Below are 70,122 nucleotides of genomic sequence, written 5' to 3' on the forward strand. Positions count from 1 at the left end.
TCTATTCATTTCTACTTCAAAGCAAATGAAACCTTGACAGGAGAGACGGTAGTGTGTTTACCTTCAAAGGACTGCAGGGATTATCTGTGGGAGAAAAAAATACTTGATCAATTAGGATTATTTGATCAATTAGGATTAATACACAATTTCACAAGGACCTATTGATTTACTGAAATACTGAAATACAAAGTCATCATTTCTTTAGAGTAAACTTCATAAAACCACATTTTTTTCACATTATCAAGAGCAAGAGCCATGTTTGTGTCTCATTGAGAAAAGAGAGTTGAGAGAAGTAAGTTAAACTGACCAAGTCAATCCTATTCTTGAATCTGTGGTCGTTAAATATAAAGGTTTGTGTCACGCCCTGACCTTAGAGCTTTTTATGTCTCTATTTTGGTTTGGTTTGGTGTGATTTGGGTGGGCATTCTATGTTCTATTTTCTATGATTTTGTATTTCTTTGTTTTGGCCGGGTATGGTTCTCAATCAGGGACAGCTGTCTATCGTTGTCTCTGATTGGGAACCATACTTAGGTAGCCCATTTACCTCCTTTCTGTGTGGGAAGTTAACTTTGTTTGTGGCACTAATGCCCTGTAAGCTTCATGGTTGTGGGTTTTTTCTTTTCGCTTTTTCTCCGTTTGTTGTTTTTTCAGTGACATTTTGAAATAAAAAGGAAAATGTACGCTCACCATGCTGCACCTTGGTCTTCTTCCAGCAACGGCCGTGACAGTTTGAAATGTTTAAGTTTGTTCAATTTAACTGGGGGCGGGGAGGGGTTCAGCTTGATTAGCCATCTCCTCCACTGAAATCTGCATACATGGCTTTAGTAGAGAAAAGTTGAGTCAGGGGTTCTACTTTGAGTGCCAGTTTCCCGGACCCAGATTAAGCGTTGTCCTGCTGATTTTCCATTGGGCATACTTTTTAGTCCAGGAGTAGGCTGAATCTAGGTCTGGGCAACAGGCATGTGTTTCTATACTGTCATTATAAACAGCCCTTTATTCAAGGATTAAATTCTACATTGACTCCTGGGAGTTCCCGGGGTGTCAGACATCAATATCTTTGACCATTGTGGCGGATTAACATTCATATTCACATTGTTATGGGGGGGGCTTAATGAGCTTTGGATGCGCCGAGCCCCCCCCCCCCCCCCCCCCCCCAGATGTGTCAAGGGGCAATGTGGAATCAATTCAGAGTGCAGCAAGCTTCTGTTCCAGTTGAGCTGTTATCAAATTGCTCAGTCATTTACTCTATCCTGTCTCCTGCTGTTTTCAAATGAATAAGTATTTCATACTCATATTCTTCTCTATAAAAGCCTTTTCCAAAGTAATAGTTTGGAGAGCTCTGAAATGTGTCTCCTGCTGTTTTGAAAGTAATCAAAGCATCTCTAATGTCCTCTTATTCATTAAATGTCATATGAGCTGACTAAACTGAGCACCATCTAAAACAAACAATAGGACTTTGCCTGTGACAAGCTAATTCTGAAACACCATAACTCAGCCGGCCCTATAATGAACCAATTTACTAAGAGAACAACACGACCCTGCCTGTAATTAACTGATTGGGAAACAGCAGATAGTGCTCTGTGCGTATTTAGACTTTCTCAGCAGAGCTGACTGGTGAGCTGCTGTGACGTACGCTACTGTTCAAAAGTTTGGGGTCACTTATACATTTCCTTGTTTTTGAAAGAAAAGCAGATTTTTTTTGTCAATTAAAATAACATCAAATTTATCAGAAATACAGTGTTGACATTGTTAATGTTCTAACTGGAAACGGCTGATTTGTAATGGAATATCTACAAAGGCGTACAGAGGCCCATTATCAGCAACCATCACTCCTGTGTTCCAATGGCACGTTGTGTTAGCTAATCCAAATGTATCATTTTAAAAGGCTAATTGATCATTAAAAAACCCTTTTGCAATTATTTTAGCACAGCTGAAAACTGTTGTTCTAATTAAAGAAGCAATACAACTGGCCTTCTTTAGACTAGTTGAGTATCTGGAGCATCAACATTTGTGGGTTCGATTACACGCTCAAAACGGCCAGAAACAAAGACCTTTCTTCTGAAACTCGTCAGTCTATTCTTGTTCTGAGAAATGAAGGCTATTCCATGTGAGAAATTGCCAAGAAACTGAAGATCTTGTACAACGCTGTGTACTGCTCCCTTCACAGAAGAGTGCAAATAGGGTGTAACCAGAATAGAAAGAGGAGTGGGAGCCCCGGTGCACCACTGAGCAAGAGGACAAGTACATTAGAGTGTCTAATTTGAGAAACAGACGACTCACAAGTCCTCGAATGGCAGCTTCATTAAATAATACCCAGAGAATACCAGTCTCAACGTCAACAGTGAAGAGGCGACTCCGGGATGCTGGCCTTCTAATCAACCTACCAGGGTGTTTACAAACATTACAGGAACAAGATCATCCACATGTATCGATCACATTTTTACTAATACTATAGAACCTAGCTATAAAGCTGTATCCGTACTCATTGGATGCAGTGATCACAATATAGTCGCTATATCCAGGAAAGCCAAAGTTCCAACAGCTGGGCCTAAAATAGTGTATAATACAAAAGTCTTTGCTGTGACTCTTATGTGGATGATGTCAAAAATATTTGTTGGTCTGACGTGATTAATGAGGAGCATCTAGACGCTGCACTTGATGAATTTATGAAATTGCTTCTTCCAATTATTGACAAACATGCACATGTTAAGAAACTGGCTGTTAGAACTGTTATGGATCCATGGATTGATGATGAATTGAAAAACTGTTTCGTTTAAAGAGATGGGGCAAAAGGAGTGACTCCCCATCCCTCATGAGGGAGCATAATCATCGACTGACACTAATTAGCATAACGCAATGGACATAAATATTCCTAGGAAATATTCCTATTAATGAAAATCACAAGTGAAATATATTGAGACACAGCTTAGCCTTTTGTTAATCACCCTGTCATCTCAGATTTTCAAAATATGCTTTACAGTCAAAGCTAGACAAGCATTTGTGTAAGTTTATCGATAGCCTAGCATAGCATTTTGTCCAGCTAGCACCAGGTAACTTGGTCACGGAAATCAGAAAAGCAATCAAATTAAATCGTTTACCTTTGATGAGCTTCGGATGTTTTCACTCACGAGACTCCCAGTTAGATAGCCAATGTTCCTTTTTTCCAAAAATATTATTTTTGTAGGCGAAATAGCTCCGTTTGTTCTTCACGTTTGGCTGAGAAATCGCCCGGAAATTGCAGTCACGAAAACGCCGGAAAAATGTTCCTAATTAGCTCCATAATATCGACAGAAACATGGAAAACGTTGTTTATAATCAATCCTCAAGGTGTTTTTCAAATATCTATTCGATAATATATCAATCGTGACTGGTGGCTTCGTAGTAGGATAGAGAGAAACAATGGCCGCATTTGTCCTTTTCGCACCAAACACTCTGAGAGCTTCAGCTGACCACTGACGCAATTTTGACGTTCAGGCTCATTTTTCAAAATAAAAGCCTGAAACTATGTATTTTGACACTAGACACATTAGGGAAGCCGTAGAAAAAGGAATCTGGTTGATATCTCATTCACTGCTCAATAGGGACGCAGAGCCTTCTAAATAAGAGTCCCTTCCTGTTTGGATTTATCTCAGGCTTTTGCCTGCAACATCAGTTCTGTTATACTCACCGACAATATTTTTACAGTTTTGGAAACTTTAGAGTGTTTTCTTTCCTAAGCTGTCAATTATATGCATATTCTAGCATCTTGTCCTGACAAAATATCCTGTTTACTACGGGAACGTTATTTTTCCAAAAATTAAAATACTGCCCCCTAGTCACAAAAGGTTAAGAAACTGGCTGTTAGAACTGTTATGGATCCATGGATTGATGATGAATTGAAAAACTGTTTAGTTTAAAGAGATGGGGCAAAAGGAGTGGCTAATAAGTCTGGTTGCACATCTGACTGGCTTACTTACTGCAAATTGAGAAATTATGTCGCTAAACTCAACAAAAAAGAAGAGACTGTATTATGAAGCCAAGATCAATGACATGAAGAATTTTGTAAAAAAAACTTTGGAGTACTTCAAATAAATTATGGGCAGAAAGACAAATTCAACTCCATTTTTCATTGAATCAGATGGCCTATTCATCACAAAACCATTTTATGTTGCCAATTATTTTAATGATTATTTAATTGGCAAAGTGGGCAAACTTAGGCAGAAAATGACAACTATGAACAGTGAGCAATTGTATTCATGCATAAAAAAAAACAAATAATGAAAGAAAAGCAGTGCAAGTTTGAATTTTGTAAAGTTAGTGTGGGATAGTTGGAAAAATTATTGTTATCAATCAATAATGACAAACCTCCTGGAATTGACAACTTAGATGGAAAGCTACTGAGGATGGTAGCTGACTCTATAGCCACTCCTATCTGTCATATTTTTTATCTAAGGAAAGTCTTTGTCCTCAGGCCTGGAAGGAAGCAAAAGTAATTCCGCTAGCCAAGAGTGGTAAAGCGACCTTTACTGGTTCTAACAGCAGACCTATAAGCTTGCTGCCAGCTCTTAGTAAACTGTTGGAAAAAATTGTGTTTGACCAAATACAATGCTATTCCTCTGTAAACAAATTAACAACAGAATTTCAGCATGCTTATAGAGAAGGGCACTCAACATGTACTGCACTGACACAAATGACTGATGATTGGTTGAAATAAATTGATAATAAGAAGATTGTGGGAGCTGTACTGTTAGATTTCAGTGCAGCCTTTGATATTATTGACCATAACCTGTTGTTGAAAAAATGTATATGTTATGGCTTTTCAACCTCTGCCATATCGTGGATTCAGATTTGTCTATCTAATAGAACTCAAAGAACTCAAAGTTTTCTTTAATGCAAGCTTCTCAAATATCAAACATGTAAAGTGTGGTGTACCGCAGGGCAGCTCTCTGGGATCTCTACTCTTTTCTATTTTTACCCAATGACCTGCCACTGGCCTTAAACAAAGCATGTGTGTCCATGTATGCTGATGATTCAACCATATATGCATCAGCAACCACAGCTAATGAAGTCACTGAAACCGTTAAAAAAGAGTTGCAGTCTGTTTTGAATGGGTGGACAATAATTAACTTGTCCTGAACATCTCTAAAACTAAGAGCATTGTATTTGGTACAAATCATTCCTTAAGTTCTAGACCTCAGCTGAATCTGGTAATGAATGGTGTGGCTGTTGAACAAGTTGATGAGACTAAATTTACTTGGCGTTACCTTAGATTGTAAACTGTCATGGTCAAAATATATAGATTCAATGGTTGTAAAGATGGGGAGAGGTCTGTCCATAATAAAGATTTGCTCTGCTTTTTTGACACCACACTCCAAAAATCAAGTTCTGCAGGCTCTAGCTGTCTAATCTTGATTATTGCCCAGTTGTGTGGTCCAGTGCTGCAAGGAAAGATTTAGTTAAACAGAGCTGCACATCTTGCTCTTAAATGTAATCAAAGGGCTGATATAAATACTATGCATGCCAGTCTCTTTTGGCTAAGAGTTGAGAAGAGACTACATCCCTTCTTGTTTTTATAAGAAACAATAATGTGTTGAAAATCCCAAATTGTTTGCTTAGTCAACTTAAACACAGCTCTGACACACACACTTATCCCACCAGACATGCCACCAGGGGTCTTTTCACAGTCCCCAAATCCAAAACAAATTCAAGAAATCGTACAGTATTATATAGAGACATTACTGCATGGAACTTCCTTCCATCTTATACTGCTCAAATAAACAGCAAACCTGGTTTCAAAAAACAGATAAAGCAACACCTCGCGGCACAACGCCTCTCCCCTATTTGACCTAGAGAGTTTGTGTGTATTCCTTGATACAGTGCCTTGCGAAAGTTTTCGGGCCCCCTTGAACTTTGCGACCTTTTGCCACATTTCAGGCTTCAAACATAAAGATATAAAACTGTATTTTTTTGTGAAGAATCAACAACAAGTGGGACACAATCATGAAGTGGAACTTTTTTAACAAATCAAAAACTGAAAAATTGGGCGTGCAAAATTATTCAGCCCCCTTAAGTTAATACTTTGTAGCGCCACCTTTTGCTGCGATTACAGCTGTAAGTCTCTTGGGGTACGTCTCTATCAGTTTTGCACATCGAGAGACTGACATTTTTTCCCATTCCTCCTTGCAAAACAGCTCAAGCTCAGTGAGGTTGGATGGAGAGCATTTGTGAACAGCAGTTTTCAGTTCTTTCCACAGATTTTCGATTGGATTCAGGTCTGGACTTTGACTTGGCCATTCTAACACCTGGATATGTTTATTTTTGAACCATCCCATTGTAGATTTTGCTTTATGTTTTGGATCATTGTCTTGTTGGAAGACAAATCTCCGTCCCAGTCTCAGGTCTTTTGCAAACTCCATCAGGTTTTCTTCCAGAATGGTCCTGTATTTGGCTCCATCCATCTTCCCATCAATTTTAACCATCTTCCCTGTCCCTGCTGAAGAAAAGCAGGCCCAAACCATGATGCTGCCACCACCATGTTTGACAGTGGGGATGGTGTGTTCAGGGTGATGAGCTGTGTTGCTTTTACGCCAAACATAACGTTTTGCATTGTTGCCAAAAAGTTCAATTTTGGTTTCATCTGACCAAAGCACCTTCTTCCACATGTTTGGTGTGTCTCCCAGGTGGCTTGTGGCAAACTTTAAACAACACTTTTTATGGATATCTTTAAGAAATGGCTTTCTTCTTGCCACTCTTCCATAAAGGCCAGATTTGTGCAATATACGACTGATTGTTGTCCTATGGACAGAGTCTCCCACCTCAGCTGTAGATCTCTGCAGTTCATCCAGAGTGATCATGGGCCTCTTGGCTGCATCTCTGATCAGTCTTCTCCTTGTATGAGCTGAAAGTTTAGAGGGACGGCCAGGTCTTGGTAGATTTGCAGTGGTCTGATACTCCTTCCATTTCAATATTATCGCTTGCACAGTGCTCCTTGGGATGTTTAAAGCTTGGGAAATCTTTTTGTATCCAAATCCAGCTTTAAACTTCTTCACAACAGTATCTCGGACCTGCCTGGTGTGTTCCTTGTTCTTCATGATGCTCTCTGCGCTTTTAACGGACCTCTGAGACTATCACAGTGCAGGTGCATTTATACGGAGACTTGATTACACACAGGTGGAATGTATTTATCATCATTAGTAATTTAGGTCAACATTGGATCATTCAGAGATCCTCACTGAACTTCTGGAGAGAGTTTGCTGCACTGAAAGTAAAGGGGCTGAATAATTTTGCACGCCCAATTTTTCAGTTTTTGATTTAAAAAGTTTGAAATATCCAATAAATGTTGTTCCACTTCATGATTGTGTCCCACTTGTTGTTGATTCTTCACAAAAAAATACAGTTTTATATCTTTATGTTTGAAGCCTGAAATGTGGCAAAAGGTCGCAAAGTTCAAGGGGGCCGAATACTTTCGCAAGGCACTGTATGTAGGCTACGTGTGCCTTTTAAAAAAACGGATGTAGTTCTGTCCTTGAGCTGTTCTTGTCTAATGATGTTCTGTATAATGTTATTCTGTATTATGTTTCATGTTTTGTGTGGACCCCAGGAAGTGTAGCTGCTGCTTCTGCAACAGCTAATGGGGATCCCAATAAAATACCAAATAATAACACTGTGATCCATCTCTGTTACATAGCCAATCATGTAGCTTGGTAATTGGATGCCAAGTGGGCAATGCATGACATCCCTATTAGTGCCTTAGAAAGTGTAGCATAATCAGAGCGCCATTATCAATAGGGTGAGCACGCATAAGGAGTTACACAACTGAAAGTGGGTCATTTTGAAATGTTATTATAGATCATGGTTAAAGGACCAGTGCAGTCAAAAACGAGATATCCTGTGTTTTACAGTGTACATATTTCCGCACTATGAGTTTGGAATAATACTGTGAAATTGTGAAAATGATGCCTTTTTTGTGTAAGAGCTGTTTGAAAAGATCGCTTGAAATGTCAGCCTGTTTTGTTGGGATGGAGTTTTGGCCTGCCTGGTGGTAAATGAGTTAATAGAGCTCTGTTTTCCCCTCCCAACTCAGACCACTCACAGACAGTCCAAGCTAAATTCTTGCTTGAGAAATTTCTGATTGGTGTTTCTCTTTGACCATTTTAATTGAAAACAATCCCAGTAAGGTACTTAAATGTTACCCAGAAATTATTTGATATTGAGATCAAATCAGCTGCATTGGGCCTTTAGAGGGTGGTTTAGATAAATCAAAAGAGCTTTTATAGTTATGTGAACAATATGAATAAATGCATTTATCATTTACTAATAATTTCCATATGTGTAGTAAGCCATATGATATGGTTTATAAATATGAATAATGGAAGATAATAAGTGGGTATTTCTTTATGATTCACGTATGCATGTATCATACACAGGATAGCACAATACATTTGTTTATATTTCAAACGTTTTTCTGGGAGTATTACATTTTTTTATTTCGTGTGAAGTAAGCTATCCTGGGGGATAAATAGAAAGTAAATGTAATGAATAGAAATAAACAGAGTTTTATGAACTAATAATTATATATTTTTATGATACAAATATAATACCCTGGAAAATAAAGTTTATAGTCTGATTTGGAGAGAATAGCCAAGAGCATAAATTATTGATGGGAATCAGGTTTCTAATCCCAAAGCTACCATGGATGAAACAAAAGTGAGAGAAAGAAACACAACAATGGACCCGAACACTCCGACATCACTAGATTAAAATGCTGTCGGGTGTCTACTGAATACACTTTGATGAGAGGACAATTCACAGACAAGAGAAAACAACATCATAGTAGTCCCGGGCCTTATGTATCTGTGGTGTTGTACTTCTTGGTTGATTTGGAAACCGTGTGCTTTACCAGAGAACCTAGCTTTACCCAGGTGTGCACACACTGCATTCAGAATTTGAAGGTAGAATTGATTTGTTGACTTTGAGCTCTTGCAAGGAGACCTTGAGGATGTTGTGAGGTAAAAACGTGTCTTCTGGCGCCCCCTGCTGACTTCTACACAACATGACATCTGGTTGGAGCCAAGAACTCTAGACAGGACTCACAAATTTGTTATAATCCAAAGTAAGTCATGTTTACTTTTTTCTGATAAGTCAGCTGTTCAGAGAAGAGTGAAAGCATACATAGTGTAGTCCTTATAGATAAGTGTTTGGGACCCCACAAATGTAGTATTTGTGATTGTATCCGCATGCTACAGATGTGGAAGACTGATGTAGAATCCTTCATGTAGATCTGCTTGTTTTATGATACAGTATCAGAGTATCATTAAAATAAGGAAAATATTGTAATAATAATAATAAATAGATTATTGTTATTATAAGTGTATTGCTGTGCAAATGTGTTGCCTATTTTATATGTAACCTTTATTTAACTAGGCAAGTCAGATAAGAACAAATTATTATTTACAATGACGGCCTACACCGGTCAAACCCGGACGACGCTGGGCCAATTGTGTGCCGACCCTATGCATTAGGCCGGACTAGGACATCATACCTGATGATCATACAGCAGAGGCTAAACAATTCACAGCCAACAACAGAGACACATTTTGTGACCAGACTACTACCAAGTGCATTGAAAGAATTGAGGAAGGAATTTGTTTCCTTTGTTCATATGAATATTATGAAGATAACAACAAGAGATCTCGCAGATGCAGGAACACAGAGAGGCAGACTCACCACCAGAATAGAATAGTCGGTCCAGATTTGTAGCCCAGTTCTGAGTAAAGTTTGAAGTGATAACTCCCTCTAAAACTCACAGTCACCAGACAGACAGTCATCTAAGTGTTATTAGACCACATCTTCTGCAGCTAGCTAGGCTATAAACCAATACCACGTCATCTGCAGCTAGCTAGGCTATAAACCAATACCACGTCATCTGCAGCTAGCTAGGCTATAAACCAATACCACGTCATATGGATTAGATTAACCTCCAGGTCAAGTCACCAGGCTACAGGCCTTGATATTATGCAGATAGTTCTCCCTTATTTTGCTCAGACTGTGTGTGAAAAGATGTGGCCTTTTTACAGTGTCACCTAAAATTAAGGACTATATCTATGGACTAGTTCTAAATAGGAAGGTAGCCATACTGTGTCCTTTGAGTGAGGGGAAGTCCTTTAGTAATTATGTCACTGAGGTTTACTTTATTTGGATAGGACCCCTGAGTGAAGGGACAAACTGATACAAGAGTCCTGCTGACTTGTTTTACAGAATCCTAATTCCTAGTGTCCCACCATGATTAAAGTGTGTTTCACTATGATGTATTTCCTATGACCACTGCATTCCAACGCAAATCTGTTCAGCATATTTGTTTTGTTTTATAATAGAAACTGCCCTGATATCCCTGTGTTTACCTGTGAAATCATGTACTACGAATCCCCAAATGAAATTTAATAAAAAGGTAGTCCATTATGGACATCAAACCTGTATTCAAATTTAAGTTCTTCTTCTTCTGAGATTTTTAAATGGCAGTTGGCAACCAAAAAAAGTGCATTACCGCCACCAACTGGACTGGAGTGTAATTCCATTACACTGTGAACAAAATGGGAAATAAAATCACCAAACCTTCACTCATTAACACTCACCAACCCATTCCACTACTTTAACCCTATCTGCTCCTTCACCAGGCTAATGGCCTGGGAGGACAGGACACCACCACTCAACACACCCTGTAACTGTTCTGAAGTTAAATCTCGCACAATCAAGTAGCCTACTTCTCTGCAGCTGCCACCACAACATCTATTTTCTGTGATTTACATTCCACTTCTGTGGTACAGTTGATAACCACTGCTATAAAAGCTAAGCTAACCTTACTGAAGCACATATCACTCATTGGCATATCCCTCTGCACTGGCACAGATCTGCTACTCTCAGGGATCCTCTCAAAATTTCTCCCCAACCCATTATCCTCTACTTTCTTTACTGTCTGAGCATACGACACCTTCTCTTGCAAAGGACACCTCCGATCCCCAGCAACATGGGCATCACTACAATTGACACACACAACTTGCTCCACCACAACTACACACTCCTCTGTCCCATGCCCTCATGCACACCCCCCACATATTGGAATCTCCCTCCTACAAATGAAAGTTTGTTTCTGGCAAGGAAGTAACGTTTATTCTGCTAGGTCCCAGCCCATTCTGGAGTGAGCAGGAATGAAATAGTAGACCAGGTAGCCAAAAGGGCTTTAAAAGTAGATATAACTTCAATTCATGCTCCATTGGGTAGAGGTGAGGCCAAATGTAAGATTAGAGCCATTATGACAGATGTGTGGCAGAAAGGGTGGGACTCAGAACCCAAGGGCCGGCATTTATATGCCCCCCCCAAAAAACTATTGTAAAATATACTACGTTCATAAAATTTACATAGTATTGTATGGTTAGGGGAAAATAATAAAGGAAAATATATATATTTTATGTACAGTACCAGTTAAAAGTTTGGACACACGTACTCATTCAAGGGTTTTTCTTTATTTTCTACATTGTAAAATAATACTGAAGACATCAAAACTATGAAATAACACAAGTGGAATCATGTAGTAACCCAAAAAGTGTTCAAAATATATTTTAGATTCCTCAAAGTAGCCACCCTTTGCTTTGCACTCTTGGCATTCTCTCAACCAGCTTCACCTGGAATGCTTTTCCAACAGTCTTGAAGGAGTTGTTGTTAGCACTTGTTGGCTGCTTTTCCTTCACTCTGCAGTCCAACTCATCCCAAAACATCTCAATTGGGTTGAGGTCAGGTGATTGTGGAGGCCAGGTCATCTGATGCAGCACTCCATCACTCTCCTTCTTGGTCAAATAGCCCTTACACAACATGGAGCTGTGTTGGGTCATTGTGCTGTTGAAAAACAAATGATAGTCCCACTAAGCGCAAACCAGATGGGATAGCGTATTGATGCAGAATGCTGTTGTAGCCATGCTGGTTTAGTGTGCCTTGGATTCTAAATAAATCACAGTGTCACCAGCAAAGCACCCCGACACCATCACACCTCCTCCCCCATGCCTCACGGTGGGAACCACACATGGGGAGATCATCCGTTCACCTACTCTGCATCTCACAAAGACAAAAATCTCAAATTTGGACTCATCAGACCAAAGGACAGATTTCCACCAGTCTAATGTCCATTGCTCATGTTTCTTGGCCCAAGAAAGTCTCTTTTTCTTATTGGTGTCCTTTAGTTGTGGTTTCTTTGAAGAAATTCGACCATAAAGGCCTTATTCACGCGGTCACCTCTGAACAGTTGAAGTTGAGATTTGGCTGTTACTTGTGTCTGAACTCTATGAAGCATTTATTTTGGCTGCAATTTCTGGGTCTTCCTTTCCTGTGGCGGTCCTCATCAGAGCCAGTTTTATCATGGTGCTTGATGGTTTTTGCGTCTGCACTTGAAGAAACTTCCAAAGTTCTTGAAATGTTGCATATAGACTGACCTTCATGTCTTAAAGTAATGATGGACTGTTGTTTCTCTTTTCTTATTTGAGCTGTTCTTACTGTAATATGGACTTTGTCCATAAATAGGGCTATATTCTGTATACAACCCCTACCTTGTCACAAGACAACTGATTGGCTCAAACGTATTAAGGGGAAAGAAATTCCACAAATGAACTTTTAACAATGCACACCTGTTAATTGAAATGCATTCCAGGTGATTACCTCATGAAGCTGGTTGAGAGAATGCCAAGAGTGTGCAAAGCTGTCATCAAGGCAAAGGGCTACTTTGAAGAATCTAAAATAAAATATATTTTGATTTGTTTAACACTTTTTTTGTTTAACACTTATTCTACAATGTAGAAAATAGTCAAAACAAATAAAGAAAAACCCTGGAATAAGTAGATGTGTCCAAATGTTTGACTGCTACTATATATATATATATTTACAAAATAAATATTGGAATTTGGAAATGATTCAGACAATTACATTGACGGAATCTGCAATATAAAAAATAAAAAAAAAAAAAATAGTAAGGTTGGTGGACCAAGATTCAAGGGTCAAATCAGAAAGGAAGAGGTGGTGTTTTGTCAGTTGCGTCTAGGACATTGTACATTGAACTCATCATTATATTTGGTTGGCAAGCATGTGAATGGTTTGTGTGCAGAGTGTATATTGTACAGTAAAGCATGTATTGATATATTGTTGTAAGTACCGGTATGTGGAAGAGAGGGAAAGATTGATTTATAAGGTTTGATAGAAGTTAGTAGGACTCAATTAGTACAGGATCAGATAGGAGGGTTGTTTCTATTGATGTTTGGTTTCTTATTCACTTAGTCTGTGTGCTGTGATTGATTACACACTCCAGTACAGTAGGAAGCGCCATGCACCGATAAAGTTTGTTTGCGGACTGCCATAATATTATAGCAGAAGAAGAAGTAAAGTTTGTAAGCCTCACCCCTTCACAATAAAATTGTATTGTTGTAATGAATGGGCGGGCATTCCGAGTCTGTTCTGTGAGCTGGCTCATTTTGCACTTCATTCACGTAAAAGAGCTGGCTTATTTGGCTCTTCGTTCAAAATGCTTAAACATCTCCATTGAACCATGAAAAAAATTATACCATCAACAATGTAAAGCCCAAAAGGTACGCTACCATTATGTGAGATTGTGAAATGCGCATTCAAATACATTTTTACCTGGCCAAATATGAAATCTCCCCATTATTTATTGCTTCTGCAGTGAAGTTTCACCCTCTTTAAATAATTATTTTCTAACTTATTTGAAGAAAAACGTTGTTTTGTATTAAGTAATGGTGGATGTGAATGCCTAAGGTGGCAATTATCTGTTAATGATAATGTAATAACAATGTCTCAGTTTACTCACTTATTGCACTGTCTACTCCTGATAATTTTTTTCTCCAATCATATGAGCAAAAAATATTTTGCTTTATCTGGGACGCTAAACTACACAAAATAAAGCATGCCTATCTATATAATGAATATGAATTGGGTGAGTTGAGATGATTAAAAGCACTATAAACCTCTCTCTAAAAGCTTCCCTTATTCCAAAGTTTTACTTGAACCCTAAATGGTTATCAAGTAGATTACTAAGAAAATGTAACAACGTGTGTTTAGGTGGCAGGAGAATCGAACTTGGTATAAATGGAAATCAATAAATAATACACTAACAAACAAACAATCTCCGACAAGGACATGATGGGAAACAGAGGGTTAAATACACAACATGGGATTGGAACCAGGTGTGAAGGAAGACAAGACAACACCAATGGAAAATGAAAAATGGATCAGTGATGGCTAGAAGATCGGTGATGTCGACCGCCAAACACCGCCCGAACAAAGAGAGGGACCCCCACCCACTCCCCCACCACCCCTGACGCGTGGCTCCAGCAGCGCGTCGGCACTGACCTTGGGGATGGCCCGGAGGGCGAGGCGCAAGGTGATCCGGATGGAGACGGTGGTTAATGCGGTAATCGAGGGGAAGCTGTAACCTGTAACATACCTTAGTCACTCTCCTCAGGACTTTAAATGGCCCCACAAACAGCAGACCCAGCTTCCGACAGGACAGGCGGAGGGGCAGGTTTCGGGTCGAGAGCCAGACCCTGTCCCCCGGTGCGAACACCGGGGCCTCACTGCGGTGACGGGCTGCGCCAACTTTCTGGCGCAATACCGGAACCAGTCATCCACCGCAGGAGCCTCAGTATGACTCTGATGCCAAGGAGCCAGAACCAGCTTATACCCCAATACACACTGAAAGAGAGAAAGTTTAGTGGAGCAGTGGCGGAGCGAGTTCTGGGCCATCTCTGCCCAGGGCACGAACGCCGCCCACTCCCCCGCCCACTCTTGGCAATAAGACCTCAGAAACCTACCCACATCCTGGTTAACTGTTACTCTCGGGGTGAAAAGCTGAGGTAAGGCTGACCGAGACCCCCAGACGTTCCATGAACGCCTTCCAGACCCTTGACGTAAACTGGGGACACCAATCAGACACTATATCCTCAGGAACCCCGTAGTGCCGGAAGACGTGTGTAAACAGGGCCTCCACAGTTTGTAGGGCCGAAGGGGGACCGGGCAAATGGAGGAGAAGACAGGACTTAGAAAAATGACCAGGATCATGGTGTTACCCTGTGAAGGTGGAAGATCGGTTAGGAAATCCACCGACAGGTGGATTGTGGAAAGGGTAAGGGTCGTTGTGGAAAGGGTAAGGGTTGTGACTTACCTCTGGGCAGGTGTCTAGGAGCCTTGCACTGGGCGCACACCGAGCAGAAGGAAACATAAACCCTCACGTCCTTAGCTAAAGTGGGCCACCAGAACATCCCACTAAGACAGCGCACCGTTCGACCGATCCCAGGATGACCAGAGGAGGGTGACATGTGGGCCCCATAGATCAGCCGATCGCGGACAGCAGACGGAACGTACAGACGCCCAGCTGGACACTGAGGGGGAGCGGGCTCTGCACGTGACGCCCGCTCAATGTCCATGTCCAGCTCCCACACTACCGGCGCCACCAATAAAGAGGAATATGGGAGTGGGATCCATGGGCCGCTCCTCTCTGTCATACAGCCGGGACAATGCGTCTGCCTTAATGTTCTGGGAGCCTGGTCTGTAAGAAAGGGTAAACACAAAACGGGTGAAAAACATGGCCCACCTTGCTGCCCGGATGTTCTCCAGATGTACTCCAGAGAGAAGGGTGTCTAGCTCCCTCAAGCCAATGTCTCCACGCCTTCAGGGCCTTGACGACAGCCAACAACTCCCGGTCCCCCACGTCATAGTTTTGCTCCGCCGGGCTGAGCTTCTTCGAGAGGAAGGCACAAGGGCGGAGCTTCAGGGGCGTACCCGAGCTCTGAGAGAGCACAGCTCCTATCCCAGCCTCGGACGTGCCCACCTCCACTATGAATGCCAAAGAGGGATCCGGATGGGCCAGCACGGGAGCCGAGGTAAACAAAGTCCTCAGGTGACTGAAAGCCCTGTCTGTCTCAGCTGTCCACTGCAAGCGCACCGAGCCCCCCTTCACTAGTGAAGTAATGGGAGCCGCTACCTAACCAAAACCCCGGATAAACCTCTGGTAGTAGTTGGCAAACCCTAAGAATCGCTGCACCTCCTTTACCGTGGTGGGAGTTGGCCAATTACGCACGGCTGCAATGTGGTGGTAATTGAGTCGCCTTCTTTTTGGAGAAGGTGAGAGCCAAATCGGCATATTCAGGGGGAATGCGCACAGTGGAGACATGGTCTGGACTCTTCACCGTAGTAGCACCAACGGAAACTCCTAAACACCTACCTGAGCACCCTCGCGACCACCCTGTGAGAGTCCTCTGTGGCCAAGAAACAGTGGAGTTATGACAAGCTAACCAGGGTAGGCCCAGCACCACGGGAAACGCAGGAGAGTCAATAAGGAAAATTCAAATTTTCTCTGTGTGACCCCCCTGCGTCACCATACCCAAAGGAGCGGTGACCTCCCTAATTAAACCTGACCCTAATATTCGACTATCTAAGGCGTGAACAGGGAAGGGCACATCCACAGGAACAATGGGGTTCCCTAAACTATGAGCTAACGCTCTATCAATGAAATTCCCAGCCGCACCTGGATCTACGAGTGCCTTATGCTGGGAATGCGGGGAAAACTCAGGAAAAGTGACAGACAAACATATGTGCAACAGAGGACTCTGGGTGAGAATGGTGCCAGTTCACCTGGGGTAACGCCAGAGCGCCCTGCCTGCTGCCTCGATTCCCAGAGGAACCAACCCAGCACCGACCAGCAGTGTGACCTCTGCGGCCACAGATGGTGCGCGAGCGGAAACACCCTCCGGTCTCCCTGTGCTCCGCCCCTCACGGCTCCATGGGTATCGGAGAGTGTGTGCGGGAGGATGAAACCACCAGCCTCGATCTGAACGTCCACGAGTAGCCAGCAGGTTGTCCAGCCGGATGGACAGGTTCACCAGCTGGTCGAAAGTGAGGGTGGTGTCTCTGCAGGCCAGCTCCCGATGGACGTCCTCGTGCAGACTGCAGCAGTAGTGGTCGATCAGGGCCCTGTTGTTCCATCCCTCGCCGGCAGCCAGGGTCCTAAACTCCAGGGCAAACTCCTGTGTGCTCCTCGTCTCCTGTCTCAGATGGTAGAGGCGCTCATCCACCGCTCTGTCCTCGGGTGGGTGGTCGAAGACTGCCCGGAAACGGCGGGTGAACTCACAATGGTCCAACGCTGCATCTCCCTCTCTCCACACAGCGTTGGCCCACTCCAGGGCTTTCTCGGTGAGGCACGAGACGAGGGTGGTCACCTTCTCACGGTCCGATGGAGCTGGCCAGATAGAGGTTTAGTTGGAGGAAACCCTGGCAGTAGGCAGCACTCCCGTCGTACTCCTGTGGTATGGAGAGACGGATCCCACTGGGTTCAGGTGGGAAAGGGGCGCTCAAGAGGGACCCCGGTTGTGCTGGTAGAGGCGCTGGAAGAACTCCCTGTCTCTCCCAGCGGTCCATAGTCTGGACTACGCAATCCATGGCCGCGGCCAGATGGTAAAGCTTTACCACATGATCCTGGATGCGCTCCTCCACCTCCATGGCCGGGGTACCTTCTCCAGCTGACTCCATAGGTGGTCGGAGATTCTGTACCAACGTGTGTGTAGGTGGCAGGGAAGTCAGGCGCAGGAGAATCCAACATGGTATAGCAAGGGGTTGGCGCCCCCCCCCCCTTGGGTTGTGCCGTGGCGGAGGTCTTTGTGGGCTATACTCAGCCTTGTCTCAGGATGGTAAGTTGGTGGTTGAAGATATCCCTCTAGTGTTGTGGGGGCTGTGCTTTGGAAAAGTGGGTGGGGTTATATCCTTCCTGTTTGGCCCTGTCCGGGGGTGTCCTCGGATGGGGCCACAGTGTCTCCTGACCCCTCCTGTCTCAGCCTCCAGTATTTATGCTGCAGTAGTTTATGTGTCGGGGGGCTAGGGTCAGTTTGTTATATCTGGAGTACTTCTCCTGTCCTATTCGGTGTCCTGTGTGAATCTAAGTGTGCGTTCTCTAATTCTCTCCTTCTCTCTTTCTTTCTCTCGGAGGACCTGAGCCCTAGGACCATGCCCCAGGACTACCTGACACGATGACTCCTTGCTGTCCCCAGTCCACCTGGCTGTGCTGCTGCTCCAGTTTCAACTGACCTGAGCCATAGGACCATGCCCCAGGAATACCTGACATGATGACTCCTTGCTGTCCCCAGTCCACCTGACTGTGCTGCTGCTCCAGTTTCAACTATTCTGCCTTATTATAATTCGACCATGCTGGTCATTTATGAACATTTGAACATCTTGACCATGTTTTGTTATAATCTCCACCCGGCACAGCCAGAAGAGGACTGGCCACCCCACATAGCCTGGTTCCTCTCTAGGTTTCTTCCTAGGTTTTGGCCTTTCTAGGGAGTTTTTCCTAGCCACCGTGCTTCTACACCTGCATTGCTTGCTGTTTGGGGTTTTAGGCTGGGTTTCTGTACAGCACTTTGAGATATCAGCTGATGTACGAAGGGCTATATAAAAATAAATTTGTATAAATGGAGTCGTTCAATAAACTTAAGAAAACCAAAAATACAACATGAATAAAAGTGGGTACAAGAACCCATCGCTCACCAATACATAATACACAAACATACAAACAAACAATCTGACAAGGACATGATGGGAAACAGAGGGTTAAATACACAACATGTAGTTGATAGGATTGGAACCAGGTGTCAAGGAAGACAAGACAACACCAATACATAATACACGAACATACAAACAAACAATCTGACAAGGACATGAGGGGAAAAAGAGGGTTAAATACACAACATGGGATTGATGGGATTGGAACCAGGTGTGAAGGAAGACAATGAAAAATGGATCAGTGATGGCTAGAAGACCAGTGACGTCGAACGCCTAACACCGCCCAAACAAGGAGAGGGACCGACTTCGGCGGAAGTCATGACAGAAAAGCTCATCCATTTCTTTTGTGCAGATTGCCATGTCTCATTTTTGATTCATTGAAAACAATACTGAAAAAAGTATCTCTCTTTTTCAAACAAACATTGCAGAGCTGGCTATAATTTCAATTTCATCCCCCTGAAAAGATAGAACAAATATTACAACAAATATTATGGCTGAACACAAATGTGCTGGTTGATAAAATGCCTGTATTTATGGGAAAAAAATTTGAAAAGGGTATTTTGTTTTTAAATTATATTGTAAATTGGAATGGTAGAGTTACAGTTGAAGTTGGAAGTTTACATAAACTTAGGTTGGAGTCATTAAAACTCGTTTTTCAACCACTCCACAAATGTCTTGTTAACAAACTATAGTTTCGGTAAGTTGGTTAGGACGTCTACTTTGTGCATGACACAAGTCATTTTTCCAAATATGGTTTACAGACAGATTATTTCACTTATAATTCACTGTATCACAATTCCAGTGGGTCAGAAGTTTACATACACTAAGTTGACTGTGCCTTTAAACAGCTTGGAAAATTCCATACAATTATGTCATGGCTTTGGAAGCTTCTGATAGGCTAATTGACATCATTTGAGTCAATTGGAGGTGTACCTGTGGATGTATTTCAAGACCTACCTTCAAACTCAGTGCCTCTTTGCTTGACATCAGGGAAAATCAAAAGAAATCAGCCAAGACCTCAGAAAATGAATTGTAGACCTCCACAAGTCTGGTTTATCCTTTGGAGCAATTTCTAAATGCCCGAAGGTACCACATTCATCTGTACAAACAATAGTACGCAAGTATAAACACCATGGGACCACGCAGCCATCACGCCGCTCAGGAAGGAGACGCGTTCTGTCTCCTAGAGATGAATGTACTTTCGTGCGAAAAGTGCACATCAATCCCAGAACAACAGCAAAGGACCTTGTGAAGATGCTGATGCTGGAGGAAGATGCTGATGCTGGAGGAAACAGGTACAAAAGTATGAATGATTAGCAGGACAGAAAAATTGTGAAATTCACACACTTGTTTTTTAATTTTCTTTATTTCTATTTCACCTTTATTTAACCAGGTAGGCTAGTTGAGAACAAGTTCTCATTTACAACTGCGACCTGGTCAAGATAAGGCAAAGCAGTGCGACACAAACAACAACACAGAGTTACACATGGAATAAACAAGCGAGCAGTCTATATACAGCGTGTGCAAATGGCAAGAGGAGGTAAGGCAATAAATAGGCCATAGTAGTGAAGTAATTACAGTTTAGCAAATTAAGACTGGAGTGATAGATGAGCAGATGATCATGTGCAAGTAGAAATACTGGTGTGCAAAAGAGCAGAAAATTAAATAAAAACAATATGGGGATGAGGTAGGTAGATTGGGTTGGCTATTTACAGATGGGCCATGTACAGCTGCAGCGATCGGTTAGCTGCACAGATAGCTGATGTTTAAAGTTAGTGAGGGAAATATAAGTCTCCAGCTTCAGTGATTTTTTTCCATTGGCAGCAGAGAACTGGAAAGAAAGGTGGCCAAAGGAGGTGTTGGCTTTGGGGATGACCAGTGAGATATACCTGCTGGAGCGCGTGCTACGAGTGGGTGTTGTTATCATGACCAGTGAGCTGAGAAAAGGCGGAGCTTTACCAAGCATAGACTTATAGATGACCTGGTGGATCTGGTGACGAATATGTAGCGAGGGCCAGCCGACTAGAGCATACAGGTCGCTGTGGTAGGTGGTAAAGGGGCTTTGGTGACAAAATGGATGGCACTGTGATAGACTGCATCCAGTTTGCTGAGTAGAGTATTGGAAGCTATTTTGTAAATGACATCGTCGAAGTCGAGGATCGGTAGAATAGTCAGTTTTACGAGGGTATGTTTGGCGGCGTGAGTGAAGGAGGCTTTGTTGCGAAATAGGAAGCCGATTCTAGATTTAATTTTGGATTGGAGATGTTTAATATGAGTCTGGAAGGAGAGTTTACAGTCTAGCCAGACACCTAGGTATTTGTAGTTGTCCACATATATACAGTGCCTTGCGAAAGTATTCGGGCCCCTTGAACTTTGCGACCTTTTGCCACATTTCAGGCTTCAAACATAAAGATATAAAACTGTATTTTTTTGTGAAGAATCAACAACAAGTGGGACACAATCATGAAGTGGAACGACATTTATTGGATATTTCAAACTTTTTTAACAAATCAAAAACTGAAAAATTGGGCGTGCAAAATTATTCAGCCCCCTTAAGTTAATACTTTGTAGCGCCACCTTTTGCTGCGATTACAGCTGTAAGTCGCTTGGGGTATGTCTCTATCAGTTTTGCACATCGAGAGACTGACATTTTTCCCATTCCTCCTTGCAAAACAGCTCGAGCTCAGTGAGGTTGGATGGAGAGCATTTGTGAACAGCAGTTTTCAGTTCTTTCCACAGATTCTCGATTGGATTCAGGTCTGGACTTTGACTTGGCCATTCTAACACCTGGATATGTTTATTTTTGAACCATTCCATTGTAGATTTTGCTTTATGTTTTGGATCATTGTCTTGTTGGAAGACAAATCTCCGTCCCAGTCTCAGGTCTTTTGCAGACTCCATCAGGTTTTCTTCCAGAATGGTCCTGTATTTGGCTCCATCCATCTTTCCATCAATTTTAACCATCTTCCCTGTCCCTGCTGAAGAAAAGCAGGCCCAAACCATGATGCTGCCACCACCATGTTTGACAGTGGGGATGGTGTGTTCAGCTGTGTTGCTTTTACGCCAAACATAACGTTTTGCATTGTTGCCAAAAAGTTCAATTTTGGTTTCATCTGACCAGAGCACCTTCTTCCACATGTTTGGTGTGTCTCCCAGGTGGCTTGTGGCAAACTTTAAACAACACTTTTTATGGATATCTTTAAGAAATGGCTTTCTTCTTGCCACTCTTCCATAAAGGCCAGATTTGTGCAATATACGACTGATTGTTGTCCTATGGACAGAGTCTCCCACCTCAGCTGTAGATCTCTGCAGTTCATCCAGAGTGATCATGGGCCTCTTGGCTGCATCTCTGATCAGTCTTCTCCTTGTATGAGCTGAAAGTTTAGAGGGACGGCCAGGTCTTGGTAGATTTGCAGTGGTCTGATACTCCTTCCATTTCAATATTATCGCTTGCACAGTGCTACTTGGGATGTTTAAAGCTTGGGAAATCTTTTTGTATCCAAATCCGGCTTTAAACTTCTTCACAACAGTATCTCGGACCTGCCTGGTGTGTTCCTTGTTCTTCATGATGCTCTCTGCGCTTTTGACGGACCTCTGAGACTATCACAGTGCAGGTGCATTTATACGGAGACTTGATTACACACAGGTGGATTGTATTTATCATCATTAGTCATTTAGGTCAACATTGGATCATTCAGAGATCCTCACTGAACTTCTGGCGAGAGTTTGCTGCACTGAAAGTAAAGGGGCTGAATAATTTTGCACGCTCAATTTTTCAGTTTTTGATTTGTTAAAAAAGTTTGAAATATCCAATAAATGTCGTTCCACTTCATGATTGTGTCCCACTTGTTGTTGATTCTTCACAAAAAAATACAGTTTTATATCTTTATGTTTGAAGCCTGAAATGTGGCAAAAGGTCGCAAAGTTCAAGGGGGTCGAATACTTTCGCAAGGCACTGTATACACGTCCAGAGTAGTGATGCTAGTCGGGCGGGCAGGTGCGGGCAGCGAACGGTTGAAAAGCATGCATTTGGTTTTACTAACATTTAAGAGCAGTTGGAGGCCACGGAAGGGGTGTTGTATGGCATTGAAGCTCGTTTGGAGGTTAGTTAACACAGTGTCCAAAGAAGGGCCAGAGGTATACAGAATGGTGTCGTCTGCATAGAGGTGGATCAGGGAATCACCCGCACTTATCAAGAGAACATTGCTGGTCATCCCGTACAGCCTTTGAGCTGGTGGACTCACTAAACACCCATGCTTTGTTTGTAAATGTTTGTTGGAGTGTGCCCCTGGCTCTCTGTAAATAAATCAAATATGGAATTAGAAATTATTTATACTTTTAACTTTTGACACAAGTATATTTTAGCAATTACATTTACTTTTGATACTAAAGCATATTTAAAACCAAATACTTTTAGATTTTACCTCAAGTAGTATTTTACTGAGTGACTTTCACTTTATTCATTTTTTATTAAGGTATCTTTACTTTTACTCAAGTAGGACAATTGGGTACTTTTTCCACCACTGACGTTAGATTGTCTTGCATGTGCGAACAGCATTTATTCTTTCTATTCCTGTTCCATTCTTCTTTGTTAGAGAGACTATTGGGACTAATCATATGGTAACCATTTCAACAACTTGTTTGTCTAGAAAGGTCTCTGTCATGTGTGTGGTTGGTGCCCAGCAGTTCGAGCTGTTTTATAGTCTGGCTTGCGCACGAAGACCTTTGCTCTCGCACACACACGACAGGCTAAGTGCAACTCATTATCAGGAAGGTGTTCCTAATGTTTGGTGTACTCCGTGTATATTGTTAGCCATAGAAGCTACAGGCAACCTAAAAGACTGCATGCAACTGAGTCAAATGGTTTTCCTGAGCATAATGAGAATTCAATTGTAGGTTACTGTTTATCCCTCATTCTCTATGACATAGACAAGAAGAGGAAACTGGTTGCTAATTTACTGTAATCATAATGTAACTTTGTAAAGCGTTCATTAAGCTTATACAGTATACAGCCCATTTACGACTAATGTTGATGATCAAACATGTTTTGTCTGTCTTTGAAATCTACTTTTTATCAAGTGTCTTATAAACAATGATGTCATCAGTCATTTATCATCGAAAATATCAGTACATTTGGCTAAAGAGCATATTGTTTCTTCTAACAACTTTTTAAGCAATACAAATAACACAAACATACATTTTGTGTAGGCCAATTCTTATACGCCATGGTTAGATTTTAGACTAGTTGAAACTGTAATAACCCTTATTGTTGCAGAAACCTAAGTGGAACAAGAATCTCCTTGGCACCAAGCCATGCATTAGAAAGATATGGGGCCAACCTTGCCGACTGTCAGCATCCTGTCCCCAGTGTAGGGAGAGGCTTCTGCGTTCCCCCCTTACTGCCACGCCTGGACAGATACTACGAGAACGCAACGACCCAACCACAAGCAACAGAGAAACGAGTAAGCCATTTAACAGTCCAATTTTTTTGTTAGAGTCAAATGTGTAGAATCCAACTCTCTCTGTCCTCTCTAGGTCTAGGAGATCAACCAACCACTGAGCAGACAGAAGCGTCATTACCACTCCCATCTTCTTATTTTTCATCAAACTGCCAGCCTCTCCATTTCGCCACAGCCACACCCCCTTCCACCTTGCACTCATTCCCACCTTTTCTCTCTGTCGTCCACAGTTTCACCACACAATCCCTCTCTTTTATCTGACCCTCCTTCTCTCTCGTCACCCATTTTACCAGTCTCCCCATCCCTCATGTTACCACCACATGCTCCCAGACATTCCTACATTGCCCAGTCTGGAGGCACTAACTTTGCACCTCAACTCAGCAACAACTTATTTTCGGGCCCTGTTAATATTAGCATGCCATCTCACCAGAGAGGTAGGTGTATCTGCTATGATTCTAATCAGCATCTGAATGGTTTCTAGCAGGCATTTTCATGGTTCATGACATTTTAAAATGACTCATATGATTAACATTAACTCCATTAGGGAGACCTTGTGCTTTTCTTTCTAATTTCTTATAGAATTTGTCGCTCTCAAATACCAAATGATGTGTATCCTAAGCAATATTTATGTTTGTATATTCCAGTAGACTTGTCACAGGCTCCACAAGGCAGTGATCAAGGGTAAGACAAATGTTTTTTTTGCTATGTTAAACAAATATACTTGATAGATTACAGTGTATTATGTAAAATACTAGTGTACCTTTAGTAGCAGTAGCAGTATTAATAGTAGTAGTAGTGGCAGTAGTAATAGTAGCAGTAGTAATAGTAGCAGTGTTAATTAGTAATAGTGGCAGTAGTAATAGTAGCAGTAGTAATAGTAGCAGTAGTAATAGTAGCAGTAGTAATAGTAGCAGTCGTAATAGTAGCAGTAGTATTAGTAGCAGTAGTAATAGTAGCAGTAGTAATAGTAGCAGTAGTAATAGTAGCAGTAGTAATAGTAGCAGTAGTATTAGTAGCAGTAGTAATAGTAGCAGTATTAGTGGTATTATTTTTATAAATACAATTTACAGACGTTTTTGTCCAGAGCGACTTACAGGAGCATTTAGGGTTACGTACCGTGCTCAAGGGCACATCGGCAGATTTTTCACCTAGTCTGCTCGGGGATTCGAACCAGCATCCTTTTGGTGAGTGGCACAACATTCTTAAACACTAGGCTGCCTGCCCTGAACTGGATCAAAATGGAGTCAGCATTTATATTCTGCATTTAATTGTAGCACCATAAACTGACTGCGTGTTTTTGTTTTCATCCTGTGTACAGTAAGTGAAGGTTGGCTTGACATCCTTTTACTGTATCTGGTGCACATCTAAGCTAAAGCAAAGCAGGCACAAAGAAGACCTTCTACTGCTAAGTAGATATCGATGTTATGCATTACTGGAGGACTTGACAATATGATTATTTGACTTATGCTATTTGTCATCACCTCATACATACCTCATCTGTGTGTTTGTGTCCCTGTAACTTCATCCTTGCAGGGGATGCTGTCCTACAGAGAGTCAAAGTGAATCTTAAAGCCAGAATGAAAAGCCGCTGTGAACACCTGTTTGAAGGCAACTCCAGAAATGAAACTCCTCTCAAAAATATTTACACAGAACTCTACATCACAGCAGGAGATACTGAAGGGGTCTGTAATGAACATGAGGTGTTGCAGATCGAGACAGCATCCAGAACATGCACATCAGAAGACACTCCTGTCAATTGCAACGACATCTTTAAACCTTTACCTGGACAGAACAGAATAATCACAACTGTGATGACCAAGGGCATTGCTGGGATCGGAAAAACAGTCACAGTCCAGAAGTTCATCCTTGACTGGGCAGAAGGAAAAGCCAATCAGCATCTGGATTTTGTATATTTCTGCTTCCATTCCGGGAATTGAATTTGTTCAAAAAGCAGTCCAGTCTTCATAGCCTTCTGTGTGGCTTCTACCATGAACTTGGAGATATAGAGGATGCAAATACAATTGCAGGTTGTCAAGTTCTGTTCATCTTCGATGGTCTGGATGAAAGCCGATTTGCACTTGATTTTAATCAAAACGAAACATTGTTTGACATAGCAGAAGAAGCGCCCATTGATGTCCTATTGACAAATCTCATTAAGGGGAATCTGTCACCCAGAGCTAGCCACCCGACCAGCAGCAGCCAATAAAATCCCCAGGAAGAACATTACAAAGATGACAGAAGTGCGTGGGTTCAATGACTTGCAGGAAGAGGAGTACTTCAGGAAGAGATTGTGTTCGGATGCAAAGCTGGCCAACAGAATCATCTCACACATAAAGACAACAAGGAGCCTCAACATCATCTGCCACATTCCTGTCTTCTGCTGGATCACTGCTACAGTTCTATGGGAGAAGTTCAGAGATGACTGCAAAGAAATCCCTAAAACCCTTTCTGAGATGTACACACACTTCGTGCTCATTCAGACAAACCTGAAGAACCATAAGTGTCATAACATCGAAGAGACAGATGCACGGATGATCTTGAAATCAGATAAATAAATAATTCTAAAGCTGGCCAAGCTAGCTTTTGAACACCTGAAGAAAAGCAATTTCATATTTTATGAGAAGGATCTGAGAGAGTGTGGTATTGACATCAAAAAAGTTTCTGCGCAATCTGGATTGTGCACAGAAATCTTCAAACAAGAGGTTGGGCTCTACAGCAAGACAGTCTACTGCTTTTTGCATTTGACCATCCAGGAGTACTTTGCCGCACTGTATTTGCTCTACTGCTACACAACTGATAACATGGAGGTGCTGAAGTCTTTCCTCAATGAGACGTTGGTTGAGGAAGACTCTCTGTTGAGCAAACACGTTGGATACCATTTAGATGCTTCACAGAGAGATGGGCCTGGAGAAAGTCTGGAGTCTGACCAATTGGAATACTGTGACGAAATCTCCACTCTGGAGGAAGAGCCTGAGGAACATTGTCTTTTGGATGATGAGACTGTATAAGGGTCTGACTCTGAGTCTTCAGAGCTGGTTCTACATGAAAAACCAGCCTTTCATGTGTTACTGAAGAGCGCAGTGCTCAATGCCTTGGAGATCTGTACATTATGCTCCGCTTCCTTCTTGGCCTCTCACTGGACTCCAATCAGATACTCCTACAAGACCTACTGCCAGAGATGGAGAGCTATGCAGAGAGTGTTGAAGAAACAAATAAATACATAAAGGAGATGCTGAGGTATTACAAATCCCCTGAGAGATGCATCAACCTTTTATTCTGCTTGGCTGACTTCAATGACAATACCCTTCTTGAAGAGGTTCAAGCATACTTGAGGCCAGGAAATCATGGAGGAAAAAGCTCTCATCTGAACAATGCACAGCTCTGGCTTATGTACTAATGTCAGCTGGGATTCTGAAGTACAACACTTCTGAGGAAGGCCAATGGAGGATGATTCCAGTTGTGAAGTGCTGCATAAATGCCCTGTGAGTGTTAAGTCATTTTCACACATACCTGTACATTTGTACAGGAAGTAAGTTTGAATGTTTACTCACTCTGTATTTACCCTGCCATTATAGACTTTCTAACCAGAACATCACAGAGAAATTGTGTGGAGTAGTGGCTTCAGCTCTAAAGTCATCAAACTCCTCACTGCTAAAGCTGGACCTGAGCTACAATTACCTGCAGAACTCCAGTATGGATCTAATCTGTGTCGGGTTGAGTAGTCAACGCTGTAAACTGAAGATATTGAGGTGAGCAATTTTGTTTGTTACACTTTTTGGTGTAATTATATGAAGTCTATTACTCATCTGACCATGATTTCTTGTCTCCATTTCCAAAGGCTAAATCGATGCAATCTAACAGCGGAATGCAGTTCAGCTTTGGAGTCTGCTCTTAGTTCAGACTCGTCACACCTGAGAGACCTGGATCTGAGTGACAATGTTCTCCAGGATTCTGGTGTGAAACTGCTCTCTGCTGGACTGCAGAAATTGGAAACATTGAGGTACGAAAAAAATATGAAAATATATACATTTTGAAAATCAGTGGAATCATCACAGTTATATTAGCGGATACCAGTCTAATTTTACTACATAGAAAGCAATCTAACAAATGGTTTTGTTACGTTCGTCAATGGAAGGATCGGACCAAGGTGCAGCGTGGTAGGCGTACATTTTAATTTATTAAATAAACACCGAAAAAACAACAAATACAAAACTAAATGTAACGTCTAGTAGGGCTAAACAGCACAGTACCAAAAACAAGATCCCACAAACTACAGGTGGAAAAAGGCTGCCTAAGTATGATCCCCAATCAGAGACAACGATAGACAGCTGCCTCTGATTGAGAACCATACCCGGCCAATAAAGAAATAGAAAACCTAGATTGCTCACCCTGGTCACACCCTGACCTAACCAAATACAGAATTAAAATAATCTCTAAGGTCAGGGCGTGACAGGTTTGGAATTGAAACATTTGACCATTTCAAGATTTCTCTGACCTCTTCTTGCAGGTTGTCATCCTGTGGCGTGACAAAGGAAGGTTGTACCTCTTTGGCTTCGGCTCTACGTTCAAATCTCTCAAACCTGAGAGAGCTGGACCTCAGTGACAATGACCTGTATGATTCAGGCGTGAAGCTGCTGTCTGCTGTACTGGGGAATTCACATTGTAAACTGGAGACACTGAGGTAGTTAACTTATCACCCAATAAGAGATTATGAAATTACCATACCCAGCACATTTCATTAGGTTATATTTAGAAATATAAATAAATTATCCATTCACAAGCAGGTAGATGTCTGCTTTTGAAATTGTGATGTCTTCTCTTTGGAGGCTGTCTGGCTGTATTTCAGTGTTTCGAATGACCTCCATTCCTGAAGTGTTCGTGTCTCTGAGGTCCTACTATATTTATACTGTATATTTCTTATTCAATATAGGAAAGAGGAAGACTTTCATTTACAGCTTTATGCTAGTTCTGTGAAAGTATGACCTATTGTGTATAATATGTCGTTGCGTTCCGATACAAGGGGAACTTCTCCTTTGTTTTGTTTCTTTACATTGTTCTCAGCGTTCGAGGTGTTTTATTTTTGAATAATGGAAATTAAATCTATTAATTGTACTGTATGCATGATTGTGGTCTTATGTGTTATAATACACAATAAATATGATTTTTAACCAATAAAAAGTTATTTAATTTCCTCAACATGTTTTGTACTGTCACGCCCTGCCTGACCTTAGAGATAGTTTTTATGTCTCTATTTTGGTTTGGTCAGGGCGTGAGATGGGGTGGGCATTCTATGTTTTGTGTTCTGTTTTCTATCTCTTTGTGTTTGGCCGGGTATGGTTCTCAATCAGGGACAGACAGCTGTCTATCGTTGTCTCTGATTGGGAACCTTACTTAGGTACCCTTTTAGAACACTTTGCTTGTGAGCTTCACGTTTTTTTTGTGTAGTGTTTATTGTTTTGTTCGGCGTCATTTGGATTAATAAAGAAAATGTACGCTCACCACTCTGCACCTTGGTCCTCTCCTTTGAACAGCTATGACAGAACTTCCCACCACTAAAGGACCAAGCAGTGTGGTGAAAGGGACTCCTGGACAGGTGAGCAGCGCTATCTGGAGTATGAGACAACCTGGGAGGAGAGAGAGGTGGTCGGTCGACCCAGGGAGAGTGCCGGGCCCGCCTGGGATTCTCTAGAACAGTGCGACGAGGGATACAGGAGAATGGAGTTGGCGACACAAACGGCTGGCAAGGAAGCCTGTGAGGCAGCCCCCCCAAAATGTCTGGGGGGCACACGGGGAATGTGGCAGAGTCAGGTAGTAGACCTGAGCCAACTCTCCGTGCTTACCATGGCGAACATGGGACTGGTCAGGCCCCGTGCTATGGGGTGATGCTCACGGTGTCGAGGCGGAGCATTCACAGGACGGTGTGCTCGGTGTCACATCTAGCCAGAACGGGTGGGGCCAGCTCTGCGCTCGAGACCGCCAGTGCGCCTCCACGGCCCAGTGTATCCGGTGCCTCGGCCAAGGAAGAGGTCTCCTGGATGTCTCCCCAGCCTGGTGAGTCCTGTGCCTGCTCCCAGAGCCAGGTCTCCTGTGTGTCTCCCCAGCCCGGTGAGTCCCGTCCGGAGCTGCCAGAGTCGTCCTCCTGTCTGGGGTCGGCGGCGAGGGACCCCAGTCCGGGATCTGCACCGCGGATAGATGCCCACCCAGACCATCCCCTATAGGTTAAGGTTTTGCGGGGGGGGGGGGGGGGGGGGGGGGGTGTACTGTCACGCCCTGACCTTAGATCATTTTTATGTCTCTATTTTGGTTTGGTCAGGGCGTGCGTTGGGGTGGGCATTCTGCTTTGTGTTCTATGTTTTCTATTTCTTTGTGTTTGGCCAGGTATGGTTCTCAATCAGGGACAGCTGTCTATCGTTGTCTATGATTGGGATCCATACTTAGGTACCCTTTTTCCCACCTGTGTTTGTGAGAGGTAGACTTTGTTTCGAGCACTTTGCTTGTGAGCTTGTAGTGTGTATTGTTTTGTTTGGCTTCATTTGGATTAATAAAGAAAATGTACGCTCACCACGCTGCACCTTGGTCCTCTCCTTTGAACAGCCGTGACATGTACTTTCCTCTCACCAATCCATCCACACTCACTCCCCTGAAGGGTGGACTGTTAAGAATACATACTCGCCCTCAGGGCTGGAGAGAGAAAGCGGGAGAAGAGCGTCAAAGGCTTGGCTCAGCAGGTCTTTTTCAGAGCTGGTCTGATAGGTCAAAATACCAATTAGTGAAAAAAAATATCCGTATTGGGCTGCCTGTTTGAACACAGCCTAAGAGGTACACGAAACAGCACACACAGAGATAGAAGCCAACATATGAAGTCAGCCATGCTTGACTTGCACAGCACCATCTGTCTCCCTCCAACTTTTAATGAGACATGAGGAGACTAGAGCATAGGGAAGAGGCTGGATTCATTCAAGAAGACATCTTGTTTTTAGACTAGAGCCCTTCTCATTGCCTACTGGGTATTTTTGCCACATAGCGGATAGATGGGGATATATCTGCTTCCTTCCTCTAACACACCCTTTGATCACAGACAAGAGGAAACAAAGTCATAGAAATCCCTGGCCTTTTGTATCTGTTGTATTATTGGTTGGTTTGGCAACCGTGTGCTTTAGCAGAGATCTTCGTTTGACCCAGGGGTGCACACACTGCATTCAGAATTTAAGGTTAAAATTGATTTGTTGACTTTGAGCTCTTGCAAAGAGGCCTTGGAATGTTAAGGTAAACATGTGTTTTCTAGCGCCCTCTGATGACCACTATACACAATGACATATGGCTGGTGGCAACAACTCAAGACAATACTCACTAATTTGCAATTAAGAAAGTCATGTTTACTTTTTGTGGTTAAATCAGCTGTTCAGAGAAGAGTAAAAGCAGCCATGTTGTAGTATTGTCAGTGCTATCTGGGATCCTTGACGTCCCTACCCTAAACTTAATCATCTTAATGTTTTATTATTTTATGTATATATTTAAAATATTAAAACATGCAATCTACCTGCAGTGAAGCCGCTCAACATTTACATTACATTCAGTCATCTAGCTGACAACCATCCAGAACGACCTACAGGAGCAACCAGGGTGAAGCGCCCCGCCCAAGGAAACGTTGACATATCTCCCACTAAGTCAAGACGGACTCGAACCAGAGACCTATCGGCCACCGGCCCAAGTTCCCAACCGCCATCTTAGATTTAAACTTCAATGTGGTTGGGATGTCCCAAGGGTCCCCGATAGCATGGACTGTTGTAGTACCCACATACTACAACTGTAGCCTCCTTTATGCAGATCTGCCTGTTTTATAATACATGATCAGGGTATTGTTAAAATAAGTCAACTATAATAATTACATTATTAACATTGTATTGTATATAAAAACATGAACAAAGTATCATGCAGATGCAGAAAAACAGACCGGCAGACTCACCACCAGAACAGATTGATAGGTCCAGGTTAGTAGCCTAGTCCTGACTGAGGTGATAACTCCCTCCAAAACTCAGTCACCAGACAGACAGACAGTCATTTGAGTGCTATTAGCTTCTGCAGCTAGCTAGGCTATAAGCCAATACCACATCTTCTGCAGCTAGCTAGGCTATAAGCCAATACCACATCACATGGATTAGATTAACCTCCAGGTCAAGTCACCAGGCTACAGGCCTTGATATGCAGATACAGTAGCTACCACTTATTTTGCTGCTGTAAACTGTGTGTGGAAACATATGGCTTTTTTTTACAATGCCACTTAAAAGTGGAGGACACGTCTAGGCTTTGACCATATTGTGAGGGGAAGTCCTTTACAACAATGTCAAATGGATTGACTTTGTATAGGACCTTCATGGTAGACAGGGAAGGGATAGACTGACAATAGAGCCCCTTCTGGACTGGTTTTACAGAATTCTAATTCCTACTGTCCTACCATGATTAAGTGTGTTTCACCATGATAATATCTTCTCTGACTACTGCACTCAAAGACAAAAACCTGCCTGTGAAATTGTGTGAAATTGTGCAATATAACACAAATCCACAAATAAGTATTCTCAATAGCAAAGAAACAAATATTTGTAATTATTAAATTAAAACCTAAATGTATATGTATGCTGGAACATTGTTACATTGTGGGAGGCAACCCATCTGCCTGGAGCAGGTATTCCCAAACTGGGGAACACAATGCCGTCGGGGGTACGCCAAGGAAAAATGTGATTCACATTTTCTTTTAATAATAATACTAATAAATAATTAATTTTTCAAAAAAATCTTCACATTTTCAGTCAATTTATATTTTCCAACGAGGCTATACATTTAGGTGAGTTTTTTTTCTTCTCGCCTGAGTAGCCTCGTTTCACTGCCAAAAATAAAATGAAACCATCTAGTGTTCAGCGAAATAACAACACAATGTCAAATACAGGTAGCCTAGTCAAGCCTAGTCATCCAATCACGTTACTCTCTCCTGGGAATTCCACTAACGGTCCGTATGTAGCCAAACGTTGCTGCTGCTCATTCAGTTTGCTCGAAAATTGATAAATGGTTAAAAAAAGTAAGGCCCACGTCCATAGAGAGACATACCAGCTCTACTGGTAATACTGCTACTACCAGCAGTATTACACCTTCACCTGTCGACGACACAAGTTGTTCTGCTTCCACGAGCACATCCAATGCTAGCATCAGTAATTCTACATTTGTTGTTAGCCCAGCTAGCATGGACACTGACAGTTGTCAATCTGATGCGGCCAAAGAGCTACTGCCCCCATACCTGGGAAAGCACCGAACAGCAGACGGGGATGTTGGACCATCGAAGAGGCAAAAATATGATGAGAACTACATTGATTTGTGCTTAAATTATTTTGGGAGTAGTGCCTTTCCTCAGCCACAGTGTGTTATAAACTCAGCAAAAAAATAAATGTCCTCTTACTGTCAACTTCGTTTATTTTCAGCAAACTTAACATGTGTAAATATTTGTATGAACATAAGACTCAACAACTGAGACATAAACTGAACAAGTGACACACCGCCCCAGGCCATGACAGACCCTCCACCTACCAATCGATCCCCCTCCAGAGTACAGGCCTCGGTGTAACGCTCATTCCTCCAACGATAAACGCGAATCCGACCATCACCCCTGGTGAGACAAAACCGCGACTCGTCAGTGAAGAGCACTTTTTGCTAGTCCTGTCTGTTCCAGCGATGGTGGGTTTGTGCCCATAGGCGACGTTGTTGCCGGTGATGACCTGCCTTACAACAGGCCTACAAGCCCTCAGTCCCGACTCTCTTAGCCTATTGCGGACAGTCTGAGCACTGATGGAAGAATTGTGCGTTCCTGGTGTAACTCGGGCAGTCAGTTATTGCCATCCTGTACCTGTCCCACAGGTGTGATGTTCGGATGTACCGATCCTGTTACACGTGGTCTGCCACTGCGAGGACGATCAGCTGTCCGTCCTGTCTCCCTGTAGCGTTGTCTTAGGCGTCTCACAGTACGGACATTGCAATTTATTGCCCTGGCCACATCTGCAGTTCTCATGCCTCCTTGCAGCATGCCTAAGGCACGTTCACGCAGATGAGCAGGGACCCTGGGCATCTTTCTTTTGGTGTTTTTCAGAGTCAGTAGAAAGGCCTCTTTAGTGTCCTATTTTTTCATAACTGTGACCTTAATTGCCTACCGTCTGTAAGCTGTTAGTGTCTTAACGACCGTTCCACAGGTGCATGTTCATTCATTGTTTATGGTTCATTGAACAAGCAAGGGAAACAGTGTTTAAACCCTTTACAATTAAGATCTGTGAAGTTATTTGGATTTTTACGAAATATCTTTTGAAGACAGGGTCCTGGAAAAGGGATGTTTCTTTTTTTGCTGAGTATATGTGCAAAAGTACTATCTCACAACTCGAGGAAACCTGAAAAATAAGCCACAGGAGTTTTTGGAGAGAATTATGACAACTTTCGAGTAGTGAGACAAGTATAAAAGCAACAGATACTGTACCATTAATGAGAAGGGGCTAGAATCGTCATATGGACAGGCAAGCCCCATACTATTGTGGAGGACTTCAATTCTTCCTGCTGCCGCGGATATGGCTGGGACAATGCTGAGGAGAAAAGTTTTAAAATATATATATAAAACAGACAATGCCTTCATCAAACAACATTGTTTCACGACGCATCAGTGACATGGCAAGAGACGTTTTGAAACAATTACATACAAGCCAGTGAACTCTATGCGTTACAGATGGATGAGTCAAAAGACATGGCGGGCCTGGCACAGCTCCTGGTCTGTCTGTTACATTTATGGGGGGTCAATTAAGGAAGACATCCTCTTCTGCAAACCACTGGAAACCAGGAGAGGACTGGACAGCTTTGTGACATCAAAATGACTTTGGTGGTCAAGATGTGTTGGTATCTGTTCTGATGGTGCAAAAGCCATGACATGGAGACATAGTGGAGTGGTAATGTGCATGCAAGCAGTTGCTCCCGACACCACTTGGGTACACTGCAGCATCCACCAAGAGGCTCTTGCTGCCAAGGGAATGCCTGAGAGGTTGAAAGACATTTGAAACTATAGTGAAAATGATTAACTTTGTTAAAGCAAGGACCCTGAACTCTTGTGTATTTTCTGCATTATGCAATGATATGGGCAGCGACCATGTAACGCCTTTACAACATACAGAAGTGTACTGGTTGTCAAGGGGCAAAGTATTGACACTTTTTTTAATTGAGAGATGAGCTTAAAGTTTTCTTTACTGACCATAATTTTCACTTGTCTGACCGCTTGCATGATGACGAGTTTCTCACACGACTGGCCTATCTGGGTGATGTTTTTTCTCACCTGAATGATCAGAATCTAGGATTACAGGGACTCTCCACAACTATATTCAATGTGTGGGACAAAATTGAAGCTTTGATTAAGAATTTTGAGCTTTTCTCTGTCTGCATTAACAAGGACAACACACAGGTCTTTCCATTGTTGTATGATTTTTTGTGTGCAAATGAACTCAAGCTTACAGACAATGTCAAATGTGATATAGCGAAGCACCTGAGTGAGCTGGGTGCGCAATTACATCCCGAAACGGACGACACAAACAACTGGATTCGTTATCCCTTTCATGCCCTGCCTCCAGTCCACTTACCGTTATATAAACAAGAGAGCCTCATCGAAATTTAATCAGAAGCCACTGGCAGATTTCTGGAGAGGGCTGCATTCAGTTTCTTGCCTTGGCCAATCGCGCTCTAAAGACACTGATGCCCATTGTAAACATGTACCTAAGTGAGAGTGGATTCTCAGCCCTCACTAGCATGAAAACTAAATACAGGCACAGACTGTGTGTGGAAAATGATTTAAGACCGACTCTCTCCAATACAACCCAGCATTGCAGAGTTATATGCATCCTTTCAAGCACACCATTCTCATTAACCTGTGGTGAGTAATTCACAATTTTTGATAAACAAATAAGGTTTTATATGTCAGATAGCTAAATAAAGAGTAAAATTATTGATTAATATATTATTATTTGTGCCCTGGTCCTATAAGAGCTCTTTGTCACTTCCCCATTTCCCACTAGCCGGGTTGTGATAAAAACTCACACTCATTATGTTTACTAAATGTATTGTATAGTGTGTGTGTGGCAGGCTTACAATGGTGGCAAAAGAAAATTGAGAGTGCGCTGACCCTGGTGCTAGAGGGGGTACGGAGATTGAATGTTTGAAGGGGTACGGGACTATAAAAAGTTTGGGAACCACCCTTCCAGTACATTTAAAAAATTACAAATATTTCAGTGTTTTCAAACGACCACCATTCCCAAAGTGTTCATATCTCTGAGGTCCAAATGTATTTGTACTGTATATTTCTTATTCAATACAGGAAAGAGGAAGACTTTGTTTTACAGCTTCATGATAGTTCTGTGAAAGTATCCAGACCCCTTGACTTTTTCCACATTGTCATGTTACAGCCTTATTCTAAAAATGGATGAAATTGTTTTATCCCGTCATCAATCTACCCACAATACCCCATAATGATGAATCAAAAACATTATTTATTTTAGCAAATGTATAAAAAATAAATGTGATTATAACATTTACATAAGCATTCAGACCCTTTACTGAATACTTTGTTGAAGCACCTTTGGCAGCGTTTACGCCTTGAGTCGTCTTGGGTATGACACTACAAGCTTGGCACACCTGTATTTGGGGAGTTTCTCAGATTCTTCTCTGAAGATTCTCTCAAGCGCTGTCAGGTTGGGTGGGGAGCGTCACGACACAGCTATTTTCAGGTCTCTCCAGATGTTCGATCGGGTTCAAGTCCAGTCACTGGCTGAGCCACTCATGGTCATTGAGACTTGACCCCAAGCCACTCCTGCGCTGTCTTGGTTGTGTGCTTAGTCGTTGTTCTGTTGGAAGCTGAGCCTTCGCCCCAGCCTGAGGTCCTAAGCGCTCTGGAACAGGTTTCCATCAAGGATCTCTCTGTACTTTGCTCCGTTCACCTTTCCCTCGATCCGGACTAGTCTCCCAGTTCGTGCTGCTGAAAAACATCCCCACAGCATGATGCTGCCACCACCACCATAGGAATGGTGCCAGGTTTCCTCCAGACGTGAAACTTATGAATACTTATGTAAAGGCATAAGGCATCTGTTGTTTGTTAATAAATGTGAAAAAAAATTATAAAATAAACTTTTTCGCTTAGTCATTGTGGTACTGTGTGTATATTGAGTTTAAACAATTATTTTATCAATTTTAGAATAAGGCTGTAATGTAACAAAATGTGGAAAAAGTCAAGGGGCCTGAACTTTCCGAATGCTCTGTTCTGTATGCTATGTTGTTGCATTCAGATACAAGGGGAGCTTCTTCTTAGCTTTTTTCTTTATGTTGTTCTCAGGGTTATTTTTATTTTGGAATATTAAATACCATGGAAATCCTATTAAGTTTAATCAAACTCAATGTATACTGAACAAAAATAAAGCATCATGTAAAGTGTTTTCCCCATGTTTCATGAGCTGAAATAAAAGATCCCAGATGCATATCTGTATTCCCAGTCATGTGAAACCCATAGATTAGGGTCTAATGAATTTATTTCATTGACTGATTTCCTTATGAGTTGCTTCTGCAGTCAGCACACTGTCTAATTAGCATAATAAAAAATAATTTGGCATCAAAATCCATCTGTTTAAGCTAGACTTGTTTTTTTCCCTATAGCCTGCGTCTCACTCCACCACCTCCGCCGATGTCAGCCTTCCACACCTGAGGTGGAAGGTGGCTCAGCTACACCCCGGAAACGGGTCTTCTCACAAAAACGCTTTGGGCAATAAACTACTAATAAATATGGAACAAAAATATAAAACGTAACATGTCAAATCAAATCTAATTTTATTGGTCACATATATGGTTATCAGATGTCAATGTGAGTGTAGCGAAATGCTTGTCGTAAAGTGCTAATCCCAAATTTTATGAGATTAAATAAAAGATGGAAAACAGAAAGGAAAATGCCACACACTGCTGCTCATGCTCCCAGGTGGTTTTATTTATAACAAACCTGTCGACCCTTAGGTCTTCATCAGGCACCCCAGAAATGTTCCATATGCTCAAAAAGCTTATTCTCTCAAATATTGTGCACAAATTAGTTTACATCCCTATTAGTGAGCATTTCTCCTTTGCCAAGATAATCCATCCACCTGACTGACTGACTGGTGTGGCATATCAAGAAGCTAATTAAACAGCATGATCATGACACAGGTGCACCTTGTGCTGGGGACAATAAAAGGTCACTCTAAAACATGCAGTTGTGTCACAACACAATGCCACAAATGTCTCAAGTTGACGATGGGTGTAATTGACATGCTGACTGCAGGAATGTCCTCCAGAGATGTTGCCAGATAATTATATGTTAATTTCTCTACCATAAGTCACCTCTTTCATTTTAGAGAATTTGGCAATACGTCCAACCCGCCTCACAACCGTAGACCACATATAACCACGGCAGCCCAGGACCACTACATCCGGCTTCTTCACCTGTGGGATCGTCTGAGACCAGCCACCAGGACAGCTGATGAAACTGAGGAGTATTTGTCTGTATTTGCTGGACCTGGCTCCCAAGTGTGTGGGCCTGTGCCCTACCAGGCCCACCCATGGCTGCACCCCTGCCCAGTTATGTGAAATCCATAGATTAGGCCCTAATTATTTTATTTGAATCGACTGATTTCCTTATATGAACTGTAACTCAAAAAAAATCTATGAAATTGTTACATGTTGCGTTTATATTCTTGTTCAGTATAATAGCTCACCCTTTTGTAAAGGAACACAGTTCAGGCTGAGTTCGTTCCTCATTCAAGAGATGCTGCTCTCCCTTCACCACCTGGGTAAGTTGGAATAAAAGGAGAAAACAAATACAAACAGTGATATAATGGGACCAAAGATGTTTGCTCTGAGCATTTCTCTATGGAAATACTGAAGGGCTTGAGGGGTCATTGCTATAGTGACAAAAGACAAACGATTAGCATCACTGACATTACTTATGACCATTTGCTAATAACTTTTTAACCCTTTGGAGATTCTTGGTCTGTAATAGCAAATCACTGCGTAATTGTGCCTCATGGTGTTTGAGTGGAGGTGAGGTGCAGCTGATCCAGGAACTTCAGGGAAGTGGAATGTATTTGAATTCTTGGTTGTTCTGGTCTTACAGTTTAATCCAACGTAAAAGATTAAGGTAGAAAAATCTGCATTGTTGTACAAACAAGCTGCTATGGTGTTACCAGATCATAAGAGTGGCATTTCCTGAATAAAAAATACAATTAAAAAAATAAAAGAGCCAAAATGTTTTTATTCAGTCATTCATACATTGTTTGTGCGCTGTCATAAATTCTTCTAGTATCTGATAATTGAAATTTGGTCTCTTGATTTATTCCATGAGCAAAAAGCTGAGAAAATCTTGTTCCAAATGTGAAATGAGATAAAATAGAAATAGACTAAATACTGAATGAAACATTGAATTTGATGGTATCTGGCAATTTAATAAAACAATCTTATTGAAACGGAATAAACATAAAAAGTTATGAATACAAACAGAGAAACTTCAATGGCTTCCAAAAGAAAACATAGGAAGTTATTGTACCAGCAAAAAAAAGAATTTACCTCTAGAAATGCTAGACAACACTTAGGTAAAAGTGATTTGTGTGTTAAAACATAAGTCCCATGTAACAGTAAGAAAGGATTCAGCAAAACAGTTACATTCACATCTATAGGCCAAAATACAATTCTAGCCAATCAAGCAGATTCTGGGGGTCTGACCACTTTTCTCTCTCAGCGATGTTTCTTTTCTTCGTGAGGGATAGAGAATAAAAAGTAAAAAGAACTGCAGCCAAATGTTTTTTCGGGGGATATTTCTGTTGTATTTTTGTCAAATGCCTTTTTCATGTGTCTTCTTCATTACCTTAATCATAGTTACCGAAATAATCGCCACCTTGCTGCTGGGCGATGGGCTTAGAGCCCCAGTTCTGCTAGTTGGTCTGCCGGCGCTTTGAGTCAGGCTGGTTGAAGACGTCTGCCTTCCTCTTCCCGCCCCCATGGTTCCCCCTGGCTTTTCGGTTACCGCGGCCCCTCTGTGGCTGGAAGGGTCCCCCACGGGCCCTTACTCTGCCATCCCTGGGCCCTCCAATGGGTGGACCCCTCTGCACATAGCCCTGTGTGGGTGGTGGTCTGCGGTCCCTGGGTGGGGGTAGGCTTACCCTGCTGGGCAGTCTGCCATGGCCCCTCATGCTGTACAAGTCCTCGTAACCGTAGTGGGGGTCCTCGTAACCGTAGTGGGGGTCCTCGTAACCGTAGTGGGGGTCCTCGTAACCGTAGTGGGGGTCCTCGTAACCGTAGTGGGGGTCCTCGTAACCGTAGTGGGGGTCCTCGTAACCTCTGCGGGGGTCGTGATAGTCAAAGCCGTAGTAGTCATCGTAGCTGTTGTAGTCTGGGGGATAGGCGGCATAGTCCCCGCCCCCTCGGCCACGGACCCTATCTGGTGGAGGTATGCGTGGCGGTGGGTGGTTGTAATCGGCATCATTCCTGTAGAAAACATATCAGCTTCAATGTAATCCCATGATGGGAGATCTACTCAATCAGATAATAGATGTTAGTAAATCCCAGTCTCTCTGTGGCCTCACCTTCGGTTTCTGGTGGCCTGGCGCTGAGCATTTCGAGCCTTCTTCCTCTTTGCCATTCTTATCTCAATCTCCCCTCCCCCCAGCTCTTTCCCATTCATTTCTGCCATTGCCTAAGACGAACAGGAAAATTGTTACATAGCCGAAACAAGGTAAACCCCCCCTCCCATAAAAAACAGAAAACAATTAATATGTTTTAACCCACCTTCACAGCTGCGTCCTTGTCTTCAAAGTGGACAAAGGCGTAGTCTTCTATCTTATTCAACCGGTCCACTTTGCCAAACGCAGAGAAGGTCTTCTCCAGTAGCTCCTCTGTGACGGAGGCAGACAGCTTCCTGACAAACAAGACCTTCACCTGCTGACTCACACGGATATCAAAGTTCAACTCAGTTTAGAAAAGTAGAAACAAAAGCACAAGTTGAATAAAAGACAACAGAAGTGGAACACAGAGGGGGTAAAACAAAAACAAGAGATGGGGAGAGAAAGAAAGTGTGAGAGAGAGTGAGATCCACAAAGTGAGAGAGAGAGAGAGAGAGATGACTCACCTGGGCCAAGGCACCCGCATTGCGCTCAGTGACCGGGTTGGCCCACTCCACAGTGACTGGGTTCCCCCACACCATCACCGTGTCACTCATGAGGCAGAGGCGGGCCTCAGCTGCAGACTTGTGGTCCTCGTACTCCAGGAAACAGAAGCCACGGTTCTTCTCCTTGTCATCCGTCTGGGGGTAGAGGATCACTTCCTGAAGCCCCTCTGGAGGAAGAAGGAGAGTCACATCACTGATATGTGACCAATGATGACCCACAGAACATAAAACAATGTAAACAAAATTGGTCTGCACTTAACTGACCTGTGACTTTGCTGAAGTCCTCCAATATATTCTCTCTGGTCTTGTTTTTTGGGATTGATCCGACAAACAGCCGGTTGTTTGCTACGGATTTGCATACGCCAAGGTATTTCCTAGACCGGATTTCATAGTTGTCACACTGAAAACAAGTGTAGGGGAAAGATGACATTGTAGCGTTGAAAAGGGGAGCTGAAAGTGGTCCGACAACTGCTCCAATTAAATATGTATCACATCTTGGGCCGGTTTCTCAGACACAGATGAACTCTGACCCTAGACTAAAAAGCACACCCAATGAAGATTCTCAATTGAAAGCGATTTTTAATGCAGGACCATGCTTAATCGGTGCCTGGGAAACAGCACCTTGGTTCTTAGAAGATAAACTAAGACTATAGACTGGCTGCAGGGACTTACAAGTTTCACTGCCTCAGTTGCTGCATCCTTGCCGCAGAAAGTGATGAAGGCGTATCCCCGGTTCTGACCAGAGAGGGGGTCCATCATTAACCTCAGGTCCCAGATTGGGCCAGCCTTCTCAAACAGAGGCACCAGCTCATCTTCATACAGGTCCCGGGGGATCTTTCCCACAAACACCTAAAGGCAGAAAACAGAGCCTGAGTGAGGGTTACACAATGTGATCGGGGAATATAAAACTTTTCTGTTGACATTCTTGGAGCCACAGTCTTGCAAACTCATTTATCTTCTCTATAGCAGTCAATGGCTTTGCCACGATGACCATAACCCTTTCAAATAATGTTACTTGAAAATGAAGCAACTCCAGCAGCTTTACCTCAGTTCCAATCCCAGGCTGTGCTCCTTTAAACACTTCCTCTGGTGGGGGCCCTCCGTATTTCCTCTGTTCGGTGGTGACGTCCAGGGTGTATCCTGTCCGCTCCAGCAGAGCCTGGGGAACACAGACATTAGCATAACCACTACATAACTACACAACCTGAGCAGGTGTACAGACACACACAGGAAGTTCTAATGACGCAACTGAATGAACTTTCAAAATGCTGCATTTTACCTTGATCTTGGACTCAGCAGGACCCTTAGTGGATTCTTGTACTTTACTTCCTTGTACTTTACTTCCTTGTTTTTCCCTCTGTCTGTACGTCTTCATAGCTGCACAAAGAAAAGCACTTTTGTTCTGGAAATTAAACCACAGCAGAATTGCTTTATGTATTGGTGTTATGAGCAGAGGAAAAATGATAGACCCCTCAATGTCAACTTCTTAGACTCGAATGTATCATCATTAAAACTGACTTCCATTCATTCTCGTTCATTCAGCTCCCCCTGTAACTCACCTGCACATGAGATAGGTCACTTTCTTTGAACTGTGAGAGTACAGACAGCGCTCCCTCTTCATTCAATGCCCGCAGAGCATCGATGACCCCCTCTTCTAGGTCAGCGTACGCCAGCAACCCTGTGGGTACAAGACAGATTACTACTATTACAAACTGGCCTTTCATGGAACCTCGAGCAACATCATGTATCTTTAGAAATTAGATTAGACTGCCCCACCGGTTGAGAATATGTTGTCGAGACTCTCAGCCACGTTCTGCCGCAGTCCAGCATCGATGAGTGTCTGGTAGTTCTCTGTGTGCTCGCCTTCGGCCACGGCTTCCATAAGCTCATTTTCCTCCTTTGTTAGGGCAGAACTATCGTTCACCTCGGCAGCAGCCATTCTCCTGGGAGAAAGGGGAATAGAGAGAAGATAAAAACAGAATTTCAGTTCAAATGTTGCTCATTAGAACATAATATTTGACATTATAATCTAAAACACAAAGACATTGTTTCAACTTCTTTTTACAGATCATGACACTAGTAACTTGTAGGGAACACAAACGTCCCCATTTCTAATATGCATATTTGCTAATGCTGTCCTGCTGCAATAGTTACTCCCATCTAGCTAACCCCCCGAAAGTACTCAACAGTTTGCAAGAATATACCGTTATGCTTGTTGACGCTGCAGCTCAGTGTAAACAAGCGTAACGGAACGGTTGGTATCTTATGGCAATCGTAACAGTTTGTATCTTTCAGATGGTAGCTAAATATGTTGTAAACGCATCAGAAATGCTTAAACATTAGTTTCAATTCGAACAACCGTGGTCTGCAATAACAAATACCCGGAGACAAGTTAAATGTACGTTTATTTCGGGGACAAGCTAGCTACAGTAGCTTGTCAAGCCAAAGTACTGTATATAAAATGTCGCGCTAGATGGCTTTGCGGTGTTTTTCTTGACTAAGCACCGTCCCGCCCCCTTCCAACAGCTAACGTTAGCTAGCTAAAAGACTGGATTGTCACAACTTGGAACTTTCACATCCAACCAAATAATCGTTTTAGCGTTAGAAATACCAACATTAAAAAAACACAACCTAGTATCAAGATTCATAAGCTTGGCTACGCAAATAGCTAGCTAGCAGGGCTAACGTTAGCTAGTTAAATCCAAGGCCTGTTAGCTTGCTGGACACCTTTTTGAGAACTCGAATAAACCATCCGCCAAAAGAGGTGAACAATTAATAGTTAACATACACTTACCTATCTTTTCCAGGAAAATAACACTATCGAAAAATATATTTTTTCAGCAATTACCCAAAAGAGTGATCCAATATGGTAAATATGAATATGATGTTTGAGAAGAGTCGAAGCGAGAGGGATTACTTCTTCTTCGATGGGGTTTAACGGCGGCTGGCATCCAATGTTAATGGTGCATTACCGCCACCAGCTGGACGGGGTATTGAATAAGCAACTTAAAAAATGGATTAAGCAACTCCGGGAAAGATGGAAAACGACATCATACAAAATAAAACACATCAACTAAAAAACATCATACATCAATCACAGTCCACTTCAAAATACATCCCTACACAGGCTACATTCACCAACAGGATTTCTTGCACTGCCTTGGCTGTGAAATCATGAAGACCCAGAAAACGTTCAGCGGCATTCACAATGACTCCAATTTTCTTAGAATTATTCTCCAATTGTGCTGTACAGTTTGACCATTGTAATAAATAATACAAAGTCCACCTTTTTAACATGTAGCATTTCACTATCCCTCGGTTGATGAGAAACATTCACAGGTCGTGACCACTCCTGTCTCAGCCTCCAGTATTTATGCTGCAGTAGTTTATGTGTCGGGGGGCTAGGGTCAGTTTGTTATATCTGGAGTACTTCTCCTGTCCTATTCGGTGTCCTGTGTGAATCTAAGTGTGCGTTCTCTAATTCTCTCCTTCTCTCTTTCTTTCTCTCTCTCTCTCGGAGGACCTGAGCCCTAGGACCAAGCCCCAGGACTACCTGACATGATGACTCCTTGCTGTCCCCAGTCCGCCTGACCGTGCTGCTGCTCCAGTTTCAACTGTTCTGCCTTATTATTATTCGACCATGCTGGTCATTTATGAACATTTGAACATCTTGGCCATGTTCTGTTATAATCTCCACCCGGCACAGCCAGAAGAGGACTGGCCACCCCACATAGCCTGGTTCCTCTCTAGGTTTCTTCCTAGGTTTTGGCCTTTCTAGGGAGTTTTTCCTAGCCACCGTGCTTCTACACCTGCATTGCTTGCTGTTTTGGGTTTTAGGCTGGGTTTCTGTACAGCACTTTGAGATATCAGCTGATGTACGAAGGGCTATATAAATACATTTGATTTGATTTGATTCGTGGTGGCTCTACTACCATTACTTCTTCCCCGCCACTCGTTCCTTCCAATTTTCTCACCGCCTCCAGATAGGACACCCTTGCAACCTCATTCTCCTTCACCCTAACAAGGCACACCAAAAATTCAGGCACATGTTCACCTCCACAGTTGCAGCATTTCCCTTCATCTGGCATATGATATTCTTCCCTTCTGCACACACTTGACATAAGACCAAATATTTTACATTAATGACACTGAAGGGGCTTGTGCACAAAAGCTCTTACAGGGTATCTCATGAATCCTAACTTCATATGTTCAAAGAACAGTAGGATGGATGAAGTTAACTTCTTTACTCCATCCACCATACAGGTCAATCGACGTGCACCAACCACTCCATCGATGTCTTCAGTTATATCCTCTGCCTTTATTTCTTACACCACCCCAGAAATAACCCAATTGATAGGCGCCCTGCTACGAAAATCCATGCAGGAAGCGTTCCACTCCGCAGACACTCAAAACAATCGAAATGAGACCACTTCTTGTGACTCTCACCGACTACACACTTTCTTCCAACACATTCCAGATTTTCCTGGAGACTTTAAACGGATTTCCAAGTAGCATTGATTCAAAACCCTGACTCCAACTAAAAACAGGTCTAGCAGTTCCCTATTTTCCAACATAGCCTTTACTGCTCGTTTCCCTTTTTCTTCGTCACTGTAACCCACTCATTCTCACTTTCTGTACTATTAGCTTCACTTGACTCACTAGCAGTTTCAAACAAAACCTCAATTTCCACCATCTTCCCGGTCCCCCAAAATCTGTCCGCAAAATACTTATTCTTCTATGATATAATGGCGGTCCGCAAACAATCGTTTAAGTAAATGCCGCCACCTACTGTGCTGGAATGCACGATCAATCATGATCTGTGCTACCATGAAAATAAAATAAAAACAAATAAATCCCTACTAAGGTATACTACACCCTCCCCCTCCCCAACGCCATTAAACATTATCATGCTGAAACACTCCACTATTAGGATTTAGCATTAATACTGGAGTGATATATGTGTAGATGATGATGTGCAAGTAGAGATACTGGGGTGCAAAAGAGCAAGAGGGTAAGTAATAATATGGGGATGAGGTAGTCGGGTGTGCTATTTACAGATTGGCTGTGTACAGGTCCAATGATCGGTAAGCTGCTCTGACAGCTGATGCTTAAAGTTAGAGAGGGAGATATAAGACTCCAGCTTCAGTGATTTTTGCAATTTGTTCCCGTCATCGGCAGCAGAGAACTGGAAGGAAAGGTGGCCAAAGTAAGAGTTGGCTTTGGGGATAACCAATGAAATATACCTGCTGGAGCGCATGCGGCTGCGGAGTGTTGCTATGGTGACCAGTGAGCTGAGATAAGGCGGGGCTTTACCTAGCAAAGACTTCTAGATGACCTGGAGCCAGTTGGTTTTTATTAACATTTTATTTTACCTTTATTTAATTAGGCAAGTCAGTTAAGAACAAATTCTTATTTTCAATGACGGCCTAGGAACATTGGGTTAACTGCCTTGTTCAGGGGCAGAACGACAGATTTTTGCCTTGTCAGCTCAGGATTCGATCTTGCAACCTTTCAGTTACAAGTCCAACGCTCTAACCACTAGGCTACCTGCCGTCCGTTTGGCAACAGATATGTAGTGAGGGCCAGCCAACGAGAGCATACAGGTCGCAGTGGTGGGTAGTATATGGGGCTTTGGTGACAAAACAGGTGGCACTGTGATAGTCAATTTTACGAGGGTATGTTTGGCAGCATGAGTGAAGGAGGCTTTGTTGCGAAATAGGAAGGCGATTCTAGATTTAATTTTGGATTGGAGATGCTTAATGTGAGTCTGGAAGGAGAGTTTACAGCCTAACCAGACACCTAGGTATTTGTAGTTGTCCACATATTCTAGGTCAGAACCGTCCAGAGTAGTGATGCTAGTCGGGCGGGAGGGTACGGGCAGCAATCGGTTGAAGAGCATGCACTTAGTTTAACTAGCATTTAAAAGCAGTTAGAGGCCACGGAAGGAGTGTTGTATGGCATTGAAGCTCTTTTAGCACAGTGTCCAAAGAAGGGACAGATGTATACAGAATAGTGTCATCTGCGTAGAGGTGGATCAGGGAATCACCAGCAGCAAGAGCGACATCATTGATATATACAGAGAAAAGAGTCGGCCCTCCAATCTGACACACTGAACTCGATCTGAGAAATAGTTGGTGAACCAGGCAAGGCAGTCATTTGAGAAGCCAAGGCTATTGAGTCTGCCGATAAGAATTGACAGAGTCGAAAGCCTTGGCTAGGTCGATGAAGACGGCTGCACAGTACTGTCTTTTATCGATGGCGGCTTCTCACCGCCATTTCCGACTCCTCGGCTTGAGCAGTCACCTTGTCCATCAAAGACTCAAATGTTCTAAAGACAGTTTTCAGAAACTGGATGTGACGACCCACAAAATACTTATTCTTGTGTGATTTTTAATTTGATTTATTTTCCCCCTAATTTCGTGATATCCAATTGGTAGTTGCAGTCTTGTCCCATCACTGCAACTCCAGTACGGACTCTGGAGAGGCAAAGTTCGAGAGCCATGTGTCCGCCGAAACACGACCCCGCCAAGCCGCACTGCTTCTTGACACACTGCTCGCTTAACCCGGAAGTCAGCAGCACCAATGTGTCGGAGGATGTGCCTGGCCTGCCACATGAGTCACTACAACGCTGGGCGCCGCCTCATGGGTCTCCTGGTTGCGGCCGGCTGCGACACAGCCCAAGATCGATCCCGGATCTGTAGCGACACCTCTAACACAACTCTGACCCTTGTCCCCTCGACCTGCCTCCCTCACACCGGACAACTCCGATTCCCAGCAACATGGGCACCCCTACAGTTGACACACACAACTTGTTCCACCAAAACGACACATTCCTCTGTCCCATGCCGTCCTGCACACTTCTCACAACTTGGAATCTCCCTCCTACACACTGCTGCAACATGATCATAAATGTGCCACCTGAAACACAGCAGTGGGTTCAGCACAAAAACTCTAACAGGATAACTGATACTGTATATCCTAACATGACTTTGTCAGGTAAAGACTGATTACAAACTCAAAAGGACAGACAGTATCTCCTTTGTTTCACCCACTCGCCACTGGGTCTGCGTCGCACCAAACGACGGGTGTCACAAACACTGGGAATCTTGAACTTGAATCTTGAACAACTGATCCACACTTAACACTCCCTGAGAAACCACTCCTTTCAATGGTGCCCTGGTCCTAAGAGCAATGCAAGAAACAGATATTGACCTGAGTTGTGTGGCATAGAGCACCAGCTCCCTCTTGGCAGAAGAAATACAAAAAAAAACATCACAAGTCTACTTTGGGTTACCGATTTAACAGTACCCAACTTCTTTCCCACCCAACGTGATACCACATATGAATCAGCCAAAAGTCAAGGATGCACTTTCTCCAAGAATCTTACTCCCACTGGGCCAAAATAATCTTTATCATAACCATCGGGACAAGACTCTGGGATTTTCAGCACACTTGCCACTTAGGTAATTCCCCCTCACTCTCATGGACCTCACCATCTGCACAATAGGACCATGCCTTATTTAGTGCTTTTTTTACGCTTTGCGGTCGCCATCTTCTTCCGTGTGTCGACCATACTCATAATGCTGTCCTCATGGACAATGCCCATAGCCTCGGCTCCGACCTCAGTCAAAAAATGCACCTAGCTCACGAAAATACATTTTTGTATGGAGGTCAATGAGAATCATTGTTTTCTTCTGTATAATAGCGGATTGCAAACAAGCATTAGAGGTGCATGCCGCCACTGCTGCACAGTGGTAAACTATAGAAAAAAATAACCATTCTAGGAAAGGGGGAAAAACATCATACAAAATACTAAAATAGACACACAAAAAAGCACCCCACTCCAGTCATATTCCAAAACAAGTCCCATCCCTGTGCAGAAGCAGGGGCCTGTGATGACAGAAACATCCTTTGACGGGATTTCTTGCACATTTTCTCTGATTTCTTCTTCGTTTGTGCAGTGCAGTTCATGACCATAGTAATAAATTATGCAAAGTTCACTTTTTCACATGTTATATATCAGGATCCATTGATTGTTGAAAAACTTTAACTTGTGCAGTCTCCTCTTCACTGGTGCAGTCTCCACTCTTCTCAACACTCACAGATAGGAAACAAACTGCACAGTCCTTATTATCGCAACCTCTGTCTCCTTCACCCTAACATGGCATTCCAGGGACTCGGCGCATGTTCGCCACCACAGTTGCAGCATATAACATATAAGCATATAATTGATTGTCAGCTGGCATATGATGTTCTTTCCGTCTGCATACACTTGATACATGCCCAAATCTTTTGCATATATTAACACTGGAGGGGCTAGTGCAAAAATCCTAGCTTTACATGAAAAGGGAGAGATTTAGCCAAAAAAAAACGATAATATGGACAAAGTGGGTCAGGTAATGTGCACCAATCACTTCACCTACTTCCTCAGGTAAATCATCTGCATCCATTTCATGTGAAACCCCATAGATAACCCCCCTTGATAGGCGCCATGCTTCAGGAAATCCGTGCACAAATCATTCCATTCAAAAATCTTTTTGGAGGCATAATGCACACTTCTTCTGTTCCGCGGACACAACAAATCTGAATAAGACCAGCTTGTGACTCTCACCGACCCCACCTCACCCAACGCATCTATGACACTCCTCGTGACTTCCTCAAAACCCTCACTCCGACTAAACAAATCTAGGGATTTCTTAGTTTCCATCACAACTTTACTTATTTGGTTTCCTTTTTGTTTTTCACGACTGTAGGCCCCTCGTTCTCACTGTCTGGTGAGTGTCTATTTGCAACGTGAGACATATTTGATAGAATTAAGCAACGCGCCTTTAAGACCACATTTACCCTTTGTTCTCCCTTTTTACGTCTGACCAAGAGATGGATCACCGTTGTTTGATACTGTTTTCCTTGGTTTATTTGGCGTGGGTTACGGCCAAACAGTAGCCTGTGTTGAGTTTGGTTAATAAACCGGGAATTCATATACACAATCCTCTGTCTGGACATTTGATAATTTATGCTCTAGCCAGGTCATTACAGTATGTTTATGTAGCACCATAATACCATAGAAGTAGAAGAATGCCCCCACCTATTCGGTCATGGCTAAAGGGTATACAGCTTTTGTTGTTGCATTTCAGATAACCCTTTTCCTAACCTGCTACGTTAGTTCTCCTAACCTGCTCCAAAATTCAAATCTGACAAAAGATGTAGCCCATCTAGTCAAAAGCCACATGATTTCACATCCTCCAGCCTGCCTTCCATCTTTGAAGATATAGATTCTGATGTTGCACAGAATTTCTATCACAAAGAGATTTGATGAGTGTCCACAGGTGCTGCGTAGAGATGGTCTGACTGGGCGCTGTTCCTGGGTAGCTGAGCGTAGTGGGAAAGAGTTTCATGTAAGTGTGGCATATAAAAACATGAGCAGGGTTGGTAAAGCCCGTAACTGTTTGCTTGCTTACAATAACAAATTCTGGCACCTGAGACTCATCAAACTGGCACAATAATGAGAGCATGGTCATACCTGTCCCCTCTTCCTGCGCTGACAGAGTTGGGGTGTATCTGAACAACTATCTAGTCTCCTCTGACACACTGACCCACCTGCACTGATTCCACTCCACCTTCACTGAACCCCTCTATCCAGCATTTTCAGTCAATGACTACTCATCAGTTTCCATGTGCTAGGTCTATAATTGGCCTAGAGATGGGGAGAAAGGAGGGTGATTATGAATGTTTACTAATAAACTGCTGTTCTCGAGTCCATGACAGAGATGGTGTTCAGACCATATCCTGTTCGAGGGGATCAGTTGACCTAGAAGATAAGGCAAATAATGCGCATTTCCATGTAATGGTTTGAACATTTCAGTGTTCTGAATGACCTCCATTCTCAATATATTTGTGTCTCTGAGGTCAAGTTTTTAATCCCAAACCACTACACTTCTAACCCCAGCAGGTATTGGGATAGAGAGATAGGGCACACAGAGATAGAAGTCGATATACGAAGTCAGCCATGCTTGACTTGCATCGCACCATCTGTCTCCAACTTTTAATGAGACATCAGGAAGAGAAACGAGACTTCAGCATAGGGAAGAGGCTGGATTAATTCAAACAGACATCTTGTTAGACTCCAGCTCTTCTCCAAGGTAATGGTCTGCTGTGTATTTTTGCCGCATCGTGGATAGATAAAAGGAAGAAGGGGTATGGTGCGAGGTGCTGGAGTGTCTCAGCTTAACCTTCTATATTTCCCACTGCAACGCCGGCGTGATTTGTACTTCTAACCCCTTTTAAACATTGTGTGTTTGAGCTACATACTTCTGGGTTGTACCATTGGATTCATCCATTTCTTCTGCACCGGCTTTGTCAGTGTGATTAACAGGGGCCTGGCTAGAGCGCTGTTTGTGAGACAAATGCGGATCCCGATGGGGCGAATCCCGATGGGCCTTTTTTTTTACAAAAACGTCCGTAGAGTTATCTAAAAGCTATCTATGAAAAGCTGACTCTCACGAACATGCCTTTGATGCTCAAGTGTCGTTAGAAGGGGTTCAACTACATAGTAGATCATAGGAAATCCAAGGACATGTCTATAATAGTGTAATAGGATCATAGTTGCTGTAATAAACTCATGGGTCACTGACTAGTTGGATATTAATTTACCACGGAGCAATTTCTGTACGTACAACATTCATAGAAAATCATTTTTAAAACAGGTTTTTGCTTTCTCTGACATTAGTAACAAAATAAACTAACAAATGTAACTGTTTATGTCAAATTGTTTTGTCCTACTTGTATCCCTGGTTTTCCTAACAATAAAATGGTAAACCTCTGAGGCTAAATATAAAGGGCTGTACATTCAGATAAATGAAAAGCAGATAAATGAAAAGCAATATTTGTTGGGGTCTCAGGTTTAATAACCTTTTCGATGCTCTTACATTTATGGAGATAGCTGCTCATTAAAAAACACCAATCTACACACAGGATTCACCAGTCTCAGCTTTAATGTGCTGTCTTATGCAGCTTCTAAGCTTTTTAAGGAGCACATTCTTAGATCATGTTCTTTCCCTTATCATCCTTGCCTACCCTCAGATTACAGGGCAGAGTCAAATCCAATTGATAGATTGTGACAGGAGGCCAATTTAGCATGTCTAATGATATGAAATGGGTCGTATTTTCAAAGGATTTTCCTGAGGCTGTTTTACATGAGCCCTATGCAGTCAATTACTGCTGGATAACAAACTCAGATATAACTCCTCTGTTATGTATAAAATAGGCTAGGTCTATTCCATGTGAAGTCACAGATACGATCAAGTTCAATCCCAACATATTAAGGATAGCGTCAGACTTGTCTTTCAGACTCAAATGTACAATCTCTTGTACCTCACTGAAGGACACATCCATAGCACCAGTCTCTCAATGTAAAGACCTTGGGCAACAGGGACATACAGTACACTTAGGGGACAGTAGGGACTCTGTGCTCTTCAGTGTTCCTAAAGGATGCCAGGTTACTACTGCTCTATCTGCATTACTGCACATGGGTAAAGGTACACAATGCCAGCAAATAGACTAGAGCAAGGGTATTCAACTCTTACCCTACAAGGTCCAGAGCCAGCTGGTTTTCTGTTTTACCCAAATTAGTTGCACCCACCTGGTGTCCCAGGCCTAAAGCAGTCCCAGAGTAGAGGTGAACAGTGGGTTGGAGAAAAAAGCAGTGGAACTGGCATCGAGGTCTAGAATAGAGTTTGAGGGGACTAGAACAACAAACAAGTCTTTCAGTTCTTTATTAACTGAAAAGGCTCATTGTCAAACATAAGGCACATGTTTTCCTGCACAGATGGCATACCGAGCAACTCAAAAGTCAAAGTTGTCAGTAGCTTAAAAAAAGTACAAAGTGTGTAGCGCTGGGATTGTACATGGAATACAGTGTCATGTTCTCCTGTGACATATTCACAATCTGTCCAGTACAAACACCACATTCAATCAGGACAAAATCCTGAGTTGCATTCAACTATTCGAACAGACAGGACCAATTGCTGGCATGTTAAAATACGTTTCTTTTTCTTCAAAAAAAATCACACATTTGTGGATGTATACATTCTACAGACATAGCTTGGACTGCTGGCCTTTGTCATGTGACTTTAATCTTAAAACACATTGCTCAACAATGCCAGTAGATTCATTAAGTCACACTTCCTCAACCTGTCACCTGATTAAAACATCCCCAGGTCAAACTTGGCAAGCTATGCCCTAAAAGTCCTTTTGTAAACAGGAAATTGAAACTAAGAGAGCACCAGAACAAAAATGAATCCTACTGTTGTTACAGAGCAATTGATAGACATGTAATGCAGTGTTTCCCAACCCTGGTCCTCCAGTACCCCCAACAGCAACCCACCTCATTCAGCTCATTGAGGCTTGATGATCAGTTGAGTCAGGTGTGTTTGTCCAGGGTTTCAATAAAAAGGTATACTGTTGGAGGTACTCGAAGACCAGGGTTGGCAAACACTGATGTAATGGATATAAGTTCCGCCCTTGAGCCAACATGGCTGCCTTAGTTGCCACACATCTTCAGCCATCAAAAGGCACCTATGAAGCCACTACCGTAATACCTCATTAAATCTGATTGTTTTGCAGCTCAATTCTCGAGGCAAAACTGCACTTGGGAGGACGCATCAATTAAGACAAATGGCAGGTCCCTGAGGACCACACAGACAGATCGATATGAGAGAAAGAGGGATGAGAGCGAAAAGGTGGAATGGGGTGAGGATGGGATGAGTGACCAGAAAATGTCTATATTCATGTTAAGCTGGCAGTCAGGGGGAGGGGTGGTTTGGGGTCATCCTTTGGGTGCAGCAAGTCTCTGGGTAAATTGGGACCCAGTCCATGGTGGCAGGGCAGGGGCATGCATCCCCATTGGGGCCCAGTCATCTTAGAGCCGGTCCCTACCCTTCCCCTTGGCCCAGAACTATTAGATATTGCTCCTATGGTGGAATTACAACTACACTGCTCAGGGCTCTCCAACGCTGTTCCTGGAGAGCTACCATCCTGTAGGTTTAGGTTCTCCAGGAACAGGGTCGGAGTGAAGACCTACAGGATGGTAGCTCTCCAGGAACAGGGTCGGAGTGAAGACCTACAGGATGGTAGCTCTCCAGGAACAGGGTCGGAGTGAAGACCTAAAGGATGGTAGCTCTCCAGGAATGTTGGAGAACTTTGGAGAACCCTGACACTGCTTATACCAATTAAAAACCTACAGACATACTAAAATTGAGGGGTTAGGGCCAAGGTGAGGGGTGTGGAACTACTCTATGGCTCTGGGCATGGAGGCCACGTAGACAAAGACTACGATGAGCAGCACCACCACAGCCAACGTGGGTAGAACCACTGTGGCCACCTGCGACCGGGCCTCCTGCATGGCCGCCTTACGTTCCTTCTTGTCCCTGGACGTCTCCTTCTTGGGCTTCCCCTTCAGCTGCCTCATGGTGGTTCCCTCCCTGGGTGGACACACTGCAGCACTCAGCTAGGCTCAGCCAAATCTATCAGACAAATCCTGCAGGTGCAGTGACTGCCTTTACAGTTCTGGAGGTGCAGTCGGGTGGAGGTCCACTTGCTTGCCAACACCACGCACCTATGAGTAGGAGGAGAACATGCATTAATGAACATGTTGTTTTCTATCAGACAGTGTCAATCACACTATGAACTAAGAATAGTGGGGTGGTTACTATACTTAACTAATCAGGCTACGTCTATGTATTTTGATTAATTTATTGTCATCTTGGGTTAAGTCTGACTGACTTAAGTGAGACAAGAGAACTACATATTTACAGTGCCTTGCGAAAGTATTCGGCCCCCTTGAACTTTGCGACCTTTTGCCACATTTCAGGCTTCAAACATAAAGATATAAAACTGTATTTTTTTGTGAAGAATCAACAACAAGTGGGACACAATCATGAAGTGGAACGACATTTATTGGATATTTCAAACTTTAACAAATCAAAAACTGAAAAATTGGGCGTGCAAAATTATTCAGCCCCTTTACTTTCAGTGCAGCAAACTCTCTCCAGAAGTTCAGTGAGGATCTCTGAATGATCCAATGTTGACCTAAATGACTAATGATGATAAATACAATCCACCTGTGTGTAATCAAGTCTCCGTATAAATGCACCTGCACTGTGATAGTCTCAGATGTCCGTTAAAAGCGCAGAGAGCATCATGAAGAAAAAGGAACACACCAGGCAGGTCCGAGATACTGTTGTGAATAAGTTTAAAGCCGGATTTGGATACAAAAAGATTTCCCAAGCTTTAAACATCCCAAGGAGCACTGTGCAAGCGATAATATTGAAATGGAAGGAGTATCAGACCACTGCAAATCTACCAAGACCTGGCCGTCCCTCTAAACTTTCAGCTCATACAAGGAGAAGACTGATCAGAGATGCAGCCAAGAGGCCCATGATCACTCTGGATGAACTGCAGAGATCTACAGCTGAGGTGGGAGACTCTGTCCATAGGACAACAATCAGTCGTATATTGCACAAATCTTGCCTTTATGGAAGAGTGGCAAGAAGAAAGCCATTTCTTAAAGATATCCATAAAAAGTGTTGTTTAAAGTTTGCCACAAGCCACCTGGGAGACACACCAAACATGCGGAAGAAGGTGCTCTGGTCAGATGAAACCAAAATTGAACTTTTTGGCAACAATGCAAAACGTTATGTTTGGCGTAAAAGCAACACAGCTCATCACCCTGAACACACCATGCCCACTGTCAAACATGGTGGTGGCAGCGTCATGGTTTGGGCCTGCTTTTCTTCAGCAGGGACAGGGAAGATGGTTAAAATTGATGGGAAGATGGATGGAGCCAAATACAGGACCATTCTGGAAGAAAACCTGATGGAGTCTGCAAAAGACCTGAGACTGGGATGGAGATTTGTCTTCCAACAAGACAATGATCCAAAACATAAAGCAAAATCTACAATGGAATGGTTCAAAAATAAACATATCCAGGTGTTAGAATGGCCAAGTCAAAGTCCAGACCTGAATACAATCGAGAATCTGTGGAAAGAACTGAAAACTGCTGTTCACAAATGCTCTCCATCCAACCTCACTGAGCTTGAGCTGTTTTGCAAGGAGGAATGGGAAAATGTGCAAAACTGATAGAGACATACCCCAAGCGATGTGCAAAACTGATAGAGACATACCCCAAGCGACTTACAGCTGTAATCGCAGCGAAAGGTGGCGCTACAAAGTATTAACTTAAGGGGGCTGAATAATTTTGCACGCCCAATTTTTCAGTTTTTGATTTGTTAAAAAAAGTTTGAAATATCCAATAAATGTCGTTCCACTTCATGATTGTGTCCCACTTGTTGTTGATTCTTCACAAAAAAATACAGTTTTATATCTTTATGTTTGAAGCCTGAAATGTGGCAAAAGGTCGCAAAGTTCAAGGGGGCCGAATACTTTCGCAAGGCACTGTATATTACACTTTTAGCCAAATCCACAAAAGTGGTAAAAAAATGACCCCTCCTAAAAATGCTACTAATTGACCGTTATTCAGTTCATCCTCCTGTGGCCCGCACGTCTAACTTTGTTCACGCCGACAGAGTCATTGCGCAAAATAGTACACAGCATCATCTGGATGTGTACGCAGCATCATCTGGATGTGTACGCAGCATCATCTGGATGTGTACGCAGCATCATCTGGATGTGTACGCAGCATCATCTGGATGTGTGCAACAAAAAGGTCAACATTTACCTTCTGCTACCATTTCTGTCAAGTCATCTACACATACAGTTTGATGCATTCGTTCGATAAATCCAACATATGTGCCACACCGAAGGCACTGCAACTGCCGGGGCGATGCAATGCTGCAAGGCAAACGCAGCATTTCATTGGAAATTCATGTAAATCTGGTGTACCAAAATGCAATAATGTGATCGATGTGTAATGGCAACGCTTTCACCGCAAGATTTCAGAAGAGAAATGACACCCGTCGCTATGGCAACCCGACACAGGGCAGCAGAAATGCTGCATCTTGTTGTTGCTTAACGTACAAAAAAAGAAAATGGTCACTTCAGACATCTCTTCGACGCTACATTCCCGGCTTCATAAAGTGATGCAGTGTAAATTCCCTCATTGTATATGCAAGGCATTCATGTCATATTCTCATTTAGATAATATACTGTGGATTCTGGGAGACTGGTGAAGGCCAAGGCCCATTCTCAATATTCAGCAGTGTCATAGTGCCTGAAACATTCTTGGAGGTTGCTGCAGACGGGGAGAGTCTGGACCAGTCAGCAGTAGTTCCACACATTCAGATGTACAGTAGTGGACTACTGCTTTCAGATTGACTACAGTAGGAGAGCCTCTCCACACAGTCCTTCACATCACAGCAGTGACTTAGATAACCTAGGTCATGTTCAGAAAGAAAACATTTTCAAAGTGAATAAAACAGTGGTAGGCTAACTAAATAATGAAACAGGGAGGCTTGGTTGGACAAAAATAACCTTCATTTTCAGTGTGCCCCTGAAAACCATGGTATTTTCTGATATATTTTTCAAATACTGTAACTATTTGGTCTAAGTTCTCTTGAAGACAATATTTGCTTCGAGTCTAGCGTTCCATTCGCAAGGCATAATAAAAAAATAAACCAAGCAAAGTATCAAACAGTTCTTCGCCCTAAATGCCCTTGCGTTACGACAGCTCCTTCCACACGTGCATGCTGAGTTTGGACAAACTTTGTTAGGCCTACAGAAACACCTATAAAAATGTAACCAACTGATAGGATAAACAAGCTGCATTCCTTGCCAAATGACAACAGTTTTATCCCAAATTAAAAAATGGACTGATTGACTGAAGTGGCAAAATATGTTTGAACCAAGCCCTTTCCTGTTTCAGCATGACAATGCCCAAGTGTTAAAAGCGAGGTCCAAACAGAAATGGTTTCTCGAGATCAGTGTGGAAGAACTTGACTGGCATGCACAGAGCCCTGACCTCAACTCCATTGAACACCTTTGGGATGAATTGGAACGCAGACTGCGAGTCAGGCCTAATCATCCAACATCAGTGCCGGACCTCACTAATGCTCTTGTGGCTGAATGGAAGCAAGTCACCGGAGCAATGTCCCAACATCTAGTGAAATGCATTTCCCTGAAGAGAGGACGCATTTAAAGTAGCAAGAAGGGGGCAACTCCATATGAATGCCCATGATTCTGGAGTGAGATGTTCGACGAGCAGTATGTATGCGTGTCCACATACTTTTGCTCATGTAGTGTATGTGTAACAGGTAGGATACCAAACCACCTGGTGTTCAGCAAGATATAAAGCTTCATTTACAGCGGTTGTCCACACGGTAGATAATATGTGCACAGCATGTTGCTAATATGAAGCCACTTAGTTACCACTTATGTTCATGTAGACCGTAAGTATTTAGCTAGTTCGCCTAGTCTTTGGTTCTCGACGAGAAAGATCCACAAGTAGTCGACAGGAATTAAACAATTTTTTAAGTGTAATTTCACGTAATTATCTGGTTGATAGTTTTCCCCTTTACCTTCCTCGTAGTTCAACAACTCCTCTACATGTGACCGACTAATATAGGCGAAAATGTAATAATTTATTATCAGCGTATATTTCACAAATCATTAGCCTAATATAGGAAATAACTAAGTTAAGAACTTCAACGCCGAAAACATGGTTTCGAGTAGCCTAACGGTGTCTCATTAGCTCATTCCCTAATGTTAGCTAGCTGGAACCCTGTAGCCAGCCATAACGTTATTGACGTTGGTTCATACTTGAGCCACCTCTCCCAGTCGAAAATATAACGAGGTTGCTAGCCAAGTAGCGTTACTTTTACTTACCTCCTTCAATTAACAATATCCACGTTTCAATGTTTGGTTTTCACAAAAGAAAGGAAAATAACATCCACCTTGAATTTGTAACGTTATGCGCTTCTGTTTTGCCCGTGTAACCACGTCCAGTTTCACCAGGCTGCTGTTGCTCTGCTACTCACTCCGCAGACTGCCCCTTGTACCTATGTCTATTGCCGCGTTCACTTACTACTCGGGACTAGGAAACTCGGACATTTCCGAGTTGCTATAAGTGCTGAAACGCGACACGTGTATACAGCAACTACAACCAGTTAGCAAGTCTGAAGTTTCCTTGTTCTGACTAGCAAATGAACGCGGCATGTGGTCTGAACTCGGGAGATTACGTGGCAAACTGCAATAGAGCTCAGACAGAGAATGAGGCCAAATAGACTCACCAGTGCGCCCTATAGGGCGGGAGCGACATAGAAACTGTAGTACATATACATTTTCCTGTCTTGCACCTCTAGATGGGGTTAAATGTCCAATGTTACTAAGCAAAAGTTAGATTCATAAAATGGCGCCTATATTTTTTTTCCTATGTATTATTTCTTACATTGTTACCCCACTAAATCTTAAGTCTTATTACATACAGCCGGGAAGAACTATTGGATATAAGAGCAACGTCAATTTACCAACATTGCGACCAAGAATACGACTTTCCCCAAGCAGATCCTCTCTTCGGACCACCACCCAGGACATGACGCAGAAGGGGCAGGTCAGGCTTCGAAAACGGGCACATCGCTCTACACTCCCAAGTATACGACTCGCCAATGTCCAGTCTCTTGTCAACAAGGTAGACGAAATTCGAGCGAGGGTTGCCTTCCAGAGAGACATTTTCTGTTTCACGGAAACATGGCTCTCTCGGGATATGTTGTCGGAATCGGTTCTGCCACCGAGCTTCTCCATGCATCGCGCCGACAGAGATTAACACCTCTCTGGGAAGAGTAAGGGGTGGGGGTGTATGCTTTATGATTAACAACTCTTGGTGTAATCATAACAACATACAGGAACTCAAGTCCTTCTGCTCACCCTACCTAGAATTCCTTACAATTAAATGTCGGCCATTCATTATTAGCCCCCCCCCAAGCAAACACCAAGACGGCCCTCAAGGAACTTCACACTCGACTCTATGTAAACTGGAAACTATATATCCGGAGGCTGCATTTATTGTAGCTGGGGATTTTAACAAAGCAAATTTGAGAACAATGCTACCTAAATTTGATCAGCTAATTGATTGTATGACACGTAGGGCTAATACTCTCGCACACTGCTACTCTAACTTCCGCAATGCATACAAAGCCCTCCCTTTGGCAAATCCGACCACAACGCCATCTTGCTTGTCCCGGCTTATAGGCAGAAACTCAAACAGGATGTACCAGTGTCGAGATCCATTCAATGCTGGCCTGACCAATCGGAAGCCACTCTCCAAGATTGTTTTGATCACATGGACTGGAATATGTTCCGATCAGCCTCAGAGGACAATATTGACCTATACGCTGACTTGGTGAGTGCGTTTATAAATAAGTGTATTGGATACGTCGTACTCACTGTGACCATTAAAACCTGCCCTAACCAGAAACCGGGGATGGATGGTGGCATTCTCATAAAACTGAAACCGAGATCCACTGCATTTAACCATGGAAAGAGGCCTGGCAATATGTCTGAATATAAAAAGTGTAGTTATTCGCTCTGCAAGGCAATCAAACAAGCAAAATGCCGGTACAGGGACAAGATGGAGTCGCAATTCAACGGCTCAGACACGAGACGTATGTGGCAAGGTCTACAGGTAATCACAGACTACGTAAACAAAAACAGTCTTGTCACAGACAATGACGTCACGCTTCCAGACAAACTAAACACGCCCGCTTTGAGGATAATACAGTGCCACCGTCGCGGATCGCTAACAAAGACTGCGCCCCCCCCCCTCTCCTTCTCAGTGTCTGACATGAGTTAAACATGTTAACCCTCGCAAAGCTGCTGGCCCAGACGGCATCCTTAGCCGCTTCCTCAGAGCATGCGCAGACCAGCTGGCTGGTGTGTTTACAGACATATTTAATCGCTCCCTATCCCAGTCTGTTGTTTCCACATGCTTCAAGATGGCTACCATTGCCATTGCCATTCCTGTACCCAAGAAGGCAAAGATAACTGAGCTAAATGACTACCGCCCCATAGCACTCACTTCTGTCATCATAAAGTGCTTTGAGAGGCTAATCAAGGATCATATCACCGCCACTTTACCAGCCACCCTAGATCCACTTCAGTTTGCATACCACACCAACAGGTCCACAGATGACGCAATCGCCATCACACTGCACACTGCCCTATCCCATCTGGACAAAAATAGTACCTATGTAAGAATGCTGTTCATTGACTACAGCTCAGCATTCAACACCATAGTACCCTCCAAGCTCATCATCAAGCTGGAGGCCCTGGGTCTCATACCCTCCCTGTGTAACTGGGTCCTGGACTTTCTGATGGACCGCCCCCAGGTGGTGAAGGTAGGAAACAACATCTCCACTTCTCTGACCCTCAACACTGGGGCCCCACAAGGGTGTGTGCTCAGTCCTCTCCTGTACTCCCTGTTCACCCACGACTACCTGGCCAGGCATACCTCCAACTCAATCATCAAGTTTGCAGACAACATAACAGTAGAGGGTTTGATCACCAACAACGACGAGACAGCCTACAGGGAGGAGGTGAGGGCACTCGGAGTGTGGTGTCAGGAAAACAACCTCTCACTCAACGTCAACAAAACAAAGGAGATGATTGTGGACTTCAGGAAACAGCAGAGGGAGCACCCCCCTCTCCACATCGAAGTGACACCAGTGGAGAAGGTGGAAAGTTTTAAGTTCTTGGGCGTACACATCACAGACAAAATTAAATGGTCCACCCACACAGACAGTGTGGTGAAGAAGGCGCAATAGCGCCTCTTCAACATCAGGAGGCTGAAGAAATTTGACCTGTCACCCAAAACCCTGACAAACTTTTACAGATGCACAATCGAGAGCATCCTGACGGGCTGTATCACAGCCTGGTACGGCAACTGCACCGCCCTCAACCGCAAGGCTCTCTAGAGGTTGGTGCGGTCTGCACAACGCATCACCGGGGGCAAACTATCTGCCCTCACTTTAAATAGTGCCACTTTAAATAATGCAACTTTAATAATGTTACATATCTTACATTGGCGTAACCCCACCGCCATCTCGCACAGTACAAGACGAGAGACTCAGTTTGTTTTACTTTAACAACAAACTACCTAATAAAAGTTTACAGTAGTTTTCCTATTCATATCTGGATCCTGGGACGCAGTTAGTGTTATCTCTGGGACCGCTGATATATGTCCAGGGATCCTAGCTCAAACAAGATGGTAATACATTGGCAAAGCAACTAGCCTAGCTGCTAGCTATCAAGTTAGGCAACCTGGGCTAATATTGCTGGATACCAAGCACGCTAAGTGGTTAGCCCTTATGGCTAGGGCCACTTCAATTTGTCTCGGTTTTAGCACAACTGAGTTTCCTGCTGCTGGCTCTCTCATTTCACAGAGTGAATAGAGGGCTCGTCCTATTATCATACCTCCAAAAAAAGACGAGGTTTACATCTCTGCTGGGCAGGTAAGTGAACTCTTGGAGATGCAAAAAGAAAAATAACTTTAAACAAATGATCATAGAGTCTACCAACAAACGGCTGGACAACCTAACTAAAGATGTACAAGACATTAAAACAAGCCGTCAGTTCACAGAAGGATGTGGATGTATTGAACACCACACAGGATACACTTTCCAGCAACTGTTCCTCTATGCGGAATGAAATCACCACAGTCAGGGAGGGCCTCCAGAAAATGTCTGGGGAGGTTGATTACCTGGATGGACAATCGAGGAGAGATAATCTTGTAATACATGGTATCCACGAGAGCCAAAGTGAGACATGGGCTGAATCAGAGGACAAAGTTCGAAAGCTGTTTTATGAGGAGCTACAACTGGATCAGCAGGTAGAGCTGGAACGTGCTCACCGGTCTGGGAAACCAGGGGTCACTAGTGGTGAGAATGGAACCAGACCCAGGCCAATTGTAGTGAAATTCCTCAGGTTCAAGGATAACTTGCAGTCCATGAAAAAGCCAAATGCCTTAAAGGGTCCTTCATCTTCATCAATGAGGGTTTCTCAGATGCAGTCCGTCAAAGAAGAAAGGAACTAATACCAGCCATGAAGGCTGCAAGAGAACGAGGTGACATAGCATATCTGAGGTATGACAAACTGATTGATTGTTCACCCTCCCTCCCATGGAGTTAGGAGGCGTGACAGACACATGTAATTTCAGCCCCACATACACACACTGAGTATCTCTCTCTCAGATTCCAACTCTTGATTCATGTTTGGACATATAAATACTGTAAATCTACCAAAGAACGGTCTGTTAATTGCTCACTTGAATATATGCAGTTTAAGGAACAAAATTCATGAAATATGCTGTGTAGTGCAGTCTAACAATATTCATGTATTGGCAATATCAGAGACTCACTTGGACTCTTCTCTTGAGGATGCTGAGATCTCTATACATGGACACAATTTGTTTATGAGGGACAGAAATAGATATGGGGGTGGAGTTGCAGTTTACATCCAGAATCATATTCCAGCAAAACAACGTAAGGACTTAATGTTGAATGGATTAGAGGCACTATGGGTACAGGTGCATTGACCACATTTGAAAACTATACTAGTTGGTTGCTGCTATAGGTCACCAAGTGCTGATGTGAAATATCTTGATGTAATTTGCAAAATGTTGGATAAGGTATCTGTCAAGAGAATTTTCAATCCCAATGATAATAACTAACAATTATTAAAGCTTTGACTAATTCCCGAGGTTTGTAAGACTCTGGGTTTAATACAAATTAGGCAAAGACCATAATTTGCAAATAAATTCATTAAAAATCCTACAATGTGATTTTCTGGATTTTTTTTCTCATTTTGTCTGTCATAGTTGAAGTGTACCTATGATGAAAATTACAGGCCTCTCTCATCTTTTTTAAGTGGGAGAACTTGCACAATTGGTGGCTGACTAAATACTTTTTTGCCCCACTCTACATAGTCACTTTAAATATACATTCATGTACATATTACCTAAATTGGCCCGACCAACCAGTGCACCCGCACATTGGCTAACCAGGCTATCTGCATTGTGTCCCACCACCCGCCAACCCCTCTTTTTACGCTTCTGCTACTCTCTGCTCATCATATATGCATAGTCACTTTAACGATACCTACATGTGCATACTACCTCAGTAAGCCTGACTAACAGGTGTCTGTATATAGCCTTGCTACTCTTTTTTCAAATGTCTTTTTACTGTTATTTTATTTCTTTACTTACCTACACACACACACACACCTTTTTTTTCGCACCATTGGTTAGAGCCTGTAAAGTAAGCATTTCACTGTAAGGTTGTATTCGGCGCACGTGACAAGTAAACTTTGATTTGATTTGAGGTCCGTACAGTTTATTCAGAGATCGTTCTGAAGTCCATAATACAAAGACATCTATTTTATAACTTGCTCCCTGCCTACGCACATACCTCCACACAAACAGTAGATATCCTACGCACATACATACCCACGAACAGTAGGTGAGTTGTATCCTTCCCCACTGTTTATCCTTCCCCAGAGTTCTCACCACTGTTTATCACTACCCAGCGATGTCAGTTCCATTCCCCTGAGATTAGAGGAACCTTGAAAAGGACTCCCTGTCCTGTTATAAGTTTCGCAGAGTTCTAGCCACACACACACACACACACACACACACACACACACACACACACACACACACACACACACACACACACACACACACACACACACACACACACACACACACCTCTACCAAACCTTTTTGGACTTACGTTTAGTACTTTAATCATTCATTATACATGCTACATAAACTAATAATCACTAATAGTTACGTTTCAGGGTGGAATTATTTAATCATTACCTTTAAGCATATAATTCCCTTATCAGTATCTGATGAAAATAGGGAAATATATTTTTGGGGAGATATGAATATCTATTTTTTGAATACAATCTGTCCAAAGAGAAAGAAAGTTATTTATGTTGCCAATGTATGTAACCTGACCCAAGTTATGACACGTTCACTAATAGGTCTGGTATTACATCATCAACTTGTATCGATCACATTTTTACTAATATGGCTGAACATTGTTCTAAAGCTGTATCAGTGGCACTAGGTTGCAGTGATCATAACTTGGTTTCACTCACTAGGAAAACTACAATACCAAAGGCTGCCCCTAAAATAATCTACCGCAGGTCCTACAGAGGGTTCAATCAGGACTCCTCTGTGGATGAGATTAAGAATGCACAATGGTTAGAAGTGTGTAGTAAGGATGATCCTAAAATGTCATGAAGTTTATTTATGAAATTATTTATGAGTATAGCTGATAAGCACGCCCCTTTAAGAAAATGCACTGTGAGGTCAAATGGTGCCCTATGGATTGATGATGAGCTGAGAAATTTAATGATTCAAGGTTATGATGCCAAAAAAGTAGCAGATGCTTCAGGTACTTTGTTTGATAAGCAAAGTTATTGTAAATGAAGAAATATTGTGACCAAGCTAAACAAATGAAAGAAGAAGGGATTCCATCAGCACAACATTGATGAAGTAAAGAGTGATGGGGAAAAGCTGTGGATAACGTTGAACACTATTATGGGTAGGAATTCAAACATGTCTGCCTCTTTTGTTGAAGAGGGTAAATTTATTACAAAACCACATGACATCGCAAACTATTTCAACTCATATTTTACAGGCAAAGTGGACAAGTTGAGGAATGCTATGATTCCAACTGATGGATCCATGTCATATACCCTTATAAAAGATTGTATCATGAAGGAGAGGCAATGCAGGTTCAAATTTCATCAAGTAAAAAGGAAAGAGGTAGAAAGGATGTTGTTGTCTCTTTCGGATGAGTCGCCTGGTACAGATAATCTAGACACCAAATTGCTTGGAAAAAATAGTATCTGTACAAATCAAGGATTATTTCTCATGTAATGGTCTGATATCGGGTTTCCATACAAAGAAGGGCATTCTACAAGTACGCCCTTAGCACAAATGACAGATGATTGGTTAAAGAGTATGGATGATAGGAAGTTAGTTGGTGCAGTGTTGCTGGATTTCAGTGCATGAACTGTTACTAGGAAAACCCAAATGTTATGGTTTTAATGATGCAGCTCTATCCTGGATGGAAAGCTATCTATCAAGGAGAAGGCAAAAAGTGTTCTTTAATGGTAGCTTTTCAAATAGTTAAGATATACATTGTGGTGTTCCTTAAAAGGAAGCTGCCCAGGCCCACTGCTCTACTCTATCTTTACTAATGGTTTATCTTCATTAATGAACAAATCAAGAGTGGCCATGTATGCTGATGACTTTACAATGTGTATTGCAGCATCAGAATGTAATGAGCTAACAGATGTACTGAGCAGTGAACTAAGAATGGTGTCTGAGTGGGTTGATATCAACAAATTGGTGTTGAACATTTCTAAAACTAAATGTATTTGTATTTGGTTTAAGATATATGCTTGCTGATGATCCCCAATTGAATTTGTCAATGAATAGAATACATGTAGAGCAAGTGAGAAAAAAAAAACGACTAGGCGTCATGTTGGAGCAGCTTTATCATGGTCAGAACACATAGATAATATTGTTTTTAAGATGGGTAAGGGAATTGCTGTCAAAAGAAAATGTTCAGAGTATGTAACATCTAGCACTCTGAATCAGGTGATTCAATCACAGGTCCCATCACACTTAAGAGTACTCTCTGGTTATATGGTCAATCCCTGGTCCTATCACACTTAGAGTACTGTCCAGTTATATGGTCAATCCCTGGTTCTATCACATTTAGAGTACTGCCCAGTTATATGGTCAATCCCTGGTCCTATCACACTTAGAGTACTGTCTGGTTATATGGTCAATCCATGGTCCTATCACACTTAGAGTACTGTCTGGTTATATGGTCAATCCCTGGTTCTATCACACTTAGAGTACTGTCTGTTTATATAGTCAATCCCTGGTCCTATCACACTTAGAGTACTGTCCAGTTATATGGTCAATCCATGGTCCTATCACACTTAGAGTACTGTCTGGTTATATGGTCAATCCCTGGTTCTATCACACTTAGAGTACTGTCTGTTTATATAGTCAATCCCTGGTCCTATCACACTTAGAGTACTGTCTGGTTATATGGTCAATCCCTGGTCCTATCACACTTAGAGTACTGTCTGGTTATATGGTCAATCCCTGGTTCTATCACACTTAGAGTACTGTCTGTTTATATAGTCAATCCCTGGTCCTATCACACTTAGAGTACTGTCCAGTTATATGGTCAATCCATGGTCCTATCACACTTAGAGTACTGTCTGGTTATATGGTCAATCCCTGGTTCTATCACACTTAGAGTACTGTCTGTTTATATAGTCAATCCCTGGTCCTATCACACTTAGAGTACTGTCTGGTTATATGGTCAATCCCTGGTCCTATCACACTTAGAGTACTGTCTGGTTATATGGTCAATCCCTGGTCCAATCACACTTAGAGTACTGTCTGGTTATATGGTCAATCCCTGGTTCTATCACATTTAGAGTACAGTCTGGTTATATGGTCAATCCCTGGTTCTATCACATTTAGAGTACTGTCCAGTTATATGGTCAATCCCTGGTCCTATCACACTTAGAGTACTGTCTGGTTATATGGTCAATCCCTGGTTCTATCACATTTAGAGTACTGTCCAGTTATATGGTCAATCCCTGGTCCAATCACACTTAGAGTACTGTCTGGTTATATGGTCAATCCCTGGTTCTATCACATTTAGAGTACTGTCCAGTTATATGGTCAATCCCTGGTCCTATCACACTTAGAGTACTGCCCAGTTATATGGTCAATCCCTGGTTCTATCACACTTAGAGTACTGTCTGGTTATATGGTCAATCCCTGGTCCTATCACACTTAGAGTACTGTCTGGTTATATGGTCAATCCCGGGTCCTATCACACTTAGAGTACTGCCCAGTTATATGGTCATCTGCAGCAAAGAAAGATCTAAGAAAGCTCCAAATGACTCAAAACAGGGCTGGTAGATTAGCTCTTCGTTGCTCTAAACAGGGCTGGTAGATTAGCTCTTCATTGCTCCTAACAGGGCTGGTAGATTAGCTATTCGTTGATCTAAACAGGGCTGGTAGATTAGCTCTTCATTGCTCAAACCAGATGAATATTATCCAAATGCATCAGAATCTCTCATGGCTTCATGTTAAAAACAAATTACTTTCTAGTCTTCTGATTTTCTTTAGGAATGTTATATTTTTCTAAAAACCACAGTATTTTTCAGTCCAATTAGTACATACTAGCAACACGCATAACCACCAAACCAGACAGGCAAATTCAGTGCAGCTAAAACAACTCAAGCCAAGGACAAATCACCTTAAATCTACAGTTTTATATAGAGCTATAGCTGAATGCAACTTTTTACCAATCCATATTTCTCAAGCAAAAAGTAAACCACCTTCAAGAAAAAAATTAAAGAACATCTAATGTGATGGACCATATGACTGGACAGCAAATAGAAAGCATCAACTGAATGTTAAATGTGTTTCCTGTCAGATATTTTAATTATCTGTATTGTCTACTTGTTGAATGTTTGTGAAGTCTTGATTGTGGTTATTTGTAATGTCTTGTTAATTAGTGTTGGACCCCAGGAAATTAGCTAGCGTTATGGCGTTAGCTAATGGGGATCCTAATAAAAATTACATTACTCATATCACATACTGTAGTGAGACCCAACCACTGGACACTTTAATAAATTGATCACTAGTCACTTTAAACAATGCCACTTTAAATAATGCCACTTTAATCATGTTTACATATCTTACATTACTCATATCACATGCATATACTGTATTTTATACCATCTACTGCACCTTGCCTATGCCGCTTGGCCATCGCTCATTCATATACTTATATGTACATATTTTCATTCACCCCTTGTAATTTGTGTGTATTAGGTAGTTGTTGGGGAATTGTTAGATTACTTGTTAGATTTGTGTGTATTAGGTAGCTGTTGGGGAATTTTTAGATTACTTGTTAGATATTACTGCACTGTTGGAACTAGAAGCACAAGCATTTTGCTACACTCACATTAACATCTGGTAACCATGTGTATGTGACCAATACAATTTGACTTGGTTTGATTTAGAACGGTTGGTGAGCTGCTCAGCATACAGTAAAGGAACTACATAGTATATCTCCGTGAATAATTCTGCCTTTAATTATCATAACACATGTTCAAAGTTGTCTTCTAGCCTACTCTTCTTCATTGGCAGTTACCTAACACTCCTCATGGACCCTATTAATCAGGTGTGTTCAAACAGGGCTGGAACAAAATCATGGCTCTCCAGAAAGGGTTTACTCAGTTACAGTTCATATAAGAAAATCAGTGAATTGAAATAAATAAATTAGGCCCTAATCTATGGATTTCACATGAATGGGCAGGGGCGCACCTTTGGGTGGGCCTGGTACGGTATAGGCCCACACACTCAGGAGCCAGGCCTAGCCAATTTCATCAGCTGTCCGGGTGGCTGGTCTCAGACAATACCGATAGATGAATATGCCAGATGTGGATGTCCTGGGCTGGCGTGGTCTGAAAGTGTGAGGCTGGTTGGATGTACTGCCAAATTCTCTAAAACGACGTTTGAGGCGGTTTATGGTAGATGAATTAACATTACATTTTCTGGCAACAGCTCTGGTGGACATACCTGCAGGCATCATGTCATTTGCATATTCCCTCAAAACATCTGTGGCACATTGTGTTGTGTGACAAAACTACACATTTTAGAGAGGACTTTTATTGTCCCCAGCACAAGGTGCACCTGTGTAATGATCATGCTGTTTTATCAGCTTCTTGACATGCCACACCTGTCAGGTGGATGGATTATCTTGGCAAAGGAGAAAT

General features: G+C 42.6%; 1 protein-coding gene, 1 long non-coding RNA gene and 1 pseudogene across 5 annotated transcripts; 1 reads left to right on the forward strand and 2 right to left on the reverse strand.

Annotated features, from left to right (window-relative positions):
* Window positions 1-25,621: 25,621 nt before the first annotated feature.
* On the forward strand, window positions 25,622-30,118 carry LOC139382631 (protein NLRC3-like; annotated as a pseudogene).
* A 9,237-nt stretch (window positions 30,119-39,355) lies between these two features.
* LOC139382498 (heterogeneous nuclear ribonucleoprotein R-like) lies at window positions 39,356-46,016 on the reverse strand. 4 transcript variants are annotated; one of them, XM_071126583.1, is made up of 11 exons: window positions 44,078-46,016; window positions 43,060-43,226; window positions 42,843-42,961; window positions 42,563-42,685; window positions 42,329-42,442; window positions 41,956-42,132; window positions 41,548-41,683; window positions 41,245-41,450; window positions 40,905-41,057; window positions 40,703-40,812; window positions 39,356-40,604 (listed from the first exon to the last, which is right to left on the reverse strand). In XM_071126583.1, the coding sequence occupies exons 2-11, from the start codon at window positions 43,220-43,222 to the stop codon at window positions 40,052-40,054; spliced, it is 1,854 nt and encodes a 617-aa protein (XP_070982684.1). In that variant the 5' UTR covers window positions 43,223-43,226; window positions 44,078-46,016; the 3' UTR covers window positions 39,356-40,051. The 4 variants fall into 4 exon arrangements, with proteins under 4 accessions (XP_070982684.1, XP_070982685.1, XP_070982686.1 ...); XM_071126584.1 differs by having other exon boundaries at window positions 44,132-44,235; XM_071126585.1 differs by having other exon boundaries at window positions 40,905-41,054; window positions 44,078-44,232.
* Window positions 46,017-53,328: 7,312 nt separating this feature from the next.
* LOC139383083 (uncharacterized) lies at window positions 53,329-59,426 on the reverse strand. The gene is made up of 3 exons (XR_011628689.1): window positions 59,119-59,426; window positions 54,444-54,895; window positions 53,329-54,357 (listed from the first exon to the last, which is right to left on the reverse strand). It is a non-coding gene; the product is annotated as an uncharacterized lncRNA (long non-coding RNA).
* Between the last annotated feature and the right edge of the window lie 10,696 nt (window positions 59,427-70,122).

Source organism: Oncorhynchus clarkii, chromosome 24 (genome assembly GCF_045791955.1).
Source record: "Oncorhynchus clarkii lewisi isolate Uvic-CL-2024 chromosome 24, UVic_Ocla_1.0, whole genome shotgun sequence".
In the NCBI taxonomy this organism is placed as follows: domain Eukaryota; kingdom Metazoa; phylum Chordata; class Actinopteri; order Salmoniformes; family Salmonidae; genus Oncorhynchus; species Oncorhynchus clarkii.

What these genes read in the sequence shown, in the direction of transcription:
- LOC139382498 (XM_071126583.1), bottom strand. Translation starts at nt 43,222, where the DNA reads ATGGCTGCTGCCGAGGTGAACGATAGTTCTGCCCTAACAAAGGAGGAA. An exon ending in GTGACCTATCTCATGTGCAG is followed by an intron (nt 42,686 to 42,842) that starts GTGAGTTACAGG and finishes TTTAATTTCCAG; the next exon opens with AACAAAAGTGCTTTTCTTTG. An exon ending in ATGCGGGTGCCTTGGCCCAG is followed by an intron (nt 41,058 to 41,244) that starts GTGAGTCATCTC and finishes CGTGTGAGTCAG; the next exon opens with CAGGTGAAGGTCTTGTTTGT.